General features: G+C 27.1%; 2 protein-coding genes, 2 long non-coding RNA genes and 1 pseudogene across 11 annotated transcripts; 1 reads left to right on the plus strand and 4 right to left on the minus strand.

Moving 5' to 3' along the window:
• Positions 1-14,779: 14,779 nt before the first annotated feature.
• Positions 14,780-17,018, plus strand: LOC111297663 (uncharacterized). The gene has a single exon (XM_022892312.2). It carries the CDS (start codon positions 14,841-14,843, stop codon positions 16,839-16,841), a length of 2,001 nt encoding a protein of 666 aa, XP_022748047.2. The 5' UTR covers positions 14,780-14,840; the 3' UTR covers positions 16,842-17,018.
• A 592-nt stretch (positions 17,019-17,610) lies between these two features.
• Positions 17,611-20,848, minus strand: LOC111297873 (uncharacterized). Of its 7 annotated transcripts, none has more exons than XR_016325990.1 (5): positions 20,435-20,848; positions 18,950-19,107; positions 18,775-18,832; positions 18,561-18,682; positions 17,611-18,473 (listed from the first exon to the last, which is right to left on the minus strand). It is a non-coding gene; the product is annotated as an uncharacterized LOC111297873 (long non-coding RNA). The 7 variants fall into 7 exon arrangements; XR_016325994.1 differs by lacking the exon at positions 18,775-18,832 and having other exon boundaries at positions 17,611-18,220; positions 18,360-18,473; positions 20,435-20,844; XR_002691109.2 differs by lacking the exon at positions 18,775-18,832 and having other exon boundaries at positions 17,611-18,029; positions 18,130-18,473; positions 20,435-20,844.
• Positions 20,849-21,635: 787 nt separating this feature from the next.
• Positions 21,636-25,260, minus strand: LOC111296678 (uncharacterized). Its single transcript, XR_002690982.2, has 3 exons — positions 24,628-25,260; positions 23,256-23,331; positions 21,636-23,055 (listed from the first exon to the last, which is right to left on the minus strand). It is a non-coding gene; the product is annotated as an uncharacterized LOC111296678 (long non-coding RNA).
• A 23,808-nt stretch (positions 25,261-49,068) lies between these two features.
• LOC149515788 (cyclin-dependent protein kinase inhibitor SMR1-like) lies at positions 49,069-49,783 on the minus strand. The gene has a single exon (XM_089741663.1). The coding sequence runs from the start codon at positions 49,651-49,653 to the stop codon at positions 49,309-49,311; it is 345 nt and encodes a 114-aa protein (XP_089597789.1). The 5' UTR covers positions 49,654-49,783; the 3' UTR covers positions 49,069-49,308.
• Positions 49,784-59,139: 9,356 nt separating this feature from the next.
• Positions 59,140-64,462, minus strand: LOC111296481 (uncharacterized; annotated as a pseudogene). The gene is made up of 7 exons (XR_016325996.1): positions 63,318-64,462; positions 62,956-63,163; positions 62,205-62,393; positions 61,398-61,565; positions 60,399-60,551; positions 60,204-60,285; positions 59,140-60,115 (listed from the first exon to the last, which is right to left on the minus strand). The product of XR_016325996.1 is annotated as an uncharacterized LOC111296481 (transcript).
• Between the last annotated feature and the right edge of the window lie 7,627 nt (positions 64,463-72,089).

The following is a 72,089-nucleotide window of genomic DNA, read 5'->3' on the forward strand; positions in this document are numbered from 1 at the left end:
TTTTTCAATTTAAATAAAATTTAATTTATAAAAAATATTATTTATGAAAATAATTTTTAAAAATATTATATTGTTCTATAAATTTTAATAAATATATATGAATATCAATATGATTCTATTTTGTTAATAATGATAGTTCTAATAATGAAATAAAATTAAATATTAAATATATTGAAAGTAATTATACATAAATTATATAATTTATATCATGAACATATTTGTTAGTATAATTATATATTTTATATTTATTAAAAATTTTATATTTTATTAATAATTAAAATATTTACATTTACAGACTACTTTGTTTACATTGAACACAACTTAATTTTTTTTTTATAATAGATATTGAAAATGAAAGAATAAGTTATTAGTCTTTGAATTTAAATTATGAACTATGAGTTGGGAGAAAGGGTTATAGGCACATTTTGCTCAACTCGGATTCTTTAGGGGACGAGGGAGTAAGGTAAGATATGTTTAACTACTCTGAGCGAATAAATGTGATTATTCAAAGCTAATTGATAGTTATTGGATAGTCATTCATGTTAAGCATTTATTTTGGTTCACTTGGGTTACTATAAAGTCAAATTCAAGTTGATCTTGAATAGCATTGAAAATTGTTACACCAATACAATCTTTGATGTTATTATATTAATAAATAATTATTTTATATTTAATTTTAATTATAAAAATATATTTAAAATATTTATATAAAATTTTTTATATTTAATAAATTTTATTATGTATTTAAAAAATCAACAAAATTGAAGTATAATTAAAAATTTAATAAAATTAGATTATATCGATAAAATTCAACATTAAGTCATAATATAATGATTATTAATGATAAATTTGATCTTAATCTTTTTTTAATAAAAACTCTTTTGCTTTTTGGTTCCTACTATTGAATCGTGAAAAATTGCGCACCACAATTTTTTTTTTTTTTGTCAGCAAATGGGAATCATAAGAATTATGAAATATAAATTAAATAAACTAGAAAATTTGCCCGCCTATGTCAGGATTAAAATTTTTTATTTTAAAATAATATTAATTATTTCAATTTAAGTGTATATATTTTCTTATTTATGTATGAAGATATAAAAAAAATCATAAAATTTAATTTTTTAAAAAATTTTATTTTAGGATCTTTATAAATAAATATATTTTATCTATTCAATTTAATTTAGTTAAAAACAAGTAAATTGATATATTTTAGTGGGTTTTCTTTTAAGAACTTCAAATTTCTTTTTTTATTATATTCTTGATTTTTTTATTTCTTTTAAAAACTCCAAATATCTATTCAATATTTTTTTATTTATCTATTCAATTTAATTTAGTTAAAAAACAATTATGGATATTTTGTATTTTGTTAGTAATTTTTTCATAAAAATATTTATCAAAAAATATTTTTATTATTTTTAAATTTTTTCGTAATTTTTTTGTTAATGTTTCCAAAAGCTTCTTTCTTCTCCCTTTTTTTTTTTCGAACTTGATACTTGTCAAGCAAATATTGATAATTTTTTGTATTTTTTTCATTAAATATTTATCAAAAACTATTTTATTAATTTTTTACCCAAAAGCATCTTTATCAAAGTTTGTCACTTTTTTTTTTTCAATTCTAAACAATTTAGTTTTACCTTCACTTTTAATTAATATAAAAAATATTGAACATTTGATTATAAGATGACAAATATTATCAAAGCGGATGCCCTTCATAAATAATAATATATTTGGAGACTTATCTTTTTTTATTTTGTTTAACGACAAGGGATTCTTTAGTTTTTTCTTATTATATCTCTCTTTAGATCAATCCAAACAAATTTATTTACATCAAACCTAATAAATTTATAAAAAATTATCTTTCCACAACCTTCAAGCAAATTCGAACCCAAATAACAAAAAAAAAACACACATTTTTTTATCACTTGAACCAATCATCCATTAATAGATTTGAAGACTACTTTAAATGATAACAACAAATTTATTAAAATTTAAAAGAAAAATTAATTGAAGGATATTATTAAGTGACTAGGGTGAGAGCTTGGCTCCATCGAATTCTTTTAAGTTATTTTTGGTTTGTAGCATAAAATATTTGAAGAGATAATAAAAAAACTAGTTGTTGGTTTAGGTACAAAATAGTGAAAGGTACAATTTGTATTCTCTTTTATTGTACAAAGTGGAAACAAAATAAAACTATAATGAAATAAAGTTGAATTAAATTATAGAAAAAATAGAAAAAAAGTCATGTAAAAGTAGCTAATAAACAAAAGTATGAACCAAAAGTTCATGCATATGATGTTTATAACTTAAACAATTGCAACCATCATTGAATTTTAAAACCTAAAAAAACAAAAGTAACAATAAAAAAATACAAAAAAACTAAACAAAATGAATCATAAAAAATAACATAAACATTCCAGACCTTTTTTCTTTTTCCTATTTTCTAAAAAAGTAAAAAAATAAACTTAATAATTTCGATAAACTGAGACCAAATCAAGTTTTCATATGGTTATAGATGGTCTCAATATGCAATATTTCATTCTCTCTCTAGTTATCCTTTTCTTCTTATTTTCTTACCCTCATTTTTTTCACATGTCTTGTTCCTTACTTTCTCCTGAGCATTTTAACATTTTTTTATTGACTTGTTACATGACATTTGATATATTTCATGAATACCAAATTTCATTTTATGCAAGTGTTTAAATTAATTTAAATACTTTTAAATGAAAGGTTGGTTTTAAAGTATGAATTTACCAAAAACTAGAGCCTAAATACCTATAATACACGTCAAAGACCCGTACAAACCCACAACCCAAACGAAAAACTCAACAAAAACAAATACTCTTGTCACTTGTAGGATCCTTGGAGTTACTGTTATGTAAAAACATAATTTAGGATCTAAAAATCCAACATTTGTTAAGGTATAAGCTAAAACTATCCCATAACAAAGAAAGCTATAAAAATAATAATAATACACCTATCAAGTTCTTATCCCATTCGAAATACTTTTTATATTGAGTTATATAGATATGTTGAGACTAAAGCAATAAATACAACAATGCAAAAGCAATATATCACAATAAACTCAAATAATAGACAATAATCAACAATTAACAATGCACGAAAATAAAGCACATCAAGATTGAAAAATCCTCGTGTAAAGAAAAAACTCACAGACCACCAAAAAAATCTTCACTATTAAATAATGGATATACAAAGTTCTTCTCAAGCTAAAACTAGAGCTAATCACCAACCAAAGAGAAATAGTTGGAAAAATCTCACCAAATAGGTGATTCAACAAATACACTTTGGATTTATTCTTAAAGAGCTTTCAACCCGATCTTCACCGTTCAAAATTTAAAACTCTAAATCATAAACTTGCTGACAAAATTTCAGCTCAATTAGACTACGGATCGACTTCGTTCAATCAACTCTCCCTTTTTTTTCTCTCTATTTTTTTGGCTTTTCTTCTCTCTTTTCTTGGTTTACGACACCATCTTAAAACAATCTCACCTCTTTTTATTAAGTAGCCAGGGCTCTGTGTAAAAAAAATACCAAGGCCCATGGCCTTTGATTGGTCCAAAACCAATTACATGGGGTTGGACCCCATTTTCCTAATAATCTCCCCCTTCAGCCCTATTAGGAGGAGATTCATCACCATAGTAGTTTTATTTAGAACTTACTTTGGTCAAAGAACTTATTTTGACCAAGTTAGTGTAGAGCTCAAACTATTCCTTAAGAAGTATCTTAGTCAATATATCTGCTACATTTTCATTTGTATAGACTTTCTTCAATAGCATCTATTATTTCTCAATCACTAAACGTAATCAGTGATATCTAATATCAATGTACTTTATTTTAGCATGGTACATAGCATTTTTACTCAAATCTAAAGTATTCTGACTATAAAAAAATACCACATGCTTTTTCTGATTCAACTCTAACTCAAGAAGAAAACGTTTCATCCAAAGTATTTTTTTACTTGCTTCGATTGTTATAATATACTCAGCCTTTGTAGTTGATAAAGCAACACACTTCTATAATTTAGACTACCAAAATACAGCTTTTCTTGTAAAAGTGAATAAATATCTTAAAGTAGATTCCTACCATCAAGATCATATGCCATGTCAGCATCAGTAAACCATTCTAGAACTAGTTATGAAACTCCATAACTCAAGCACATTGTTGAGGTGTCCCTCAAATATCTAAAAATTTATTTCACTACTTTTCAGTGAACCTTTATTCGATTAGAAAGAAATTTACTCATTACACCAACAATATGAGCCATGTCAGGCTATGTACGAACTATAAGATACATTAAACAATCGACTACAGAAGAATACGAAATACTAGACATAGCTAGTTGCTCTTTTTTAGACATCGAACAAAATTTCTTACTCAGATGAAAATGATTGGCAAGTGGACTGTTAACTGATTTAGCATATTGCATGTTAAATCTACTAAGCACCCGTTCAACATACTTTTCTTGTGACAACTATGACTGTCTAGCTCTTCTATCTTAGATAATGTTTATATCAAAAATCTACTTTACTGAACCTAAATCCTTCATGTTAAAGGACTTAGACAATTATTCTTTTAACTTGTAAACTATACCAGCATCTTGTCCTACAATCAACATATCATCAACATATAATAAGAGAATAATAAAGTTACCATTAAAAAATTTTTTGACATATACACAAGGATTCGTTACTGTTCTTTTATAGCTATGGTTCATCATAAAAGAATTAAACTTTTTGTACCACTGTTGTGAAGCTTGTTTCAAGTCATACAAGCTTTTCTTTAATTTGAAAACTAAGTGTCTTTTTTTTTTACTTTAAAACCCTTAAGCTGATTCATATAAATGTCTTCCTACAAGTTACTATGCAAAAATGTAGTCTTGACATCAAGTTACTCAAGCTTAAGATTCAAACTAGCTACTAATCCTAACACCACTTAAATAGAACTCATTTTCACAACTAGAGCAAAGATCTCATCAAAATCGATGCATGATTTTCTGAGAAAAACTTTTTACCACCAATCGAGCTTTGTACTTCACTAGTTTGTCACCATTATTTTTCAACTTGAACATCCATTTATTTTTCAACGGTCTCTTCTCTTTTGAAAGTTTAACAAGATCATAAGTATCATTTTCTTCATAATGACTTAATCTTTTCTTTCATTACTTTTAACCAATGCTCTTTATCCGAAGTAGCCTGTACATCTTAAAAGCTCTCTAGCTTTCCCTCATTGATAATTAAAATAAAATCTAAACATGGATAACTGGTAGATGGCATGTGCTCTCTAGTAAATCTTTTAAGTTGAAACTCTACACCACCTAATGCTGAAGGTAGCTCCCCTTGCTCAACATTTAAGGTAGAGAGGATTGCTTTCTTTGCTTAAAACTGTTCGTATCTAACTCATCATTAACTGTGAATGACTCATTCATATCCCCAAGTCTTATTTTTTGCTTATTTTTATCATCTGTGGCTTTTTCTTGTGAAACTTCTATTAGTGTTGAAACATCACACTTAACAGTAACCCGTGTAGTCTTCTCATTTTTTTCAAGGTCTACTATAATTTTTTTCATGAAAGATCACATCTCTGCTTCTAACTATCTTTTTTTCATTAGATCCCATACTCTGTAGTTAAATTTTTCATCACTATATCCTATAAATGCATACTGTGTAGCTTTACTATCAAGCTTTAACCTCTGCTCTTTTAGTACATGTATGAATATTTTACATTCGAAAACTTTCAAGTAAGAGTATGAAGCGTCTTTTCTTATCCACACTCTTTCTGGATTGTCAAAGCCTAAAGAAACTGATGGTGATCTATTAAGCAAATAACAAACTATATTGACTATTTCACCTCATAATGGCTTTGGTAATTTTGTCATCTTCATCATACATCTGACTTTTTCTACAATGGTGCGGATCATCTTTTCAGCTACACCATTATGTTACGATGTTCTAGATTATGTCATCTCATGCCTAATCTCATGCTTTGAATAATACTCTTCAAAGTCTTTGGATGTGTATTCTCCATCATTATCAGTCCAAATACACTTCAAGGGTAACCCTGTCATCCTTTTCACCATGGCATGAAATTTATGAAAATACTACAATACCTAGCTTTTAGTTTTCAACATATACACCCAAGTCTTACGTGAACATCATCAATAAAAGTAACAAAATACTTGCTATCACCTAATGACTCAACCTCAATAGACCACATACGTCAGAATAAATTAATTTTAATTTATTTTCTTTACTCTTAGAACTTTTATGAAAAAAACTCTACGATACTTACCAAATAAACAATGATCATATGAAATGAGAGACATACTTTTGGTTAAAAAAATGAGAGACTGCTTTATCAAAACTTGTAATCCCTTTTCGCTTATGTGTGTCAGCCTTTTATGCAACAAGTTTACTAAAGCATCATCCTCAACGGTATTTACCTAGTTGTTGTTCAATTGCATCCATATCTTATATATTTTGTAGCATAGTTTTCCTCTTACAATTACTATAGATCTTTTGAGAAGCTTCCACTATCCATTTTTTTGTCGACTCTCATATCCCTCTTTATTGAAGACATTAATAGTAAGTAAGTTATTCTCATATCTGAAATTTATCTAACACCCCTTAAAGTCAACATGCAGCCTATACTAGTTTATACAATAATATCATCAATCTTAATAATCTATAACACACTATTGTTTCCTATTTTGGTGCAACCAAAGTCTTCTGCTTTGTAAGTTGTAAACAACTCTCTCTTAGGAACATAATGATATACCATTCATGTGTCAACTATCCACTTAATACCAAAACCATCAACATGATTACAATTATTATGTGTATAAATCAAAGTAACTGAATCACTATTTGAATTCACTGCTACAACATTGCTATTATCTGAACTCTTACTTTTCTTATCTTTCTGCTCTTACTTCAAGATTTTATAGTAACGTTTTATATAACCTGCTTTGTCATAATATAAACACTTCACTTTATCTCTGGACTTGGATCTATGTTTAGACTTATTACAATCTTTTGAGTTTTGACCCCTGTCGATGTTTCTACCCCTGTTCTCTGTAACCAGAACTTGATTCTCAGGGTCTACATCTTTTCACCTTACTTTTTCATTAAGCATATTGTCATTTACCATTTCTAATGTTACATGTAATCAAAAGCTAAATTAAGAACAGTCATAACTAGAGTTTTTAATTGTCTAGCAATGAACCCAAAAGAAATAATACCTTCATTTTATCATCCATCTTAAGCTCTATAGTAGTCATTCGATTAAATATATCTTAAAAATCAAGTGCTCTACAATCGATCATCCATTTTTGTACTGTAAAATTACAAACTTTTTAACAAGCATAACTTTATTCATACTTTTTTTTCTCTTATACAATGCTACCAATTTTTTTCAAACAATGTGGGCATCTGTCTCCTACTTTAAATGATGAAACACGCTGATATCAATCCATTTTTTTATTGTAGTCGGTATCTTTTTGCCTAACTTCTTTCAGTTTTTATCTTTCATATCTGCTGGTTTAGTCGAATAATCAAATATTTGTTCATACAAATCTTTACAGTATAAATGATCTTTCATCATAGGCTTTCAAATTGAATAATTTGATGCTGTCAATTTTATCATGAAACTTGTATCCCCCTCCATGATCTTAAACAGAATTTACTTTTGTCTTGGGCTGCTTTTATATCGTTGTCTTAAAATAAGTCTAGCTTTGATACCACTTGTTGAGACTGAAGCAATAAACATAACAACGTAAAAATAATGTATCGCAATAAACCCACAGTAATAGACAATAATCAATAATCAACAATGTAAAAAAAATAAAGCACACCAAGATTTATGTGAAAAACCCTCAAGTGTAAAGAAAAAAATCACAGACCATCAAAAAAATCTTCACTATCAAATAATGGATATACAAAGTTTTTTTTTAGCTAAAATTAGAGCTAATCAATAACTAGAGAGAGACAATTGGCAAAATATCACCAAATAAGTGACTCAACAATACACCTTGGATTTGTTCCTAGAGAGCTTTAAACTCAATCTTCATCATTCAGAACGTAGAACTCTAAATCATAAACCTGCTGATAAAATTTCAACTTAATTGGATCGCAGATTGACTTTCGTTCAACTAACTTTTCCTTCTCTCTTTTCCCTTTTTTCTCTATTTTTTGGCTTTTCTTCTCTCTTTTCTTGGTCTGCGACACCATTTTAAAACAACTCCACTTTTTTTTATTAAGTAGTTAGGGTTCTATGTAAAAAGAAAGACCAAGGCCCATAGCCTTTGATTAGTCCAAAACCAATTATATGGGACTGAAACCTATTTTCCTAACAATTGTTGGGACTGAAGCAATAAACACAACAATGCAAAAGCAATATATCATAATAAACCCACAATAATAGACAATAATCAATAATCAATAACGTAAAAAAATAAAGTACACCAAGATTTATGTGAAAAACCCTCAAGTGTAGAGGGAAAAATAATGGACCACTAGAAAAATATTCACTATCAAATAATTGATATACAAAATTCTTCTTTAGCTAAAACTAGAGTTAATCAACAACTAGAGAGAGATAATTGAAAAAATCTCAACAAATAAATGACTTAACAAATACACTTAGATTTATTCCTAGAGAATTTCAAATATGATCTTCACTATTCAAAAAATAAATGGTATCAGAGTCAAGGTTACGATAGGTTCGAGTCCCAATGGTGTTGTTGGGGGGAAGATTGTTGGCAGATCAGAGGTTGGTCGCATCCATCAAGTCTATGTACTCGAATACCAGTATTAAAGAAGATTGTTGGCATATCAAAAATTGACCGCATCCATTAACTGCATGTATTCAAACACTGGTATTAAAGGTTTGACATTGATGCAATGAGTATATGATAATATGTAGAAATGGAACACTCAAGTAGGCGATGTGTTGAGTCAACCTAGATTGTAAGCTTGAGGGAGCACTGAGACAACCTAGGTGGCAAGGTTGAGTGCTGTGGCATGACCCAAAAGCACACTAGAGATGTGAGGTTGCCTGGCCCAAATGAGGTATTGATAAGACTTACTCGCACATAGGAGTCAAGGTGAGACTTGATTAAAACTCACAAGTGATCGGGAGAAATTGTTGAGATATGATTCACATGTAAGTAACGAATCCACATCATTAGAAAATCTGAATGAGATGTGTTATATATGCATGAAAGACCCAAAAACTTAATAGCTTAAGCTTTTGAGTTTAAATGATGTCCAACATATATGTATCGGCTTTCTGATATGCTCATATGGACTCTAAGTGTGGTTTATCTTCTCAACAAGATATGTATATATAAAAAAATAATTTTTTATTATTTATTTAAAGTATATTTATTTTTTTTTATTAATAAAATTATTATTTAATCCTTCAATTTGAGATATTAAGTATTAACTTAATAAAAATATTATAGTTATAATTAAAACATAATTTATATTTAAAAAAATAATATTTTATATATATTATACTAAATTAAAGTTATTAAATTAATTCAGATAAAATCAATTGTGGTTTATGAATATATATAAGATCGATCGAATATGAAAAAAATAATATTTTAATATCTAATTGAGTCAAAATCAAATCTAAATATTAAGAGATTTCGTTGGAGTTGGAACGAGAAAAATCTATTCCTACCCGAACCGTCGCTATCTTTACTAACTCTCAACTGGGGTGCACAATCAGATTGCTGCCACTGTTGTGGGCAATGGATGAAGCCCCACGAGAAGTGAAGCAGTAGTTCACCCATGGGCTGGAATATAGTTAGTTGAATTGGGCCCTAACCAAGGGTGAGAATGCCAAAAGTGAACATTTCCTCCCTTTTTTTGTTGAAAATTTTTGCAATTTATTCTCTCCACAATAAAATTTTGCAATAATTGGAAAAATATACTTTCTAAGCTTGGAAAATACAAAAGATGTTAACAATTAAAATTAGTTAAGTTTCAATTTTGAAAGGAAAATAAAAAATAAATTTGTCATTGTATTTTAAGTGAGCATTTGATTTTATTATTGTATTAGAATTATTTATAGACTTGAGTCGAACCTTAAACAAAAATTTCCAAGCTTGGTTCTGACTACATTTTATCCAAAATATTATTTAATTACTAAAAATTATTTTTTTGGCATTAGTGTTCTAAAGATATTTGTGAACTTTATTTTTTTTCAATATCAATTTTTAATCCATTTATTATCACAATTGCATTTGTTTGTTTGTTTTTGTTTGTTTGTTTTTTGTTTTTTTTGTTTTTTTGTTTTGTTCTATTGTTAAAGCCTAAAGGCTCTCTCGATAGGTAGCTTTAACCTTAGTCTCTTGTTCACTCTCGTTTTATTGGAGTTGAACAAAGCCATGATAAAAAATACGTACTTACTATAATAGGATTGTGTACCTCATTACTTTTAGTCTTAAAAGAAATAACAAAAACAAAGTAATACAGTATAAACATATATATACATATATATATATTGTGACGTGATTTATCAATGATTTTTTTAGAGCATTCACAAGAAGATTTTTCTTTAAATTCTTTTGTTTTAAATTGTTGAGGATATTTATAGATACTTTATCTAACAATTTGAATCGACCTCTGTTTTTACCCTTAGTTTTAGAAGTATAATTCTCAATTATAAATTTATTAGATATGATAACATTATGTCAAATAGAATTGTGACAATGTACATGTCTTGGTACTTCGACCAAACCATGCAAATATTGTAAAATTTAATAACGAAAACATGATGGCACATTTATTAGGCAAAATCATGCTTTATCTTTAAAGGGTTTCTATTCAAACTAAAACGTGCGTTTTGTTCAATGAATATGTCTCAATTTTGGCACTTGCTTCGTTAACAAAAAAGAAAAGAATAATATAAATCTTAATTATCAATTTCTACACTTAACATCAAAATCTTTTTTTTTTAAGTTAAAACAAAACACATTACTTGTTAAAATTATAACAATTTTAACAAGCGTGAAATCTTTTATAATTAATACTCACACACTCTAACATGAAAATTTTTAATTATCACTTTGCATCGGAGATCTATATATTTATGTAGGTTGTCCATAAAAATTTCTAAAAATTAAAAAAAAATTTCTTAAACAACTTGAGATTTTTTTTTCCAAATATCATTTCCATTAATAAAATAATAAATTCATTGGTAGTTTTTATTTATATATTATAAGTGGATACCTTATAAAATTCTAGATCTGTCGTTGTTACCATCCACTCTATTTAGGGTGAGCAACCCAACTCGCTCTCGGTGAGTTCTGACCTCACCCAAGCTCATAAGGTCGGATATTTTTTTTTAAATCGAATTGCGGATCGGGTAGTGCTAAGAAGATGTCAGATCAGGTCGGTTTCAGGTTTTAGACAAACTCGATCCGACCCGACCCGATATTATATAAAAATTAATTTTTAAATTAATTTTTTATTTATATATATATATATATTTATATAATTATATATTTAAATATTTATATTTTAAAAAATAATATTTTATATTTAAAAAATAATATTTTATTAATTTCGGATCGGATTAGGGTCGGGTACAATTTATATACTATTGAGTCAGATTCGGGTATGAAAAAAATTTTAAAAAATTTCGATCGGGTCGGAGTCGGGTTTGACGGATATAAAGTTTGGTCAAATTCGGAGCGAGCAAAAATCGACCCTAATCCGACCCGTTGCCAACCTTAACTCTACTATCCTCACAATGCACCAAATTTTAACTAAGCACCAAATTTTAAAAACTCTCTTTGATCTCTTTTACCTTTTATTCAAAGAGTTGGGTTGAAAATTTTTTTTCTCTAATAAAATAAGTAATTTTTTTGTTATATAACTATTTCATTATATATATTTATTCAAATATTTTAACTAACCACTTATTTATTTATTATATAATCATATAAATTTATTTATTACATTAAATGAATAAATAATTTCAAAAAATTTAAATCAAAAAATTGAAAGTAAAGTAACAAAATGGAAATAAAAAAGAATAATGGGAGAGTTAGCAAAAATAAAAAATTTTAATAAATTTAGTCAAAATTTTGAAAAAAAAAACAAAATGAAAAAAATCAGCAATATAAATTTATTTATTTTATCACTTAAATCATTAAATAATTAGAAATCTCTAAATAGGTAACCCAATGCAACGAAATAAGTTATAACTGCGTTTGCCAAATAACCATCTAGTCGAGTTGAGACCTTCAATTGCACCTCACCAAAGCCAAATGTGGTTCGGACCTTAATCTACTCTTCCCAGACCTTCCGATTCCAAATCCATATGGTAATATTTGACATATTTTGAAAATGTAATCATCAATATATAAATAAATTCCATCTTTTATTAAAAGTTCTCTCGATAGGTTTTTTTTAAAGTATTTTTAATTCAAGTGATCGAACTAATTGATTTAATTTAGATAATCAATCAGTAATCAAATTAATTTTGATTGATTATTGAAATTATTTTTTAAAAAAATTAGTTTTCAGTTAATTTGATTTAAAAACTGAATTAATTGAAATTTTAACTAAAATATAACAAAATCCAAAAAATACATAAAATTAATCATTTCATTTTATATGTTGTTAGAGTTTTTAATTTAATACTTTCGTATTTGAATATTTTATTAGATGATTTTATTTATTTTGTTTCAAAAATGAGAAATTAAGAATTTAAAAGATAATTTAATTAAATATATTTTATTATTTGATTAATTTAAAAATTAATCGAATTAACCAAATTAAATTTTTAAAATTAATAGATTCAATTCAGTTAAGGAAAACAAAATAAACTAATTTGATTAATTTAATTTCAAATAATTCATTAAAATTTAATCAAATTGACCAAATACACTTAATTTTTTAGCTATTGTCTTTCAGATCAACTCATTGTTTTGGTGCAGTAGTTTAAGCATGATCAAACAGTTGTTAGGAAAGTGGGATTCATCTTTAGGATTTTATATGATAGAAAAAAATATATCTATATATATATATATATATATATATATATATATTACATTCATAGCATTTATGAAAGACTTAGTCAAATTTTGGTATTAATTGTTTCCTTAACAAAAAAGGAAAAGTAGTACCAATCAAAATAAAATTCCTTGCTTGTTTTGGATATAAATGTATATATAGAAGAACAAAGTAAAATATATATATTCCTTCCTTCTTTCTTTCTTTATTTCTTTTTTTTTTTTTGTTGCTTTTGTCACGTTCAAGGTAAAAGTTACATACAATTTGGCAAAAAAAAAAATCTTTATTAACATGAATGTTTATAAGAATAAGGGAATTAATAACTAGTGTCGGTGAACTAAAGTTTGAGTTGTTAATAAATATAAGAAAATAAAGGAAAGAAAAGAATAAAGCAAGTTTTTCTTTGGTTATAAATATTGATCAACAAATCTTTCTTTCTATCTCTATATTTCAAATTCTTTATTATTCTAGTATGGAAAATTAGGCCTAAAGATTTATTTAGACTGATGATGAGATTGATTTTAGTGATATTGAAAATGATGATAATAATAAGACTAATTATTGTAACAATGAGATTAGAATTGCAACTATAAAATTAAAATCAATGATTTAAAAATTTTTAAGTAAAAAATGAAAAAAAGATAAAAAAATAAAAAAAGCTTCAATATAAATTTATTTATTAATTAAATCATTAAATAATTGCAAATCTTTAAACAGGTAACAAAATGCAAAAAAAAAAAAAAAAAAAGGAATAAGGGGAAAATGGGTCAGGAGATTTTGAAAAAAATAAAAGTGAAAGGAGATTGTGGTGGGCACGGAAGATTTCTATAGAACCCTCAAGGGTCCGGTGAATATTTCGTTTGCAATGCAATGAAATAAGTTCTACCAGCACTTTTGCCAAATATTTTATATATTTTGAAAAAGTAATCATTAATACATAATTAAATCTTTTTTTTTTTTATGGTTAAAGGCTCTCTCGATGAGTTGCTTTAATTTTAACAACGGTTTTTGGATCATTTGTTATTTTGGTGTAGTAGTTTAAACATTATTACACATTTGTTTGGAAAGTCTGCTTCATCTTTTTAAGGTTTATGCATTGCATTCATGGAAGATTTCTCAATTTTTGGTGCTTACTGTTTCGTTAACAAAAGAAGAAATAAAAAAGCATAGTATCAATTAAAGTAATATCCTTTGCTTGTTTTCGATGTAAATGCATATAAAGAGAACAAAGTAAAATATATATTCCTTTCTTTTTTTTTTTCTTTTATCATGTTCATGATAATAGTTATAGATTTGATAATTTATCTATTTATGTTTATTTATTTTATATTGAACATGTATATAATATAAAAAATATTATATCATAATTTGTGTCGATATGTGAAATATAAAATACATTTTTTTTGTTTTTGTTAAATTTATATACAATTTTACTAAAATTTTAAATTGTGTCTTTTTTATATTTTTTCTTATTATTTTTATATTATATTATTGTATTGTATTTAAAATTATCAAATATAAACTTTTACATAAATTTAGCCAAAAAAATCATTATTAATATAAATGTTTATAAGAGCAAAGTCATTAACTAATGTCAGTGTTTTTAAAGTTTGGGTTCTTAATAAATACAAGAAATTAAAGAATTAAGAAAGCTAAACCAATAAAGGAAAGAAAAGAATAAAAGGAGGGTTTTCTTTGGTTATAAGTATTGATCAACAAATCTAATTCTTTCTATGTGTTTTTTCAAACATCTTATATCTTTCCTTACTATCTCAAATTCTTTTTTCACTTATGGAGAAGGAGAGAGAGAAAATCAAACACCTTAGCCATGAACACCCATTGGTGTTGAATGAAGAACTGAGTGATAAAAGTAAAGACGCTTGCTGCAAGGGATGTTTGGAACCATTGTTTGGCACATGTTTTAGCTGCGGAGAATGCCAGTTTCACCTTCATAAAAAATGTGCCCAAGCACCCTTACAAATTCCTCACTCCCCTTTTCATTGTAAGCACTGTGCTCTTATTCTTATGCGAGGTAGATATTTTTGTGATTTATGCAAGGAAAGTCGTCAAATGTTTTTTTACTGCTGTCCTGTTTGCGTTGCTTACCTTGACATCAAATGTGCCTTTCTCTTGCATAACTTTGATGAAAATTTTTATGAGCTCAAATATGTTGACCATGAACATCCATTGACCTTTATTGAAAATCCCAATGATGAATTCAAAAGAGCCAATTGCTATTGGTGTCAAAAACTACTGGCAGACTCCGTTTATGTTTGTCTTAATTGTGGATTTTACCTCCACAAAAAATGTGCTCAGTTACCCACTCAAATTTATCACCCTTGCCATCGCAAACACCCTCTTTATATTAAAGATGCTAGGCTTTTTTGTCAGCTATGCCAAAAGACTCATAGGAGTTTGTTTTATCGTTGTCTTCCTTGCAAGTTTGACGTTGACATGGAATGTGTTCGATCAAGAACAAGGTACGCTACTATTGAAGACAAAAGTCATCTTGAGCACCAATTCACTAAATTATTTAGAAATGAATCATTTATATGTGATGCGTGTGGTACAGAGGGAAATTCTATTTCCTATATCTGTTCTTCATGCCACATCAGGATCCATAATCATTGCATTTCGTTGCCACGCATCATCAAAACCATGCACCATCACCATACTGTTATTCACAATTATTTCTTTCAAAAAAAGGATCATGAAAATCATGATTGTGGAGTTTGTCCTGGTGAAGTGAAAGCAGAATATGGGAGTTACAATTGTTTGAAGCAAGATTGCGATTTTGTTGCCCATGTGAATTGCGCTATGGAGATGTATGTTGAAATTGATCAAGTAATTGATCAAGATGAGGAGTCTATTGAAAATTTAGCTACAAATTCTTCCATCACTCGTGTTATTGAAAGGAACGAACATGGAGAAGCCCAGAAGGTGAAACATTTCAACCATGAACATGACTTAACATTAGGCAAAATGATCGAGCAAGACGATGTTAAACGTTGTGATGGGTGCATGCTATCCATCTCAACTTCGTTTTATTATTGTTCAGAGTGTGAATTCATTCTCCACAAAACTTGTGCTGAATTACCAAGAAAAACGCGTCTTTGGATTCATCAATCTCCCACCACCCTCATCAGTTCACCGAACATTATTCGTTGTCACCAGTGTTTGCACCTCTGTAGTGGTTTCTTTTACAAGAGTGATGAAAGTAACAATAATTTCTGCCTAAGGTGTGCTAGTGTCTCTCATACCCTCATATGCGAAGGAGAAAAACACTCTCTCTTTCTTACTTTTGAATTCCCAGGGATATGCAGTGCTTGTGGTTTCTTGTTTTATGGTGCATACAAATGTAAAGATAAAGATTGCACTCTTGCTTTGGATTTTGCATGCATTGCACTACCACAAGCAACTTGGCATAAGTGTGATAAACACTTGCTGAAACTCAAGTTTCATGATGAGAATGATGATCCAGAACAACATTGCTGTGATATATGTGAAGGAAAAAGGGACCCAAACCATTGGTTTTATCATTGTGCAATTTGTGATAATTCTGCTCATCCAAAATGTGCTCTTGGAAAATATCCATTTATTAAGATGAAGATTGGGACCACCTTCTCCAGTCGCCATTGCCCGTACAATCGTCATTCTCTCATTTTTGTCGAAACGCTTGCTGACACATGCTCTGACTGTGAAAGTCCCTGCCAAGAGGTAGCTGTTCAATGCACAGATTCTACATGCAACCGTATCTTCCACTTGGATCATTTTTTTGATTTTTTTATTTGATAGCTTAATTTGTTATAAGCGGGGGTGGAGTTGAAATGAGTGAATTTTTTTTTTTATTGTACAATGTTGTTATATTCTGTTGTTATATGAATTTCTATTCAGTACTAAAATTAAGTTGTTTTGGTTGGGTTTGTAAGATTTATCTCTATGTTGTATTCTAATGTTTGCTTATGATGATAGGGCTTGTCTGGTATTGTTTCTTTTAAGAAGTTCTGAATTTTGCACCGTCGTTTTCAATTTGTTTGCAACATTGTTCCAATTATACACATCAAGTGTTTAATAATATTTTGTTGAGAGGATTTATTTTTTAGAATCACTAACTGCCTAAAACCAAGTGTAACCGTTTTCGGGTGATAAAAGATTTATGGTTGAGTTTTTTCTTTTTTTTCTTGTATCTTTAAAAAAAAAAAAAAAGGTGTCTGAATATCTATTGGATTAAGAAAGAGATTGTTAATATTGAAATTTGAATATGAAATTTGTTGGATGTCATATTTGAGTGATTAAATAAATAAACTGAAATAAGTTCAAAGTTCCAATAAATGGTATATTGTTGGCAAAAAATTTTAAAAATGATATTATATTAATTTTAATGTACAATTTAAAAGGAAATTTTGAATGAATAGGATAATACTTACATTTATCATTGAGGAGTTAAATGTTTAAATGTGCATGTATAAAGGTTTTTAAATCAATTGTTTTTTTAGAAGAAAATTATGAACTAAAGAAATCAAAACCAAGATTAAAATACTGGCAGGTTAAGTGGCTAGAGTTATCAAAAGATGGTATCATTGTATTGTTAAAACTTCAAATTGAAGGCAAAATATCCAGTAATGCACCATAAAGTTTTAAAGTTTACATAATTTTTACTAACTTTACACCTACAAACATAAAGCTTACATATCCAGTAATGCGCCATGCACCAAAGCTGTAGCAACAAAAATAGGGCGCAAATACAGAACAGAACATTATGCAGCCATTACAAATGTCCTGATCAAGCGTCAATGCCTAATTCTTTGGTCATGTCTCTGAAGAATAGTGAAGACAAATAAGTTCAAAACACAGAACCAGCTTTAATAGGCTCCTAAGAATTCTGAACATTCCTGTCCCATTAGCATATCATGTGGTATGAAGCCCAGATACAGGGTAAAAGATTTGTCAAATAAAGTTTCTTCATTGCTAGTTTTCAACCTAAAGTAGGTATCCATATAGCAATATTCCAAAATAATATTAGATGACAACTTCCAAGTGAAAAAGCAAGTGAAATTGTGCATGAGAAAACATGGCTTACTTTTCTGGTTTATATGACCTCACTAATTGAAATGCATTCAAGTTTGGGATTCACTTGAGCTGAAGATAATATTTGCTCACTCCATTCACATCTTGTATGTAAAGTTAATGTGGGTTAATCAACAGTTCATTTGATAAGCAGCTGTTATGAAACGAAATAACTGCTAGTGTAGATTCCCCAATTTATCATGGAAAAAATAGTAGAAAGACTCAGAGAAAGAAAATTCTTACTTGATTAAGTGTATGATGCAAATGGATGGTTAAAGATTGCTAAGAGAGAAAACTGAATATGTCTGCTCCAGCCTTAATAAAATCTGAAAGTTGCAGCTCTGGTTCCACGTTCATCTGCAGTGCATCTATCATATGTTAGAAATTTTTTTTACCAATACTGTACTGGTCAACTAGTCATAAGGTATGCAAAAAGAAGCATACCAGATGCAAATCCAGCAAAAGATCTATCACAGGTTGTAAGGCTGAAAATTTGACACAAATTTTAGCAAACAATGCAATCCAATGACCCATCAACAACGAGAGAAACCCAAAAGGCATCAATTCTGCTCACAGACAACATTGATATAATGAGAGAAATAAATTCTGTTTTTCACAACAAATACATTAAACAAAATCAATCTCAAATCAATTTTACCATCTTTAATCTTCTTCAAGGCTTATAGCAAAGCTTTCCTCTTAGTCTTATCCAAGTACTTAAATAGAAAAAATTGATGGAGATATAAATACATTAAAAACAATCAAACTTGGAGGCTGGAGGGTTTCAGATTCATGAGAGACTAGAGAATAAAAAACAGGGACATTGTTTTTACCTTCCCAAACTTTTTCAAAGAGTGATAACACAGGAAACCAAAAGAAACCATAACAGTGACCACAGTAGCACCAGTCCAAGTTGGGATTTCTTCCAAGGATTTCCCTGCTCTAAGCTCTCCTTTCTCCATTTTTATCCTCAGATGGTAAACCTGAAACACTAATGGACAATTCTGCATTCAGTATATGGATCAACAGACCTGAACAGACATGGAAAAACAAAGACTCTAAACCCTTTCAATTAATAGCTGAGATTTGATGGTAGGATTGTGGTTGTGCCATAAAATTAATTGAGACCATTCTAGCTAAAGTGAACTTAACACATGTATGGGCTATATATAGACTTCCACTGTACGTTACACCAAGAGATTCTTTAAAAAATTCATGAATTAATTTAACATCCTATTAAAGGTGAAAATGTGATATTCAAGTGAATCTAAAAAAAATGCACAAAGGAAAAATGTTAAGTTACATTGTCTTTCCACATTTTACACAAAGATGCTTAATTGTAATCTTTTTTATTTTCAAACCTAAAATATTCATTATGCATTATTAAATGAATAATGAAAATTTTAAACTCAAGTGACAATATATTTATATATGACTGTATGACATCCTCTACAAGTTACAAACAACATTAAATAATCAGATGTAAAACAAATGGCTAAAAAGTCTAATTCCATGGGTTTAGGGTTTAAGTCTAATTCCTTTTCTATACAACCTCTTCTTGAGCTTAAACTTGAGATGTAAAAGGTTGTCAAGTAATTGTATCACAGACACTAAGATCTGCTTATCAAATATGTGACTTCCTATCATTCTTTAGACAGATTCAAAATGGAAGTAGCAACTTGAATACCCTAAAACCATTAGCACACCAAAAGAAAAGGTAAAAGTAAAGCTGCAACAAATCAAGATTCATCATGGCATTCCTTATATCTGTACTGTTAGTAGCATCCAATTAAACCTCTGATTTCACATTACATGCTTGCTCATGAAATGAATAAGAAACATATGAACAAGAAATTCAAGCCTATAACCAACATTGATAAAGACAAGAAAATTGAATTAACGCGCTTCACTTGTCTAACATAAAGGCCCCAAAAGTTCAGCCTCAATTATACTCAAATTCAGCCTCAACCTAACATAATTAACAGTTTAGCACAAATAATTGAAGGTGAGCACATGTAATTGTTAAGCATCCAACTTAAAATCAATTAGCAATAAACGTAGGACCCAACCTTAATATAAAGAAAATTTAAAATTTATCAGACGTGAAATAATTTACTTTAACAGAACCCTTTCACATGTGGGTGAAAATGAAAAAAAGCCCTCAACGTGACAAATTAAGAAAGGGCAACGAAAAAAAATCTTAATTTTGATATCATATTAAGCATCCAAATTAATTTAAATTGACCGTAAGCGAAAAGATCCAACTTGAATATAAAGCTACAAGAAATTAAAAATTTATTAGATATGGAATAACTCACTTTAACAGTAATTACCCTTTTGTTTTTTTTGAAAAATTTGCAAATTTCAGCACAACTACGAGTGAAGTGAGAGTTGCAAGACAGGGCACTCCTCTTGGTGAGAGACTGAGATGAGAGTGTGAGAATGGGATGAGAAAGAAGGGGGAAGCAACGGAGGCCGTGGGGGACAGGGAGAGGCAGAGGTGGTGTCGAGAGGGGAGGGTAGCGTAGAGGCAGAACGGGCGTCGGAGGGGAAGGGTCGCGAAGGTTCTGGCAGCCAAAAAGTCGAGCGGCGACGGGTTCTGGCCGGCATAGGCGAGGTCACGATGGGTTTGATTAGGATCGGCTGGGGCTGGGGTTGGGGTTGGGTTCGGTTGGTAAAGGAGGTCCAGAGGGAACAGAGGAGAAAATACAGAAATAACGGAGAGGGGGGAAAAAGAAGTTTTAAAGTTAAAAATATATTTTTTCTTAAAGATAAAACAGTAAATTATAGCGACAGAAATTCAACGAAAACTTTTCATGGTTATTTTCGTCGGAATTGAAAAGAAATAGCGATGAAATTCCGTCGCTAATATTGGCGCCAGAAAATATTATGTAAACAACTAGTGGTAGACTTATTTTCGTCAGTAAATTTTGGTTTTAAAATTTAGTGATGAAATTTCATCACTAATCCGTTGTTAAAATTACTTTAATGATGAAAATCTTTCGTCGCTCATAAACTATTAACGTGCATGTAAACCACCATTAAATAAAATTTCTGACTCCATAACTAATCTCAATGGTCAGTTGTTGTAACTTTATAATTGTGATAATATCATTGTACCTAAAATCCTTGAATTCTTTTTAGTTATTACAGTTCTTTTTTGTTATATAAATTAGAAGAGATAATCTTTCGACCTTTGAATTATTGTACTTTTTTTTTAATATGATAATTAAAAAAAATTGAGTATTAAATTTTCTCAATCCTTTAACACGATTAGAATAACATAGATATGATATTTAAATCTTAATTTGAATAACATGTGATTACCGTATGATTTGAAATATGACTGTCACATGTCATTTTTTAAAATTTAAAATAAAATTTCTAAATTTTTTTTTATACTTTTTCATTAAAAATGACACATGATAATGACATTACTAAATGGTAACCACATGTCCTCTACATCGGCATTAAAATATTACATATTCTATCTGTGTTAAAAGTTGAAGCAACTTAATACAGAGAATAAAAATTTAGGTACCTAATTAAAAAATTTTTAATTTAAGTATCACATTGAAAAAATTACAATAATTTAAAGAACAAATGAGGTATTATCCCAAATTAGAACAATACAAGTACCTTTTTTTAACTTATAAAACGAAGAATTCGAATTCGATTCATTGAGCATAGAAATACATGCACCTTCCACCAAGCCAATTAATGAGGGTATGTCGAGCAGAGCACTAATCACACGACAATATTTGTTAAGTTTGTGACTAATGTAAGCAGATTTAACTTAGTATATTCATGCATGAAAAATAATTCAATAAACTAGTAAATTATTATTTAAACTATATAAGTATATTTATATATAATTATAAAGGGAAAAGATCTTTTTCATTACTTAAAAAATAGTGAAAGTTTTTATTATTTTATTCAAAGGTGAATAATACACTTTTAACTTAATTTATGATTGAAATTAATGATTTTAAATTAAACAAGAAAATAATTAAAAAGTAAAACTAATTTGAACAAATGTTAATTTAGAACAATGCAATATTATTCAAGCAGGCTACGTGCTGCGGACACATGTATGATGATTTACTCTAGTTGAAGCCTCTTAGTTGATTAGTATAAATTCTACACATATATTCAATAATAATTAAATTCTATGATCATTTTTGCATAATAACTAAAACAAACAAAGATAAATTAGAGATCGAAGTTGTCAGAAAACTTCGACAAAAAAGAAAAATTATCTTAAAATGAATATTTCAAAAAGAATAACCTTACATTAAAAAGGAACCATGTATACAAAACAACAATTTGCATGGTCTATTAAGCAATCTTGTAGAGAAAAGCAAACTATCAAGTTTACTCAAAAGTGAGAAATAAGAATTGATGCAAAAAAGATAAATCAATAACAAAAACATACACCATGACAAATGAGAATCAGAAAAAGCTAATATGATAGAAATAATGCATCAAAGAAAAAATAATCATTTGTCATGCATTAAGAGAAAAATAATGTTCAATAATTACCCTGAAAAGAAGTAAATCAATTAATTTAATCTATCATGAAACTTACTCTTGCAAAAAAAAAAAAAAAAAAAATCGACATGAAATTTAAAAAGTAATGTTAGAAGAATAGCATAACAAAATACAAACTACTATCCAAAAAAAGAATGAATCCAAGACAAACATTCATTTAAATAAAATTGGCTTATGAAAATTAAATACAAACATGGAAAATAAATAAAAATGCTCAAAAAACTTATATGCAACCATTATGAAAAGATTCCGGGTGATCATAGGGTCAAGAGGTAGCATATTGAACAGGACCAAATGTGGAAAAGGTAAAAAGATCAGTAAATATCTTCAATCTTGCATAGTCTGTTATCCTTGTAACTAAGTTGACGGCATTTGGATGGAAATCAACCTGGAGGATGTTTTAAACTTTAATCATTTAAATAATAAGAATTACTTTGTATAGTTAAACAAAAAAAAATAAAAAAGAACAATGAACTAAATGATAGGCTACATCATATTTAATAGTTGTCATAACACAAAGAGTTTAGAGACTAGTTATAATAATCATGAGAAAATAACAGAGATAAAACAGGAAGGGTTATGACACACCTCTCATTTTTCCCAGAACTCTCTTCATAGTTCCACTACTGCCTTGGCATGACATATCAATCTTGAGAACAACGGTCTACAACCAACCAAAATGAATACATGGATGATATCATCATCAAAGAAAAACTTACAAAGTTGTGTTCAACAACCATGAACTACAACAAAGCCAGGAGAAAACAAAAGATTGGATGTTTTACAAAATTTCAAATTGATTATGCAAACTATTCATAAAAAGCCTATCATGCTGAAAAATTGTCAACTTGAATGCAAAAGCATAGAAAGCTTAGGCAAGCATCTATCTACACAATGGTTCAAAACTCCAAATATATTATATGACTGCAATTGAAGAATGGTTTCTGTGGCTTCCATAGAAATATCAAAAGTAAGGAAATATGACCAAGAAATAATAAAATCAACATTACAACTATCCTGCAACACAATTTGTATAGACCATCAATAATAAACTATAAAAGAATTAAATTTTCAAACAGCTTACAAACAACTAATATTATTATTAATCAACAAAAGACCGTCATGACATAACTATGATTTAAATTTTATGTGTTTTTCTTTCATGCCAAAAAATGACCAACTTGAATGCAGGAACATAGAAATCCAGGGTAAGCATCCATCCACACAACGGTTCAAAACTTCAAATAGATAAACATAAGATTCAGTGGCTGTTATTGAAGGATGTGTTTCTATGACTTTCATGAGAAATTCAATAGTGAGGAAAAATAGTCAAAAATAATAAAATTAATATTACCACTATCAAACAACACAATTTGCGCATGCCATCAATAATAAATTGTAAAAGAATTAAATTTCAGAATAGCTTACAAACAATTAAAAAGGCAAATAAATATATATAATTCCACACAGTAGTATAATTTTCCTTTCTTGAGAGACAAATTAAGAAACTTATTCTCACATGCATCCATGCTACAGGCAATACGTAAAATCAACTAAGAAGAGCAACAACTGTTTACAGGTTGTCCTTGTATTTTCACCATTGATGGCCTTACATTATTGGACACTGTATGACTTTTCATCTTGCAGTATAAAGAGAAAAACAGAAACAAAGCTTGAATTCAAGCAACAAAGGTAACAAATCATCTAGATTACAACTATTCAGGGACTTTTGAGCATCGACCAACATACTAAAACCATATGTATTAAATGGGCTAACTGCTTATCATGCTAAATTATCAATTATACCTTGAAATTTCAACTAAATATAAAAAATCAATAGTATCAAACATCCAACATAATTTTTATTATTGATAATTGAAAAGGAAACATCAAACAGATCACCGATTCAATAAATCAAAACAAATTGATCATAGAGAGTATGAGAGATAGAAAACTGCACCTTTATTTATTCCTTAACATAGAATCATTGTTATTTCCATATCCAGCTAAAGACCATAGAATCGTTGTTATTTCCATACCCAGCTAAAGACCACAACCCCTACAATTCCTAAATAGAGTGAACATGATTATTGGATATTTTCCTCTAAAGTTTCCATGTGGACTCTGGGAAAGGAATGATGAAGAAGAGTCAGGGAGGGCCAAGGCTAGTAAACGGTAACTGTGGCAGTGAAAGATGCGATGATTTAATTCTTTTAGGCTTTAGGTTTATTCTATTCTGTTTGACAAGGCCTAAGTCACGGAAAAATCTTGGATTAGACGACAGCCTTTTTCGATGATTGAGCCTTTTTAGGTGATCGACGGCGGCTTAAAAGGTTCGACCGTTGCCTGGATTTTGGGTTAGGATTTTGGTCAAAAAAAAAGAAAAAAGAGAAGAGAGGCGTTCTTTAAGGGAAAAGAAGAATGAAGAAAAAAGAGGTTACAGATATAGACAATGAGAATACTAGAGATAGCGTAAACTCTGCTGGCAGAGGAAATAAGAGGCGACATAATGGAGAGGCACCGTCGGGGAAGATAAGGAGACAAGGGCAAACTGAGACTGAGGTTTTTTTTTTCGCTCTACATTTTTTTTTATTTTTTTAAATAAAATTACTTAATACCATTTTTATAAATTTTTAGATATCTATCATTTTCAAAAAATTATACCATTTTATTAAAATAGATTTTCAAAAAATCATAGTACTTCACAAAAATAAAATTTTATAAAAAAATTAAAAAAAAGAATTTTACTAAAATTTTTTATAAATTAAAATAATGAAAAATTATTCTTAAGAAATAATAAATTTTAAAATTAATAAAAAAAATTACTTCACTGTTTTGATTTTAAGAGTGCCAACATCTTTGTCTTTGAGCTAATTGGAGCTTAACTCGAATTTGAAAATTTTTTTGATTAGCATTACATACTTATAAAAATGTGATATAAGTAATACTATTTAATATTATGTAATTTTGTTAAAATTTAATATTTTAATCAAAGAAATCTATAGTGATAAATTAATGAAGAGACCTCCTTAAAGAGTTTAGTTTAATTAAAATTATTATAAAATTTTAATAATTGATAAAAAAATATTTATAAAAAAATAATAAAATTTAAATTTATAAAAAAAATTATATTTGTTATTCTTTCTTTAATTTAATTAAACTCTCATAAGATTTTTTTTTAAGATGAAAACAATAAAAGTAGTTTTTTATTAATTTTAAATTTTATAATTTTTAATAATAACTTTTTTCGTTATATTTATTTATAAATATTTTTAACAAAATTTTTTTGCTAATTTTTCATAAAATTTCTCCTTTAACACTTTTAAATATACATTTTTTAGAAATATTATGATTTCTCAAAAATAGAGAAATATTACAATTTTTCAAAAATTCATTTTCAAAAATTATAAAATTTGTGTGAATATTTTAATAATTTCATTTAAAAAATTAAAAAATATGAAGCGCATAGAAAAAAAAACTGGATTGCATTTAGAATTATACTTTTTTTAATTAATGATACCAACAAAATTTAGTCATTGCTCATAACATTTAATGAAATTTATATGTTGTCGTTTGTGAACAGGTGTCAGCTGAGGAATTTATATGTAAATAAATTTAATATATATATATATATTACTAATATATATAGTTATTAGATAAAATTTATTGATGTGGATGTTTACATTGATTTTTTTTTTTACACATAAAAAAATTGTTAAAATTTTTCTTTATAATGATATATAATATATCTTTTAATTTTAGATTGTTTATTAAAAAATAAGTTTCAAAATTTATTTAATTATCCAAAATTTTTAAAATTTAAATGAAAAATCAATTTAGATTTAAAATAATTAAAGGGATAAATTTTTTATTTTGGTAAATTTTTATTTAAATAAGTAAAATTAATTCTTATTTTTTTATGGATTAAATAATTTTATTTAAAAAATTATTGGTAATCCAAATTTTTTAAGATATATTTATTTGAAAATTTTAAATTATTCAAAGTTTTTCTTTTTACTAAAAAAATCATTTTTATTTGTCAAATACACCTTTAAATGTATCTTTTTATTTTTAAAATTTAATTTTCTAATAATTAGTTTTATATATAGGTCTGGACATGAGATTAGTCCTAAATAACCAAATAGTGAGTGAAAAAGCACAATTATTTTTTATTTGTCATTAATGTTGCATTATAGAATATTTCTATTTTTGTTACCTTTACAATTAAATTTATAGTATTAATAATTATAAAGTTTGCCCGTGAAATATAGAAAACTTCACTTATCATTTTCAATGAAGACAATAATATTTATTTTTTGTTTTTTTTAATTAATTTTTTATATATATCTTAAATTTTAAAAATATCAAATATAATTTTAACTTAATAGATTTTATGATAATATTTTATTATTTAAAATTATCAAATTTAATCTCTTAATAATTTATAAATGATTGTTTAATATCATTCTTTAACATCAATTTGATTTTTTTGTCACTATTCTCCATTTTTTTGTCACTATTCTCTTTTTATGTTAAAAAGTGAAAGTTATAGAAACATTTATTTTTTATTTTTTAGATAGTTATAGTAAGCAAATAGTTTTTAACTTTGATTTTTTTTTTTTTATATTACAAAAGGTAAAGTTACATAAACACATATATTCTTATCTTTTGCGGGTGTTGTCTACAAATATTTTTTTTTTATTTTTAACTCTTCCCTTAATAAGGTAATTTTTTTAATTTTAATTGGCTTGCTTTTTTCATATATTAGAAGGTGTAAAGTTATAGAAAATATTTTTTTCTTTATTTTGTAGGCACTATCTATAAATATTTTTTCTTTATATTTGACTATTCACTCAATCAAGTAATAATTTTTTTTCTTAATTTAGCTTTCTTATAATATGCAAAAGCATTTTATTAATAGTTTGCTTGATTACATTGATTTGAACTTACTATTTATATCAAAATATTATTATAAATAACAAGAGCTAATTAAATTTTGAAATCATATTTTATTTATGTAATATAATTAGCGCATCAATTATGATTTTGTATAAAAATTTGTAATCTACTATATTTCTTCCTCTTCAAATTCATAACACTTTTTTTATTTATAAAAAAGTTAAGATAAGTTGAAATCCAATTTGATTTCATTCTTTTTTATTTTTCAAATCGAATATCATGTAGTAAGCATTTTATATTTTCTTAAACATAAAATTAAAAATTATGAATTTAAAAAATTAAGAAGTGTCCATAAATTTGGTGGCATCTAGTTGTAAATATTTTTAAATTTTAGATTTTGTTTCAAGTTTGACTCAAATCACCTATTCAATTTATATTTATTATTAAAATGTTAAAATTTTACAATATCAAATATATTTTAAAATTATAATTAAATAACTTTTTAATATAATAATATTTTGAATCCATACTTAAAAAGTTAAGCATAAAATTACAAATTCGACCCATAATCTAACTAACAAAGAGGTCTACTTCCTAATAAAGTTAAAAAATCATACTCCATTACGGCCCATTTGCTTTTTTTTTTTTTTTAAAATTTCCTAATCAAACATGAATATGAATTTAAAAATACTTATTTTCTTAATTTATTTTAATTAATTTAATTTAATTTAATTTATTTAACTAACTTTCTAAGATTTTGATATAAAATTATATATTTTCATATGATAAATAATATTATCATATTTAAAGTGTATGAGATTATTTGATTAAAAAAATAATTTGTGATTTTTTAAAAAATCCTTATAATTAATCATAATTTTTATAGGATTTTTTTCATTGTATTTTAACTATAAATTAATTTCAAGCATAAAATAATTAGATATATATGATTTTATCTTTCTTTTAAATTTTAAAAATTTGAATAACTAATAAATTCTTAAATATATTTATTTGATAAATAATGTAAAATTAGAAATGATCTTACATGTCATCATAAAGATAAATTTTTTTACATACATAAATTATTTATGATTACTTTATTAAATAGATAACAAATGATTACACTAAATTTTAAGTAGTTTTTAATTTGCAACATCACAAACTAAATATCTTTAAAAAAAAAAATTTCAATTACAATTAAAAAATAATTAATTGAATAATAATTAAAAATAAATTAATAAAGCAAAATAATTCGTGCATTACAAGGATAATGAACTAGTTATACGATAGTTAGATAGGCACCCAAGAAAACGGAGGTACACATTAGATGGTACATTTTGGTCGTGGGGCATGTGGGTTCTCTAAGATTGCTAAGTAGTGGGCTTAGTTTGCATCTAGATTTGGTTGGGCTTCTTTATTTTTCCATTATACGTTGGGCTTATCCACAACTAGCCTTAGTCTCATACAGCTGAAAATAATTCACAATTGATTTAAAAATTGTTGAAATTGTTTCTACAATATTTTCTTCAATCTCCAAAATATATATTTTTTTTTACAAAAAAACCTAAACTGCAAAAAATAATAATCTTGAAAATAGAGATTAAGTGAAAAAAAATTATATTTATGATTATAAATTGATTGAAAAATATTTTTGTTTTTCTAAAAAATACAGATTAAAGGAAAAAAATTACATTTATGATAATTCCAAACAATCTGTCATTTAAGTTGCTTTTGCAATTTTTAGCAATGCTTTATAACAAAAAGGACAAAAAAAAAAAAAAGAGGAAGTACAAAAGCCAGGAAGTAGCACCTCAAATTCCATGGAATTAGATTCCTGTGACAAACATCACAAATGTAAGAACACACTTTCACAATATGACATAAATGTCGGGTCTTAAAAGGCAAAAGGGATCTGTTTCCAAGTACAAAATGTTGGGATTTTCTTTCGTTTTCCTTTCATTTTTCACTTTTTCTTGATTTTCCTTTTCTCAGTTTCTTTCCCACCATTTATTTTCTTTCACTTAATTCTTTCCACAACAAAGATTGGAATATGTAATGAAGACGGTGCCGGCATGAGATACTCTATCTATTAATTAAATAAAGTTAACTTATTTGTTAATTATAACATAGCTTTAACATTACGTTTTCTATAGGAGATTGTACATAAAAATAGGGTTACTTAACTTTTTCTTATAATAAGATTATATCTAAGATTTTTTCTGGTTCGCTGCAATCTCAAATTCTTTCACAAGCTGTTTTTGATATTCATGAACCTTATTTTTTTAAAGATCAAAGATTTTTAAATTTTATTCAATATATTTTTTTTTTTGAGTCAATTCAAGCTAATTCATATATGTCGGATTTAACAAATTTATAAAAAAATTATATTTTTATGACATTTTAATTTATTCTAATTTAGATAATAAAAAAAAAGTTCACTCTTTTAACTACTTAAGTCAAACATTTGCTGTTCCTTTAAGCTGATTTTGCATGTCCCCTTTCCCAAAAAGAACTCAAAAAGCATTTTAGTCTTTGAAGTTGAAACAAAATTACTTCCCTCGCCATTTTTTCTATTTGGTCCCTTAAATGATTATCATAAGCAACATTATATATAGCTGTTTTCTTCTTACATATAAAAACATATAAAATGTTATGGATGTAAATCCAAAATTTACAAAATAATTCACTATTTTATCACTTTTTATTTTATTTACATTTGAGTTTATAAGAAATTAAATCATAATTATTGAAATTAAAAGTTCAATATTTTATCAATCGATTATATGACAGCAAACTATTATATTACTTATATAATAGTTCACAATTCCAATTTTCAAATTGGAATTTTCTTTCTTGGGGTGGACCTTAACAATGGTTAAGGTTTTTTTTTTTTTTTTTTTCATTATATAATTGGTCCTAATCATGGACTTCCAACGAAATGGACAAAAATTTAATTCTTTTATTTTATTTTTTAATATGTTGAAACAATTTTAAAAAAATAAAAAATAAAGTGTAGGATTGAAGATATCATTGCAAATCTTAAGCATATATACTTGTTCTTGTCCTTTATATAGAAGCATATGAAAAGTAACAATCCTCTTTTTAATCTAATGTGTACCAACTTTATACCTTAAGTGAGAATAGTTTCTTCTTTACAAAATTATATAATTGTTCTTTATTCAGTCAAAATTAGGATGCCAATTAACAATCCCGTATGTTCTAAGGATTCTTCAAAGACACCTTTTTTAAATTATTAATTTTTTATTTGATTTATGAAATCTTGGATTAATAGACTAGTTTTCTTTTTATTTATAGTTTAATCTACTTATTTTTTTTATTAAATTATAAAATCATAAAATAGAGTGGATGAATAAAAAGGATGATATTAAAATTAATAAAAGATTGATTTAATTGATAAATTCATGTGCCTCGACAATAAATATATAATTTTAAATCTTATGAGTACCGAATCTTTTTGTTGGTTTTAATATCAAATATTATGTATTAGGACATATCTTGTACGAATCATAAATATGAATAAATTTTTTTATATTTGTCAAATAGAAAAGATATTAACAATATGTTATTTCCATCATTATCAAATTCAAATAGGTAATATAATATATCATTTATTATTTTTTTCGTAAAAAAATTATAATTTAAAAATTAAAAAAAAAAAACTGATTATAGGTTCCTATATTTATTATATATACTTTTTCTAATAATTATTTATGCAGCCTCAACCATGCACGGACCCCTGGTTCATAATTCAATAGTAGTGCTTGCGTACAGTTCACTCAGAAATATTAATAATTTTTTTCTTCCAAACGACGACGGAGAAAGAAAAATGAACTACAATAAAACAAAAATCACGTTTTAAAGTGATTTATTTATTTTAAAAAAGTTTACATAATATACATAAGATAGAACCAGTTTCTTAAATATAACGTTGGATTCATATTTTAAAAAGGAAGAGTTTAAACCCAAATTAATATAATAAAATGACAACTGATTTGTCTTAGTACTTTTATAGTCAAATTATGAAATCAGTCTCTATAGTTAAAACCAAATTTTAATTTATTTTTCATAAATCAAAATTTAATTACTGTACAATAATTTAAATGAATCTAATCCCTATAATTTTCGAAATCTAAAATTCCAATTCAAAATTGTAACAAACTTAAAAATAAACTATTAATTCATTGATGTGATGTGAAATTTTTTAACCATAAGAGTTGGAGTTGATGATGTGGCAATTAAATATCCAAAATTATTGTTATTAAAAATTTAAAATATTCACACTCTAATTAAAATATCCTTTAAAAATGGTATAAAATCATTTAATAGCTCTTTTATTTTGATGCATGATGATAATTAGTTAAGTTAATTAGCAAGCTCATTACATAAGCCCAATAGTCAAAAAGTTTGTTAGAGCCCAATACTTATTCAGCTTGTTAAGCCCATTTAGATATTTCGTTCTAGCGGGAGGTCCTTACTTGGGGAGCTATAATTTCGAGATTCTCGAAAGGGAGGAAGCACATAGAGCATCACAAGAATGCATTGTAATCTTTATATTCTTTTTCTTTTTGGAATTTTGTGGCCTTTATTCTCTATTCTCTTTTCTTCTCTGGTTTTCTATTTTTTTTTTGTTATATCATAAGGATAAAATTTTAGTACAAATAAAAAAAAATTGATTCGAAATCAGATCTTTAATATTCCCTCAAGCACTTTTAACCATTAGACTAAAGGCTTGAAAAATTTTGTATTGACTCAACTAGAGTGCACCAATGTGGTATCAAAGCCTCGTTCCTAGCTTCAAAGGTAAATAATATTACTACTAGATTGCAAAAGGAGGTCAATCACTTGTAGTATGAAATGTAGCAACTAAAGAAAATGGGGGACATGAAGTTGGAGGGAATGCGAATTGAAATTAGGGATATCAATTTTACCTATATTCAATAAAAATTTGATTTTTTATCTAATAAGAGATGGGGATGTGTATTATATTATGAGGATTGAGATGAAGATGAGTATAATTTTAAATTTTTATTATTTATGGGGATGAAGACGAGTAATATAGTACTTACCCCGTATCCATACCTGATTCTTATATATATTTATATATATTTAGTACATAGATTTTTTTATTAGATAATATAAATTATTATTTTAGACTAATTAAAATTAATATATTTTTATTGAAAAAATATAAATTAATATATATAATTACCTAAATATACAAAATAAAAAATAAAATATTTTTTATTTTTTATTTTTTTCAAAAGTAACAAGTATAAAAATTACCTATACTCATTAAATACTCACAAAGATGAAGATGAGGATAAATTTAAAATATCCGCTTAGTATGAATACACATATGGATGTAATATAAAAATCCGATGATGGGGATGGAGAATGCTTTATCCTACTCATACCCTACTAATTGACATCTAGATGAGGCTAGAGCTTTAGAAGATTCTTGATCGATTACCACTTCGTGAAGAACATCAATCTGTTGATAAAGAGTCTGGTCAGTCCTTTATAGCTCAGGATTCATCACCAGTTGGATCTTTGATTGCAGTTACAACTTTTCAACCAGAATCCTATAAAGTATTCAAACTTGAATGTCCTAAGTTTAATGAAGATGACTTCAAGGGATGGTTTACGAAGTTGGAACAGTCTGTTGACGGAGAAAAGGTTCCTGAAGGGTCTAAAATAAGGGTTGTTATGCTGAGTTTGGAAGGGAAGGCCTTGCAATGGCACCAGCACTATAATAGGGTCCGAGAAGGCCTGGATAAGCTGAACTGGAATGCCTAAAGTACTAAAATGCGGGACAGGTTTTATAGTTGGGGAATTCAAGGATCCCATGTCTGAGCTGGTGGAACTGAAACAAACAAGTAGCGTAGGTGAGTACCATGATGGATTTATTGGAATGCTTAATTTGCTATAGTTGTCTGATAACTATACCGAGTATTTTTATGATTAATTTAAACTTGAAATTTTCAAACAGCTTACAAACAACTAATATTATTATTAATCAACAAAAGACTGTCATGACATAACTATGATTTAAATTTTATGTATTTTTCTTTCATGCCAAAAAACGACCAACTTGAATGCAGGAACATAGAAATCCAGGGCAAACATCCATCCACACAACGGTTCAAAACTTCAAATAGATAAACATAAGATTCAGTGGCTGTTATTGAAGAATGTGTTTCTATGACTTTCATGAGAAATTCAATAGTGAGGAAATATAGTCAAAAATAATAAAATTAATATTACCACCATCAAACAACACAATTTGCGCATGCCATCAATAATAAATTGTAAAAGAATTAAATTTCAGAATAGCTTACAAACAATTAAAAAGGCAAATAAATATATATAATTCTACACGGTAGTATAATTTTCCTTTCTTGAGAGCAAAATTAAGAAACTTATTCTCACATGCATCCATACTACAGACAATAGGTAAAATCAACTAAGAAGAGCAACAACTGTTTACAGGTTGTCCTTGTATTTGCACCATCGATGGCCTTGCATTATTGGACACTGGCTGACTTTTCATCTTGCAGCATAAAGAGAAAAAACAGAAACAAAGCTTGAATTCAAGCAACAAAGGTAACAAACCATCTAGATTACAACTATTTAGGGACTTTTGAGCATCGACCAACATACTAAAACCATATGTATTAAATAGGCTAACTGCTTATCATGCTAAATTATCAATTATACCTTGAAATTTCAACTAAATATAAAAAACCAATAGTATTAAACATCCAACATAATTTTTATTATTGATAATTGAAAAGGAAACATCAAACAGATCACCGATTCAATGAATCAAAACAAATTGATCATAGAGAGTATGAAAGATAGAAAACTGTACCTTTATTTATTCCTTAACGTAGAATCATTGTTATTTCCATATCCAGCTAAAGACCATAGAATCATTGTTATTTCCATATCCAGCTAAAGACCATAGAATCATTGTTATTTCCATATCCAGCTAAAGACCACAACCCCTACAATTCCTAAATAGAGTGAACATGATTATTGGATATTTTCCTCTAAAGTTTCCATGTGGACTCTGGGAAAGGAATGATGAAGAAGAGTCAGGGATGGCCAAGGCTAGTAAACGGTAACTGTGGCAGTGCAAGATGCGATGATTTAATTCTTTTAGGCTTTAGGTTTATTCTATTCTGTTTGACAAGTCCTAAGTCACAGAAAAATCTTGGATTAGGCGACAGCCTTTTTCGATGATTGAGCCTTTTTAGGTGATCGACGGCGGCTTAAAAGGTTCGACCGTTGCCTGGATTTTGGGTTAGGATTTTGGTCAAAAAAAAAAAAAAGAGAAGAGAGGCATTCTTTAAGGGAAAAGAAGAATGAAGAAAAAAGAGGTTACATATATGGACAATGAGAATACTAGAGATAGTGTAAACTCTGCTGGCAGAGGAAATAAGAGGTGACAGAATGGAGAGGCACCGTCGGGGGAGATAAGGAGACAAGGGCAAACTGAGACTGAGGTTTTTTTTTTCGCTCTACATTTTTTTTATTTTTTTAAATAAAATTACTTAATACCATTTTTATAAATTTTTAGATATCTATCATTTTCAAAAAATTATACCATTTTATTAAAATAGATTTTCAAAAAATTATAGTACTTTACAAAAATAAAATTTTATAAAAAAATTAAAAAAAAGAATTTTACTAAAATTTTTTATAAATTAAAATAATGAAAAGTTATTCTTAAAAAATAATAAATTTTAAAATTAATAAAAAAAAAAGTTACTTCACTGTTTTGATTTTAACAGTGCCAAACATCTTTGTCTTTGAGCTAATTGGAGCTTAACTTTAATTTGAAAATTTTTTTGATTAGCATTACATACTTATAAAAATGTGATATAAGTAATACTATTTAATATTACATAATTTTATTAAAATTTAATATTTTAATCAAAGAAATTTATAGTGATAAATTAATGGAGAGACCTCTTTAAAGAGTTTAGTTTAATTAAAATTATTATAAAATTTTAATAATTGATAAAAAATATTTATAAAAAAATAATAAAATTTAAATTTATAAAAATTTATATTTATTATTTTTTCTTTAATTTAATTAAACTCTCATAAGTTTTTTTTAAAATGAAAACAATAAAAGTAATTTTTTATTAATTTTAAATTTTATAATTTTTAATAATAACTTTTTTTGTTACATTTATTTATAAATATTTTTAACAAAATTTTTTTGGTAATTTTTCATAAAATTTCTCCTTTAACACTTTTAAATATACATTTTTTAGAAATATTATGATTTCTCAAAAATAGAGAAATATTACAATTTTTCAAAAATTCATTTTCAAAAATTATAAAATTTGTGAGAATATTTTAATAATTTCATTTAAAAATTTTAAAAATATGAAGCGTATAGAAAAAAAAAATGGATTGCATTTAGAATTATACTTTTTTTAATTAATGATACCAACAAAATTTAGTCATTGGTCATAACATTTAATGAAATTTATATGTTGTCGTTTGTGAACAAGTGTCAGCTGAGGAATGTATATGTAAATAAATTTAATATATATATTACTAATATATATAGTTATTAGATAAAATTTATTGATGTGGATGTTTACATTGATTTTTTTTTTACACATAAAAAAATTGTTAAAATTTTTCTTTATAATGATATATAATATATCTTGTAATTTTAGATTGTTTATCAAAAAATAAGTTTCAAAATTTATTTAATTATCCAAAATTTTTAAATTTTAAATGAAAAATCAATTTAGATTTAAAATAATTAAAGGGATAAATTTATTATTTTTTATTTTGGTAAATTTTTATTTAAATAAGTAAAATTAATTCTTATTTTTTATTTATGGATTAAATAATTTATTTAAAAAATTATTGGTAATCCAAATTTTTTAAGATATATTTATTTGAAAATTTTAAATTATCCAAAGTTTTTCTTTTTGCTAAAAAAATCATCTTTATTTGTCAAATACACCTTTAAATGTATCTTTTTATTTTTAAAATTTAATTTTCTAATAATTTTCTAATAATTAGTTTTATATATAGGTCTGGACATGAGATTAATCCTAAATGACCAAATAGCGAGTGAAAAAGCACAAGTATTTTTTATTTGTAATTAATGTTGCATTGTGGAATACTTATATTTTTGTTACCTTTACAATTAAATTTATAGTATTAATAATTATAAAGTTTGCCCGTGAAATATAGAAAACTTCACTTATCGTTTTCAATGAAGACAATAATATTTATTTTTTGTTTTTTTAAATTAATTTTTTATATATATCTTAAATTTTAAAAATATCAAATATAATTTTAACTTAATAGATTTTATGATAATATTTTATTATTTAAAATTATCAAATTTAATCTCTTAATAATTTATAAATGATTGTTTAATATCATTCTTTAACATCAATTTGATTTTTTTGTCACTATTCTCCATTTTTTTGTCACTGTTCTCTTTTTATGTTAAAAAGTGAAAGTTATAGAAACATTTATTTTTCATTTTTTAGATACTTATAGTAAGCAAATAGTTTCTAACTTTGATTTTTTTTTTTTTTTTATATTACAAAAGGTAAAGTTACATAAACACATATATTCTTATCTTTTGTAGGTGTTGTCTACAAATATTTTCTTCTTATTTTTAACTCTTCACTTAATAAGGTAATTTTTTAAATTTTAATTGGCTTGCTTTTTTCATATATTACAAGGTGTAAAGTTGTAGAAAATATTTTTTCTTTATTTTGTAGGCACTATCTATAAATATTTTTTTTTATATTTCACTATTCACTCAATCAAGTAATAATTTTTTTTCTTAATTTAGCTTTCTTATAATATGCAAAAATAGATTACATTGATTTGAACTTACCATTTATATCAAAATATTATTACAAATAACAAGAGCTAATTAAATTTTGAAATCATATTTTATTTATGTAATATAATTAGCACATCAATTATGATTTTGTATAAAAACTTGTAATCTGCTATATTTCTTCCTCTTCAAAGTCATAACACTCTTTTTATTTATAAAAAAGTTAAGATAAGTTGAAATCCAATTTGATTTCATTCTTTTTTATTTTTCAAATCGAATATCATGTAGTAAGCATTTGATATTTTCTTAAACATAAAATTAAAAATTATGAATTTAAAAAATTAAGAAGTGTCCATAAATTTGGTGGCATCTAGTTGTAAATATTTTTAAATTTTAGATTTTGTTTCAAGTTTGACTCAAATCACCTATTCAATTTATATTTATTATTAAAATGTTAAAATTTTACAATATCAAATATATTTTAAAATTAAAATTAAATAACTTTTTAATATAATAATATTTTGAATCCATATTTAAAAAGTTAAGCATAAAATTATAAATTCGACCCATACTAACAAAGAGGTTTACTTCCTAATAAAGTTAAAAAATCATACTCCATTACGGTCCATTTGTGTTTTTTTTTTTTAATTTCCTTAATTTGAATTTTAAAAAAGATTCATTAATCGAACATGAATATGAATTTAAAAATACTTATTTTCTTAATTTATTTTAATTAATTTAATTTATTTAACTAACTTTCTAAGATTTTGATATAAAATTATATATTTTCATATGATAAATAATATTATCATATTTAAAGTGTATGAGATTATTTGATTAAAAAAAAAAACAATTGAAATTAAAAAAATAATTTGTGATTTTTTAAAAAATCCTTATAATTAATCATAATTTTTATAGGATTTTTTTCATTGTATTTTAACTATAAATTAATTTCAAGCATAAAATAATTAGATATATATGATTTTATCTTTCTTTTAAATTTTAAAAATTTGAATAACTAATAAATTCTTAAATATATTTATTTGATAAATAATGTAAAATTAGAAATGATCTTACATGTCATCATAAAGATAAATTTTTTTACATACATAAATTATTTATGATTACTTTATTAAATAGATAACAAATGATTACACTAAATGATAAGTAGTTTTTAATTTGCTACATCAAAAACTAAATATCTTTAAAAAAAAAGTTTTCAATTACAATTAAAAAATAATTAATTGAATAATAATTAAAAATAAATTAATAAAGCAAAATAATTCGTGCATTACAAGGATAATGAACTAGTTATACGATAGTTAGATAGGCACCCAAGAAAACGGAGGTACACATTAGATGGTACATTTTGGTCGTAGGGCATGTAGGTTCTCTAAGACTGCTAAGCAGTGGGCTTAGTTTGCATCTAGATTTGGTTGGGCTTCTTTATTTTTCCATTATACGTTGGGCTTATCCACAACTAGCCTTAGTCTCATACAGCTGAAAATAATTCACAATTGATTTAAAAATTGTCGAAATTGTTTCTACAATATTTTCTTCTATCTCCAAATTATATATTTTCTTTTTTACAAAAAAATCTAAACTGCAAAAAATAATAATCTTGAAAATAGAGATTAGGTGAAAAAAAATTATATTAAAGATTATAAATTGATTGAAAAATATTTTTGTTTTTCTAAAAAATACAGATTAAAGGAAAAAAAATTACATTTATGATAATCCAAACAATCTGTCATTTAAGTTGCTTTTGCAATTTTTAGCAATGCTTTATAACAAAAAAGACAAAAAAAAAGAAAAGAAGAGGAAGTACAAAAGCCTGGAAGTAGCACCTCAAATTCCATGGAATTAGATTCCTGTGACAAACATCACAAATGTAAGAACACACTTTCACAATACGAATAAGTATCTGGTCTTGAAAGGCAAAAGGGACCTGTTTCCAAGTACAAAATGTTGGGATTTTCTTTCGTTTTCCTTTCATTTTTCACTTTTTATTGATTTTCCTTTTCTCAGTTTCTTTTCCCACCATTTATTTTCTTTCACTTAATTCTTTCCGCAACAAAGATTGGAATATGTAATGAAGACGGTGCCGGCATGAGATACTCTATCTATTAATTAAATAAAGTTAACTTATTTGTTAATTATAACATAGCTTTAACATTACGTTTTCTATAGGAGATTGTACATAAAATTAGGGTTACCTAACTTTTTCTTATAATAAGATTATATCTAAGACCTTTTCTGGTTCGTCACAATCCCAAATTCTTTCACAAGCTATTTTTGATATTCATGAACCTTATTTTTTTAAAGATAAAAGATTTTTAAATTTTATTCAATATATATATTTTTGAGTCAATTCAAGCTAATTCATATATGTCGGATTTAACAAATTTATAAAAAATTATATTTTTATGACATTTTAATTTATTCTAATTTAGATAATAATAAAAAAAGCTTACTCTTTTAACTACTTAAGTCAAACATTTGCTGTTCCTTTAAGCTGATTTTGCATGTCCCCTTTCCCAAAAAGAACTCAAAAAGCATTTTAGTCTTTGAAGTTGAAACAAAATTACTTCCCTCGCCATTTTTTCTATTTGGTCCCTTAAATGATTATCATAAGCAACATTATATATAGCTGTTTTCTTCTTACATATAAAAACATATAAAATGTTATGGATGTAAATCCAAAATTTACAAAATAATTCACTATTTTATCACTTTTTATTTTATTTACATTTGAGTTTATAAGAAATTAAATCATAATTATTGAAATTAAGAGTTCAATATCTTATCAATCGATCATATGACTGCAAACTATTCTATTACTTATGTAATAGTTCACAATTCCAATTTTCAAAGTGGATTTTTCTTTCTTGGGGTGGACCTTAACAATGGTTAAGTTTTTTTTTATTTTTTTTTCATTATATAATTGGTCCTAATCATGGACTTCCAATGAAATGAATAAAAATTTAATTCTTTTATTTTATTTTTTAATATGTTGGAACAATTTTAAAAAAATAAAAAAAATAAAGTGTGGGATTGAAGATATCATTGCAAATCTTAAGCATATATACTTGTTCTTGTCCTTTATATAGAAGCATATGAAAAGTAACAATCCTCTTTTTAATCTAATGTGTACCAACTTTATACCTTAAGTGAGAATAGTTTCTTCTTTACAAAATTATATAATTGTTCTTTATTCAGTCAAAATTAGGATGCCAATTAACAATCCCGTATGTTCTAAGGATTCTTCCAAAGACACCTTTTTTAAAGTATTAATTCTTTATTTGGTTTATGAAATCTCGGATTAATAGACTAGTTTTCTTTTTATTTATCGTTTAATCTACTTATATTTTTTTATTAAATTATAAAATCATAAAATAAAGTGGATGAATAAAAAGGATGATATTAAAATTAATAAAAGATCAATTTAATTGATAAATTCATGTGCCTGGACAATAAATAATATAATTTTAATATCAAATATTGTTATATATTAAGACATATTTTGTACTAATCATAAATATGAATAAATTTGTTTATATTTGTCAAATAGAAAAGATATTAACAATATGTTATTTCCATCATTATCAAATTCAAATAGGTAATTTAATATATCATTTATTATTTTTTTCGTAAAAAAATTATAATTTAAAAATTAAAAAAAAAAACTGATTATAGGTTCATATATTTATTATATATACTTTTTCTAATAATTATTTATGCAGCCTCAACCATGCACGGACCCCAGGTTCATAAATTCAATAGCAGTGCTTGCGTACAGTTCACTCAGAAATATTAATAATTTTTTTCTTCCAAACGACAAAGGAGAAAGAAAAATGAACTACGAAAAAACAAAAATCACGTTTTAAAGTGATTTATTTATTTTAAAAAAGTTCATATAATATACATAAGATAGAACCAGTTTCTTTTTAAATATAACGTTGGATCCATATTTTAAAAAGGAAGAGTTTAAACCCAAATTAATATAATAAAATGACAACTGATTTGTCTTAGTACTTTTATAGTCAAATTATGAAATCAGTCTCTATAGTTAAAATCAAATTTTAATTTATTTTTCATAAATCAAAATTTAATTACTGTACAATAATTTAAATGAATCTAATCCCTATAATTTTCGAAATCTAAAATTTCAATTCAAAATTGTAAAAATAAACTATTAATTCATTGATGTGATGTGAAATTTTTTAACCATAAGAGTTGGAGTTGATGATGTGGCAATTAAATATCCAAAATTATTGTTATTAAAAATTTAAAATATTCACACTCTAATTAAAATATCCTTTAAATATGATATAAAATCATTTAATAGCTCTTTTATTTTGATGCATGATGATAATTAGTTAAGTTAATTAGCAAGCTCATTACATAAGCCCAATAGCCAAAAAGTTTATTAGAGCCCAACATTTATTCAGCTTGTTAAGCCCATTTTGATATTTCGTTCTAGTGGGAGGTCCTTATGTGGAGAGCTATAATTTCGAGATTCTCGAAAGGGAGGAAGCACATAGAGCATCACAAGAATGCATTGTAATCTTTATATTCTTTTTCTTTTTGGAATTCTGTGGCCTTTATTCTCTATTCTCTTTTCTTCTCTGGTTTTATGTGTTTTTTTTTTTATTATATCAGAAGAATAAAATTTAAGTATAAATAAAAAAAAAATAAGCTTGATTCGAAATCATACCGTTGATATTCTCTCAAGCGTCTTTAATCATTAGACTAAAGGTTTTAAAAATTCTGTATTGACTCAACTAGAGTGCACCAATTTGGTATTAAAGCCTCGTTCCTAGCTTCAAAGGCAAATAATATTACTACTAGATTGCAAAAGGAGGCCAATCACTTGTAGTATAAAGAAAACGGTGGACATGAAGTTGGAGGGAATGAGAATTGAAATTAGGGATGTCAATTTTACCCGTACTCAATAAAAAACTTGATTTTTTATCTGACTAGAGATGAGGATGTGTATTATATTATGATGATTGAGATGAAGATGTGTATAATTTTAAATTTTTATTATTTATAGGGATAGAGACTAGTAATATAGTACTTACCTGTATCCATATCTGTATTTTATATATATTTTTATATATTTAGTACATAGATTTTTTTATTAGATAATATAAATTATTATTTTAGACTAATTAAAATTAATATATTTTTATTGAAAAAATATAAATTAATATATATAATTACCTAAATATACAAAATAAAAAATAAAATAAATTTTATTTTTTATTTTTTATTTTTTTCAAAAGTAACAAGTATGTGAATTACCTATACTCATTAAATACTCACAAGGATGAAAATGTGGATAAATTTAAAATATCCGTTTAGTATGAATACATAGATAGATATAATATAAAAATCCGATGATGGGGATAGAGAATGCTTTATCCTACTCATACCCTACTAATTGACATCTAGATGAGGCTAGAGCTTTAGAAGATTCTTGATCGATTACCACTTCGTGAAGAACATCAATCTGTTTATAAAGAGTCTGGTCAGTCCTTTATAGCTCAGGATTCATCACCAGTTGGATCTTTGATTGCAGTTACAACTTTCAACCAGAATCCTATAAAGTATTCAAACTTGAATGTCCTAAGTTTAATGAAGATGACTTCAAGGAACAGTATGTTGACGGAGAAAAGGTCCCTGAAAGGTCTAAAATAAGGGTTGTTATGCTGAGTTTGTAAGGGAAGGCCTTGCAATGGCACCAGCACTATAATAGGGTCCGAGAAGGCCTGGATAAGCTGAACTGGAATGCCTAAAGTACTAAAATGCGGGACAGGTTTTATAGTTGGGGAATTCAAGGATCCCATGCCTGAGCTGGTGGAACTGAAACAAACAAGTAGCGTAGGTGAGTACCATGATGGATTTATTGGAATGCTTAATTTGCTATAGTTGTCTGATAACTATACCTTGAGTATTTTTATGATTAATTTAAACTTGAAATTGCTCAATACCTTAAACAGTTTAAGCCAAAGACCTTCAACCCTGCCCTTCACATGTCCTGACAAATCAAATCCATTATGTAACCTCATTCTAAAAGACCTACATCAATATTCAAACCAACCATGTACTCCCACGTAACCAATACAGCTTTAAGAACCAACACCCTACCATTTTTATTGCCTACCCCAAAGGCACCCCCCAGTCCAAAATTGTTTCCAAAACCAAATACCAAACCCCAATATCCAACCTTTAAAACCAACATTAACCTTAATCAACCAAAAACAACTAGACTTAGTACCAGAAAATTGGCACCTACTGAAATGGAGTATAGGAGGAAGAAAAGCTTGTGTTAATGGTGTGAGGATAAGTACTCACCTGACCATAATGCACCAAATCTCAATTATACCAAATGTTGATGGATGGATGTGAAGAGGAAGAATTAGAACCTAATATGCAAACTGAGAGTTCATACCTTGTCTATGCTAAATATTGCTGCAAAAGGAAGCTGAAAATACTTCCCCAGTCATATATTTGCATGCTACGTGGGGTACGGAGGGATATTAGACTATGAGGGTGAAGGCTTTAATTAATAAGCATACTTATGTGGCTTTGATTGATTTAGGTAGCACACATAATTTTATTGATATTTCTATTATTAAGACTTTGGGTTTACCTGTTTGGCAAGGCTGTAAGTTGATTGTCACAATCGTTGATGAAGGTAGTCTATCTACTGTTGGTGTTTGTAAAGGAGTTAATTGGTCATTGCAAAGAGCTGGTTTCATTTATGATCTTATGTGTTATCATTGAAAGGGTGTGATATGGTTTTGGGCATGCAGTGGTTAATAACTCTGGGTCTAGTGGTCTGGAACTTCAACGAATTGATTATACAATTCCAGTAGAACTCTCAATGGTGTTCATTACGGGGTATACAACCACTGTCAATCCAGGTAATGAGTGAAAAGCATATTTCTAAGATTTTTCCTTCTCTGGCTAGGACTAATCACCATTCTTGTGCCTTCATGATCACAGCTAATTTGCAGACTCAGTTGTCTGCCTCTGTACTTGAGGAAAAAGAAGACTCACTCACCTAAACAGCCTTGGAGGCTTTATTACATGGTTATCATGATATATTTGGATTCCCAAAATGGTACCACCCCGCAATTTACAAGATCACTGAATTTCCCTGATGAATGAAGCCCAAGCTGTGAAAGTTAAACCTTATAGATATCCTGCCAGCCAAAAGAATGAAATCGAGAGCATGATCAAGGAAATCCTGGGAGCGGCATTATTAGAAATAGTAGTAGTTCCTTTGCATCTCTTATTGTGACGGTGAAGAAGAAAGACAGTTCTTGGAGGTTGTGCGTGAACTATAGGCAGCTAAACCAACTTACCATCAAAGATAAATTTCCTATTCCTTTGGTGGATGAACTACTTGATGAGCTAGTGGGACCTACATACTTCTCTAAATTGGATTTGAGATCCGTTTACCATCAAATTAGGATGTATGAAAGAGATATCCACAAGATAACCTTTAGAACTCACGAAGGGCATTATGAATTCTTAGTAATGCCCTTTGGTCTCACGAATGCCCCATCTACATCTCAAAGTTTAATGAATTCACTCTTCAAGCCTTATCTCAAGAAGTTTGTATTGGAGTTCTTTGATGATATCCTAGTACACTCTTCAGATTGAAACACTCATTTAAACCACTTGAAGATTATTTTTGATGTGCTTAAGACAAATTAACTTTTTGTTAAGAAGAGCAAATGTCAGTTTAGTGCAAGAGAAATGGATTGCTTAGGGCATGTTATCAGTGCTCAAGGTATAATTATGGACAGAAGTAAGGTGTAGTGTATTCTTGATTGGCCACTACCAAGGACAATAAAAGAGTTGAGAGGATTTCTTGGTCTTATACGATATTATAAGAGGTTTATAAAAGGGTATGGAGTACTTGCTAAACCCCTAATTGAGTTGCTTAAAAAGGATTATTGGAAATGAACTGAAGCTACAACTCAAACGTGGAACCAATTAAAATTAGCCATGGCTACAGCACTCGTTTTGGCTCTACTAGATTTTTCAACCATCAATTCTTGTTTCAATTCAAGCTAGTTACCAACCACAAGCTTCCCTTTTCTCCACAATTGGTCCCCATACCAGGTATACTTAAAATTCTGTCTAGGATTAACTTTGAGTGCATTGATCAGTTTCTGTAATCTAGCATCAAGCCTCTAAGAATCTTGAATTCTTTACAATAGGCTACTGTGTATTACTAAAATAGCTATAAATTGAGAACCTTGCATCGTTGGATTTCTTGATAGCACCTCATCCACTGTATTAATCGAACCCTTTCTGTAAGAAATTCATAATCGTAGCCCATCATCTTTGTCACCCACCTATGTTGAGCTGGAGTAGTAGCCTGTTGCTCCAAGAGAAATTTCAAACTTTAATGGTCTATTTTTATCTTGAGATGCCTCCCAACCACGTAGGCGTTCCATTTCTGTATAGCCATTATTGCTTTATAATAGACAGATGGGATCTGATGTTTCGGTGCCAAAGCTTTGCTAAAGTAAGGCAAGGGCCTTCCATTTTTAGTCAAAACAGCCCCAACGCCTAGCTTAGATGCATCAATTTCCACCACAAATTCAGCTGAAAAATCTGTGCCTGAATTGAATCAAGAATTGATGGCTTATTTTCAGAACAGTCCTTCTAGAGGCCATTCAAGGACACAGGCCACCATTAATAGAATTGCTAGCGTATTGTATTGGAAAGGATTAAGGAAGAAAGTGCAAAGGATGATTAAAGAATGCATCACTTGTCAACAAAACAAATATGATAATTTTGCTAGCCTTGGACTACTCTAGCCTCTACCTATTCCTAACAGAGTTTGGTCTGACATAAGTATGGATTTTATCGAAAGGCTACCAAGGTCAAGGGGAAAATATGTTATTCAAAGTGGTGGTCGACAGGTTAAGCAAATACACACTTTTTATTGCCATAGCCCATCTTTTCACAGTATTAAGAGCGGCTCAAGTCTTCATGGACAATATTTTCAAGTTACATGGCATGCCTAGCAGTATAGTCTCTGATAAAGACAATTTTTACGAGTACCTTTTGGCAGGAGCTGTTTAAAAGATTTGGGACTTCTATTGCATACCATCCTCAGACTGATGGTCAAACCTAAGTGGTGAATCGATGCTTAGAAGCCTACTTAAGATGTGTGACTGCTGAGCAACCTAAGGAGTGGAGTCAATGGCTGACTTTAGTTGAGTGGTTGTATAATGCCACTTACCATTCAGCCATTCACACCTTTCCATATGAAGTTGTTTATGGTTAAGCACCTCCAGTCCATCTTCCCTATTTGGCTGGTGAATCACTAGTAGCTACAATTGACAAAAGCTTACAAGCAAGGGAGGTTGCTATCAGGATGATTAAATTCTACCTACAAAGGGCTTAGAATAGGGTAAAGGTGATGGTTGATAAATGAATGGAGTGAAAGGGAATTTAAAGTTGGAGATTGGGTTTACGTACTTTAAGCTCCAACCTTACAAACAACAATCTGTGGGTAACAAACACTGTATGAAACTATCTGCTAGGTACTTTGGGCCCTTTTAAGTGTTAAAAAAGGTTGGTAAGGTAGCATATTAACTGCAACTGCCACTGGGGTCTCGAATGCATTCTACTTTTCATGTGTCTCAACTTAAGCAACACATTGGCAATAGACCCAATCAAAGTCAATTTCTTGTGATTGGCACTAATGGCACCATTATCAAGGAACCATTGCAGATTTTTTATTGAAGGATGGTAAAGAGGGGAAATAAGGTACTAGTGAGTTGGACCAATACATTCTTGACGATGCTACTTGGCGGCTGCTATACAATCTGTAAAAGCAATATCCACACTTTAATCCTTGAGGACAAGGATTGTTTTAACGAAAGGGCTATTGAGGCATGATGATAGTTGGTTAAGTTAGTAAGCCCATTATATAAGTCCAGTAGGCAAAAGGTTCATTAGAGCCTAATACTTATTCAACCTGTTAAGCCTATAGTGGCATTTCGTATTTTCTATCACGTTCTATTGGGAGGATGTTATGCGGGGAGTTGTAATTTTGAGATTCTCAGAGGGGAGAAGGAGCACATATAGCATCACAAGAATGCATTGTAACAACATGTCATGAATTAAGAAAATTTCTTTCTCTTTCATATTCGTTTTCTCTCTAGAAATTTCTAGTCTCTATTCTCTGTTCTCCTTTCTTCTCTGTTATTCTGTGTTGACTCAACTAGATTGCACCATATTTCTTTTTTAAAACAAATCTTATGGAGATTTGAACCCAAATATGATTCTTCAATAATGATGCTCTCCACCTTATCTCGAAAAAAAAAATGCATATATCTGCCATTCAAAGAATTAAAAATCTACTTTCATCATATATAGATATTAAAACAAAATTATTAATTAAAAGGAGGAAAATAAAACATATGGATCTAATGCAAGAAAATCAATTTGATTTTGCAGAAAATTTGGCAATTTGATGGTTGATCAGCCGTACTTTGTATATTGTCAGTAAAAGCGTACGAAACACAAAAATTCTTTTCCCAACATGAAATCAATACTCTTGAAAAAAAAATTAATTAATCATTCAAAAAATAAAAACATGAAATCAAGCTTTCGTATCAAAAGAGACCAAACAATTGCATATGCCATAGCACATTCGATCATTTTAGGGAAGTCAATTTTATTTATAATCAATAAAAAATTTTGATATTTTATCTGAATGAGAATGAATTTAAAAAATGAGTATTATATTGTATGAATGTTGATAAGAATGTCTATAATTATAAATTTTTATCAAATATGAAAATGAGAATAGATAATATAACATCTAACCCATATCCTTATCTTATATATATTTAGTAAATAATTTTTTTATTAAATAATATAAATTATTATTTTAGATTAATTAAAATTAATATATTTTATTTAAAAATATATATTAATATATATTTAAAAATTTTAAGTAAATATAAAAAATAAAAAACTAACAAAATAACGTTTAATTTTTTTAAAAAAAATTATGAATACGTAAAATTATTCATACTTATTCAATATTTATAAAAATTAATATAAGAATAAATTTAAAATACCAAAAATATATAAACAAGAATATATATAAAATAAAAATACCCTATAATTCATCTCATACTCTATCTATTAATATTTCATAACATTCTCCCATTTTCTTAGGAAAATCATCTCCGATCAGTTAAAATATAAGTTTTGCCAAATTCCAAAGCAGTGTCAATCACACACAAACTTTTCCGCACGTCAAGCAAACAAAACAATCCTACAAATCAAGAAAAAATCAACCAGTTTTTTAACCAGCAACTATTAAAATAATAATAATTGGTTAGAAGCTTAATATTAATCTTTTGTTTTTGGGTTTTTTTTTTCAAACTTAAACAACCAACCCACTTCATCTACCTATCTCAAGAACAAATTTTCAATCCTGTTCGTTTCTATTCTCTTTTCAAAACCCATTTTATTAAAAATAAAAAAATTTCGAAATTCATGGTATCTGAGTTAGAGAGATAGAAACAAGCCTCAAGAATTTGGATTCAAATTTGAAAAGAAAAATATGAAATACAATATATGATATCCGATCGATAAAATTAAATTGGGAAACAATTCACATAAATTAAAATATTTAACATGTATGTATCGGATCCAGAAATTTGTCTGGAAATTACAGACTTATATGAACTTTTTGAATCCCATAGTGGCAGATTTTCGTGTAATTTCTATTCAATACATACAAAAAGAAGTAGAATTATAAGTAAAACCTAAAAGAAAGAAAAATAATAATAATGAAATCCCAGAAAAAAAGGAAAAAAAAGCTGATAATTTTCATGTACATGGGCAGCTTCTTTTTGAAATAGAATCATCAAGACCTGCTTTGAAAAACGCATCAACTTCATCTCTGTTAACGATCTCGAAGAACTGAAGTTCAGACAGCTTTCTTTTGCATGAAACAGCTGATCTATTCCTAGGTTTCCTTGGTGCTGGTGGACATGACAAAACTGCTGGGATCTTGTCTTCTTCCGAGGTGGGTGTCAAACACTCGCTGTTGTTTCTGTCTTGATCCTTGTTTTCTTCTTGAATTACGATACCACTTTCATTGGAAGATTGAATCTTGAGTTTGGGTAATTTTATTTTGGCCAAATCTTGGAACAATTCAAGATCTGTAGACATTGGAAGCCAACAGAAGAGGAAAGAAGACGTGTAAGGGAAGGTATGAGAAAGGTTGGAGGGAGATGGGGTGTTGGATTCTTTTATATTCTTCTATGATCAAAGAATTACTGTTGAATTGGAAGCTTTTTTCTCAAGATCAAATGGAATAATAATAATTATTATAATATTGAATTTTGTGTGAAAACTTTCCGTTTAAGCTGTCGTGTTGTTGATGAGTTTGAGTGGGTTACTTTTTCTACGCTTTTTCCCTCGTTTTCTTTTTGCTTGTTTGTTTGTTTGTGTAGCTGTGGGGAGGAAGATTTTGCTTTGGTTTGTTTTTCTTTTTTTTTTTTTTTTTTTATAGAAACTGGTTTGTATTATGATTTTGCTTTTTCATGTTTACTTTTTTTGGGAGCTGTTTTTGGGTTAAGAATCTTTCATTTTTCGTATTAGAATTTTTATTTCTTAATTTTTCTTGCTGCAATGATAAATTTGCTTTCAACAATTTAATTGGAAGGTTTTAATTATGAGTAGATGTGTTATGGATCTGATCCCATTCGAATCAATCATCTAATATAAATTTTTAAGTTCAAATTTAATTTTAAATATTATTTAATTAAATTTTTTAATTTCAATTAAAATATATAATATTGATAAAAATATTTTAAATAATATCGATTTTGATATGATCAAATCAAGCAGAACCTTAAACAAAGTTTTTAAAGACCACTTGGATTTGTTCTGATACATGAATTCCTCAATACATTGTGATTTTAGCCTCTTTTCAAATGTCTAAAAGTACACGTGTCAGATTCTTATGTTGCTAACGTCTGGGATGGGAAAAGAGAATTAAAACCCCACATGTATACTTTTTTTAATTTCAATTCCAACATGTGGAACGTACAACTTACTACGAAGACAAAAGTGGTAACTATTCTGTCTTGCATACTCATCCACACTCTTTCAAGGAGCGTGCGAAACACATTCCTCAATTTTCTTAATTTATCTTGCATGTTTCTTTCTTTAAAAAAAAAAAAAAATTCATGTTTCTTTTCATTTTCCCTTCGAATGATCATAACTAGTAATATTTAGCCGTTTTTAATTGCATTTTATTTTATTTTAATAATGATAAATAAAGTTTTTTTTTATTCATAGGATGGTAAAGCTCTTACAAATAAAAAAATAAATTAAAATTCGTACTCACGTATCTTTCTCAAAATTTCTTAATTGCAAATAAAAAAAGAAAAGATTTAGATAAAAATTTTTTAAGTGAAATTTTTAAAATTTTTTATTAGAAATAATTAAATTAAAATAAAAATAAAAAATAAAAATTGATGGTTTAAAATTTTTCATTATATAAATTAAGTATGTAAATTTTAAAAAAAAAATGAATGAATTTTTATATATTTTTTAAATAAAATTTTTAGTAAAATATTGATAAAATTTTTACTGTTCAATAAGTATCGATCTAATTTAAACTATAAATAATATTTTTAATTTTTTATATATTATTAATTTTTATATTGAACTCCATCAATTTATCAATTTAGAATTTTTATCAAATTATTTTTTTAAAAAAAATTAGAAATTTTACTTAAGAAATTTTACATAACTTTTGTCCAGGCCAAAATTTAAAAGGCAATAATGATAAATAAAGTTGAGGTAGGATTAATGAAAATCAAAAAAATTGTGGATTGATGACAAATTATTCTTTGATAAATAATTCATAATAATGAAATTTTAATAATGAATGAAAATATAACAACATCAAATTTTTATTATATTTATTTTCTTAGTTTATATGTTTCCATTAAATCCAATTTATATAAAAAAGATAAATTTCTCTTCCCTCATCCTATAAACTCCAATTCTCATTCCCAAAATTTTAAATTAATTCTCCAAATGAAAGGTTTAAGTTTTAATTAATATATTATATTAATTATTAGATATATATATATATAGACCCATATTTATATTTTATTTTTATTGTTTTTTTAATTTCTTTACTTTTATTATTAATACTTAAAATTACATAATTATAACATAAAAGTATTTGATTCAATGATACATATATATATGTATATAAATATATATATATATATATTTGAGAGGTAAAAAAGTTGAAGTTGCCCCTTTCACCCAAATCAAAAAGAAAAAAAAAAACATAATTACAAGTTCTTATCAAGAAATTTGGGAGTTTTGTTAGGACAATATGCTTCACAAAATAAATAGCAAATTTAAGAAGGGTAAAGAGAATTAATGGGTAATGTCCCCAACATTTTTATTGTACCTAGTATATTTTACTACATGGATGTACTTGACTATGCATGTGCAAGTTAGCAATAAACATATATATATATATATATATAATTTATACTAAGGGAGGGATCAAATTACACAAAAAAATTATATTTTTTTATATCTATTTTTAACCATTGATTTTAATAAATTTAAAAAACGATAGACACATGTCAAAAAAATAATAATTTAATCTTATTTTTTAAATCTATTAAAATTAATAATTAAAAAATTATATAAAATTAAAAAGATTTTAATTAATATAAATTGATCCCTTCCCTTTATATATATATATATATATATATATATATATATATATATATATCTACCACACCAAGATAACATCCCACCATATTGGGATCCTACCCATAGTAAACGAATAAAGAAAAAGGATATAATCTTGTAGATATGTTTGGTAGAGATTAGACAATTATAATAGAAAATGTTGTTATTAATTGGTACTATCCTTTTTGAAAAAAAAAATTACTTTCATTGACAAGTCAATGCAAAATTTGCGTGCATTATATAATTCTAAAATTACGCATATAAAGTTTGACCTTAGCTTTAAACAGTTTTTTTTTTTTGTCAAAAGAAATAGCAAAATGAAAATGGGAAAAAAAATTGTATAAGCTGGAATTTAAATTGAAAACACATTAAATGTCATTTCATAAGCATGATTACAAAACTTAATTGAATTAATTCTTAAATTTTAAGCAACTTTATTTTATGAAGATAGATATTATATTAGTGTAACCCTTACACTTTTTTTATTGTTGGATTAAAATTATTAAAATTAAAAATATTATTTTAATTCAAATTAATTATGGATTTCGTTTGGATATAATAATAAAATAAGTATAATACTTATATTAGTGCAAATAAATCCATATTCTTATTATATATATATATATAGAGAGAGAGAGAGAGAGAGAGAGTTTCTGCCTCATTTTCTTGCCAATTTGATGCTCCTTTACATTTTAAGATAATTTAGCATTATGGCTTGAATTCTAAATCCCTAGATATATGCTCAAGTTTCATCTCATGTTTACTATTTTACACCTTTTAAGATAATTTTGAAATATTTATTTTTTAAAATAAAAATATTGTCAAGCACTTTCCTTTTTAAGAGTTTATAAATTTTTTTCTAAAATTTTAAAATTAATTTTTTATTTAGTATTATTTTGTAATTTGTTGACAATGTCTAAAATTTAATACTAATAGTATATCCAATATAAACTCATAAAAAAATTAAAAAAAATTTAAGAAAACATTCTTGTCTTTTTGCTCTCTCTCTCTCTCTCCCCTCTATCTATTTAGCATTGGATTCCATTTTATAGCCTTCAATACTCTTATCTAACCAGATCTCTTCCTAAACTATTTTACTGAAAATTTGTTGGATTTGGTTTCATCAAATACCAACTCATGATCTTCAAAAAGAAAAATGAATATTTCCACGTGAAAACTGTCTGTTTCTGCTTGTTCAAGTTTGCCTCTCAATTGCGTGGTTTTCACCACCTAAATGCCTTTGCTTTTCATCTCTTTTCAAAAAGGTAAACAATCGGATATGTTCCCTAAACAAACATAACTATTATATTCCTTTTTTGTGATGATGGGATGGCGTTTTCATCATGTTATGTGTTCGTTTCATATATAATATTAATAATTCGTATATTTATATTTATTTTATTATAAAAAATATAAAATATATTTATTTTATTTTTATTAAATTTATATATATATATATTTTCGTATTATATTTATATCATATTTTAAATTACAAATTACTTTTCCTTATTTTTTCGAATTATTTTTGTGAGCTGTGAACAATCATATTTGCTCAGAATTCAGTGAAAAAAGTAAAACCCTAATGATATCAAAGTCAATGGAAAAAACCACTTTTCAGGTTCTAGATGAACAAACAAATCCAGACAACAGCACTCCAATTCTTACCTTGTTAACCTTCCACTTTCTTCCTTGTGTCATGCTTGTTTTAGAATTTTTAACCTTTGCTTTCTTTTTTTTCTTTAATATTCTTTTTCTTCTATCATTCTCTACAGTACTGTATCAGATATATCATATATCAGTTAAGAAGAGTTCACAACGCAAGCCTTGTTTTAAAAATTTAGCAAAACCAACCAGTCAAGAGAAAGTAGAAAGGAAGGAAGAAAAATCATATTTTATATATATATATATATATTATAATAAATCTTTAGAATTGGAGCATCACACATGTATGATAAAACTCAAACCTAAAATTTAAGTATTTAAAACTCACATATGATAATGAAACTTAAAGATTTTAAGATCTCATCGGCTTTAATTCCTTTAAACGAGGCAGAAGTAATGAAATGAAGTGGAAAAAGGGGAAGACCCACAAAAACAAGTTGATTATTATCGTGTAGTTCTTTCCTTTGCTTAGCTACTAGGCTAACTGAAGATGGGCTGTTCCCTAGCTGTATTATTGAGGCTTTATTTGGATTTGCATGTGCTTTTTTCTTTTTCATTTCTTTTTGAATTAATTAAGCATGCCCATATTTGGTGATAGGTCTATTTCAAATGGGGTTGGTTTTAAGCTGCAATAATAAGATGAAGAAAAATCAAGGGACAAATGGAATATTAACGTAACTCAATTATTTGGAAGGAAGAAAAAACAATGTGGTCCCTATATGGTTATTTCTTATGTTTCAATTTTGTCTAGAGAAATAAAATTATATTGGTAATATTTATTTTTAATAATAATAATAATAATAATAATAATAGTAGGATTATTACATTTTTTTTGAGCTTTTAAACTCTCCGAGGAGGATTAAACTTTGTATCATTTTTTATTATATTAAAATTTTATTCTTTTAAATATATTGTAAGGTAGTGAGGTAATCATTTAAAAAATTATAATGATCTACACATGATAATTGAATCATCATATTTATAAAGATTCAATGATCCTATATGACAATGATCTAAATCATCAAAAGTAATTATATCACTGTCATGAAAATAATCAAATTCTCATATAAAAGGATGAAAAACTTTTATCGTCAAAGTGAAGTGATATATAAAAAATTAATTATAGTTAGTATTAACTATTTAATGTATGAATTAAAAATTTATTTCCTCTTTAAATTATAATTATTTTATATTATAAAATTTTACTTTTTCAAAATAATATTTATTATACCAAATTCAAAAATAAATCGCTAATTTCTTTTTAACTTTTTTTAGTGTTATATATGATATATTTTTTGTTTTCCTTTTATTGTAATTTTAATAGATTAAGTTTTATTTTTTAAATTCAAATGTTGTTTAAAGGTAGTTTACATTTCAATAAGTATATTTGTTAGTTTAACAATAAGTATATTTGTCAATTTAACAATTTAGTTATACGTTATTATGAAGTAACTAAAATATTATTAATTAATATTTTACAAATTGTTATCTTTAAACAACATTAAAATGATGAATTTGTGTAGCTATTATAATATGATTATTTTAGCACTTTAAAACAAAATAGAATTTGATTTTTAGTAACTAAAAAAACACAATGATCCTTACTTCCTAAAAATTAATTATTGTTAATCAAACAAGATAATTCTAAATCATAAATAATAAAATTATTGTGGTAATAAAATCATTTTGATGATAAGATTATCATAATAATTTTTAAAATGATACCAAATATTACTTTAAAAGAATAGTGTCAACTTTTTAATTTTGGTAGTGAAATTTAAATACTTCAAGTCAACAATGTATGAATGAGATAATTTTCATATAATAACAATATCATGATTTTATTAAAGGTGAAAATTAAAGAGGAAAAAATAGTTAAAATATGCAGATGAAGACACACTTTGAAAAAAAAAAAAAAATACAGTGTGTATGTCACGGGTCGAGACTCAAGCTCCGAACCCGCGTGGCTCTGGGACCCGGGCATTCACCCTTCCGGCATCCCAGATCAGCCTGACCGCCACGGTTCACACCCTTGTGAGGTATTGTCCACTCTGGCCCCCTCTGGCCTCACGGTTTTGTCCTACAAAAGACGCCTCACAAGGCGGAGATGGTGTGAACCCTTTTATACCCCAGTGACCCTCCTATTATATTCGATGTGGGATTCAGGACTCCCCCTTAGGTCCGTGACATGTACATGGTTCACATTGATTGAGTAGAAATGATATTTGTTATAATAAAAGTCTTTAAATAGCTTTGATTATGAATATAAATTCATCTTTTATGCTCCAATAAGGAAATAGGAAGGGGTTTGGTATGATTATAAACTCTCTTGCAGTTTACATCAATATCATAAATCAGAATTGCTAATTCTTATGCTATTTTTTACAAATGTTTTGCATAATAGTTTATGCATAAATATTACAAATTCAATCAATATTGAAGCATATATAATTTATATAATTAAATAGATATTAAATTCAATATATAACATCTTATAAATGGAGTGATCAATGTTTAATTAATTACCTATAGAAATAATTTCTTAAGCTTATTCAGAAAGGGTTTTTTTGGATTCCAAATAATATAAAGTGTTTTCTGGAGTTGAAATCTGAATATGGGGAGACAAAAATAACTTTTTTGATACAAATGATATCGAAATCTTAAATTTAAACTCCACACTTAAATATTATATTTTATATATGATTATATAAACTAATTTAACTAAATTTTTGGATTCGAGATATAAATAACTTTCGTATATGTAAATAATATGAAATGGTAGCCCTCCTTTCCCCATAACTTGCCCTCACTCAAACTATAGGATTTATAGGTTTTCCAAACTCTAAAACTCCTAGAATATGTTCTTCAGAGACTAGTAATATGCTATAGCTTTGCTTAATTTTAAAACATGTTTGGAAAATAGAAAATATCACAGAAATATAATGGACCGATCCCATACAAAGTTGTTGAATGACATCTGACACTACAACACAAGATTTAAATGAAAAAACCTATAATCGGTTGATTGATATAACAACAGCAGCTTCTATGAACGGGTGTAGTTGCGACGCTTCCGCACCATCATATTATCTCAAAATTATCTTTCTTTAGATCTGTATGGTTGATCTATATATGAAGTGGGATGCATTTAAATTAGTGTAACTGTAGCACAAATTTTTATCTTTGAATTAAAATAATTAAGGCTCTATTTTATGGACGATGAGATTAATTTCAATGAAATTAAAAACAATAATAAATGTTATTATAATTGCGATTGAAAAAAAATTATTATAACTGTAATTGAAAAAAATTTCAATGAAACATTTATATTGAATGGATCACACTGAAATTAATATTTGGATTCAATTATTAGTGTAATGAATTTAATTGCATCGCATCAAAAATGCGGTGAAATCCAAAACCTAGCCTAAGCATTATAAATTTAATTTTGACTCAAAAATAAAAAAGAGTATAACACTTAAATTGAACTAAACGGATCTCTATTACATATATACACACACACACGTGATCTACCTTAATTGGCTTTTGCTTTATTATTATTGTTAGAGTTTATATTTAATACGCTGTTAATTTATAGATTTTATATATTGTTAATAAATTAGATAATATCATCTTATTAATAAATAAATATCAATCTTTAAAATAAATATATAAAAATTAATATCTTAAAAAAAACTTATTCATTAATGAGGTGATATCATTTTATTCATTTCATTAATGAGATGACATGATCTTATTCACTGATAATATATAAAATTTATATACTGACAATGTATTAAATATAAATTATTATTATTATTATTATTATAAAAGATCTTACTTAATTGAATCTTCGTTGTGTTAACCTACTCGACATTTAAGATTTAACTAAGCAATGATTTCCGTCATTGACTCTCAAGATTAGTAGGATGACACATATAATGTTTAGCGTATAAAAAAAATTTAAAAATTAAATTGCTAAAATGTATGAGCAAATAAAAACCGCTTACACTTGGCTAAGATATAAAAAAAAAAAAAAAAAATTGAAACTAATAAGATAGTCAAATTTTATAGTTGGAATTGGTTTTCAAAGATCACCTAGAAAAATAAATAAAAAAAGAAGAAAGCAGAAACGTAAAGAAATGAAGATTCAACGGGATTGGATCGGGTTCAACGCGATTCAATTGGTCGACTTGAGAACTTTACACAGTGAATGAGATTTAATACTACTCGATAGAAGATGTACGCTCCGTACTAGAGGTGTTAAATGGACAGGATGGTTCAAGGCATGACATGGTTCGATACGATGTAAGCCGTGTTTGATATGGTTTATTGTTAAGTAATTGAGTTAGGTTAAACAAGATACATTTTCGTGTTAGGTTAAAGAATTTTAGATCCATAGGTTGGTACAACAAAGTTTGTTAAAGATCAATGTCAGCACGTGACAAACAGACTAGCACAATATGACATATAAACCCAAATGGCATCTGAGTTATATTTAGTCTTACCAAAGATATCTTACCTATTTTTACTACTACTATGAGATCAAGTGGTAATTTTTTTTTTATCTTACAGCCCATTAAATAATAATGTTGAACAAGCATGACACATTAACATAAGAGTTAATATTTAAATGGATTGTATCAATACGGTATAACCCTTTTGACATATTTAATCTATCTCAAAATATTTGTAATATGTTAAATTTTACGAAATTTAAAAAAATTGATTTTAATATATTTAATATTAAAATTAAATTTTTTGCAAAATTAGAATTTCATAATTTTAATGTTAAAAAATTTTAAAAATCATGAATAACAATTTTAAAATATATAAAATTTAAGAATTTTAAGTTTTAAAAAAAGAGAATATAATTTTAAAACATTAAAATAAGAAAAATGATAAAAAAAAATGGGAGAGGAACTATATTTGTTTTGGTTGGTACATGAAATTCTAATGTCAACTGAATGGTTATTTGGAGAATCAAAACGATATATAATTGGTTTAAGCAACAACTCGTTTGTTTTGAACCCATGTTGGCATCGCTTCAGAATACATATTTGGAATCCTTCGACAAGAAAAATCCTGGAATTTCTTACATGTGATTCTGGGGAAGTTGGAGCCAGATTTTCCTTGTTCTTTTTTATTTTTATTTTTTATTTTTTGTTTTGGAGCCAACAGACCACACGGCTTATGATGAAATCAACATTATCATCGTTTTTTGATTGAGAAAATCAACATTATCTAATATGCTCTTTAGAGTGTTAAAAATTTTAATTGGATTAACATTTTCCTTATCAGATTGTCAATGGAATAAACAATAGCAATCCTGAGCAGAAGCTAAACTATAATTCTGATCAAAATTGCCTCTTCATTTTCTTCCCCTCCCCCCACCCTCTGAGAAAAAGAAAAAATATACAATGATGAAAGAATATATCTACTTGACTAGCAGCACCAAAAAATAGTGAAAAAAGGAAAAGAATATATTTACCGAAATGAATGTTCTGTATGGTGAAAAAGAATTTCTATCAGCAACGCCGCGTTAACGAAAAACCTGCTATGCTGTGTGCCTCATGAGATAACCCTGTAAAAAGGTTTGAATCTCTAGTGAACCGAAAATTCTCGGAAGCTATTTGTGTCTCCCCTCCACTTCTTGAGTCCAATTTACTTGATGAAAAGAATTAGAAGAACAAAATGTCTCGAATCATGCTGTTAGATGTAACTTGGCTTCTCTTGTCTGCAGCAGTTTTTTCGGCTTCCTGGTTTGACAAAAAAAGGGGTCACTTGCCGTGTTAGGAGTCCGGTGTTTCGAGGTTAGAACATGGTCATCTAATTTTTTCTAGGTAACCTATAATCCAAGTGGTTTCTGCCTGTATCCATTCCTCATCCTTTGCGATAGTTTCTCCTTGGTTTTCCTCTTTTTGTCCATCTTCGCCCTGTATCTGTCTTCATTCTCCCTCTCATAAATCCCTTGCCAATGCACTTCCCCTGTCAATGGCCATAACCACATCTTCCTCGGCTGGTCACCATCATCTGCAGCCTTTGCTAGATCTTCATCCATGCTCTTTAATAATGTAAAGTTAAAATATCTAGCCCACATAAATTCTTTTCGTTGCTCGATTGGATGCTGCTCTTTGAGCAAACCAGAGTGTGGCTCAATGTAGACCATCCTACGCCCACTGTGGTAGGCCTAGACATTGACCAAGAGCTCCAATACCCGACAGTAACATTGTTTTTTCTGCCCATAATTAAATAAACCAAGAAGAGCAATGTTATGATTAGACTCTTATGGAACCTAAAGATGTTATAGGAACAACATGGCTTACCTCAAGATCCGAGGAACCCAAAAATCACACATGGACCCCGCTAGAATTGGAATGCAAGGCATCAAGAGAATCAACAAACATACTGCAGTCCAATCATATATGTTTCCAGTCATCATCTGCTGTACTGTGCTCTAGAAGGATATTCAGAAAGAGAGAAAAGATGCAATTAAATGAGTATTAGACTCTGTAAATTACTGTGAAAACATTATGAACTCCAAAAAGGAAATGGTTGGCATGACCCAGCTATGCAAGACAGACCAGTGACCTTCATCTTTGGGCATGGGAGGAAGAGCTTTCATAACTGATGGCAAGATATATATCTTGCAGAAGGCATTTTCAAAAGCAGTTCTGCAGGCATTTAAAGGAACCTTCTAAGCCACTCCATATACTTTTCATATAGTAAAAAAAAGTAATCTAATATACACGCCTTTGTAGTACAAGTTAAATCACAAAGCAGCAGTTGAATGTCCATAACTGAGGCACTGACCTAAGTGTCCCTATAAGACCCCGGTTTAGGCAAAAAAATTGTTCAATATTTTAGAAGGCAGATGGTCACCTCCAGCCTATTAAAACTGAACCCATGTTCATGAACAACAAATGTTGAGCTTTGAATTGAACAGGCTTGAAGTGAATCCCAGCCAATGACCAATGAGCTCTTCTCACCTATTGAGCCTGATCTTGGCCCATGTTAATAAACAAGAAATGTTGAACTTTGACCAGACCACGCGTAACACATGATAAAAGATGCTAAGAATTAGGCCCAAATGACAACCAATGATCAGGTGATGTTCATAACCCCACCTATCTTGTTCTTGGCTTACTAAAAGGTTTCATGGACCAGGTAAAAGAGGTTTTTAATTACCATGTAAACAAAGCAATATAATGATGTTTTTCTTGGTCTCATATTTATAACAGTAATTAATCAAAATGGTACCATGATGGCTTTAGGGGGGAAAAAAAAAACTTTGACAACTTTTATTCAGAGAGCATCTTAACAGGAAGAAGGAACTATGGAGAAGGCGATTCATTGTAGGAAGTTTTAATCTGTATATCTACAAGATGGCAAGAAAAAGACCCTCACTCAACTTGTAAAAATTAAAGTGCAAATCTTGGCATCAGCAAGGCGTGTCAGATGAATTCATCACCTACTATGATTAAAAATCATATATCCAACTGATATTTAATGAAACAAACCTGCAGTGCCCAGCATTTAACATATCATAAATTGACCAAAATGTGAGCGGAATAGGTCCCTGCACTTCCACCATCAGTGTCAAGGGGTGCCCAAAAGTACATTAGATCTCCTTCACTTGCTTGTATTGTTTCTTCTAGAACTGTTTCAGCTTTTGTGGAAAAAGAAACCTATTTAAAGAAAAAGACTGAACAGTCAATAATTGCAAACTCTAAAAATTGATACTTGTGCTCCTGAAGCAAAAGATACCAGAACTGCTGCAAAAATGGATCTCTTTAGTTTTGAAAACTTTTTCTTTTTTCTCCTTTAAACAATAACAGTGTATAGGCGCTTTGAAGGTAAAAGAGAGTAAACAAGTGGAAAGTGGAGAGTTTAAGAGAGTAAATAACTCTCCCTTAATTTATTTGAGCACAGAGGAGAGTAAAGTAGTGAGTTTTACACCATCCTCGTTGCACCATAAGATAGTTATTACAATAAATATTGTGGGGTAAAAGGGAAATCATCAAGCAGAATACTGTCCTCTCAAATCCTCCTGATTTGAGGGGATTAAAAATAAAGAGATTAATGGGGGATTGATTCACCTTCAAACCATCCCCCAACACCCCACATCACCCCTTTCTAAAAAAAAAAACCAAAAATACTTGACAGGATGAAGTAAACCATTTACTCCCTTTACTGTACTCTGTTGTACCCTCCCCATCCCCCCCCCCCCATCACAAAACAGTAAGAAATTTGAAAACAAAAAGTCGGTTCATAGAACTCCAGCTAATATTCAAACATTGAACACCACCTATCAATTTAAGGAATACCTTCCTACCAGCAGCATTCCATGATTGAAAACCGATCCAAGGTCTCTTGTGAATGTTATCCACCCTATTTGCAATGGAGAACATTCCTCCAACTTCACATAATAAATCCCTATAGCAAGTGTCATTCAAAACCGGAAGTCGGCCGACTGCATCCACGTCATCTGATCTCAACCTCCTTGCTCTTCTAGACTGGCATATAAATGAAGAGTTACAAAATGTAGGAAGTACTTATTTCACATACATCATGTTTCAGTAGCAAAAAAAATAGAAAAGGAAAGCTCCTCTACAAGAGGAGAAAAAGACAAGGAGCATTATAGAAAATACAAGAAATCAGCTATAAATAAATAAGTACACTACATTAAGAAAGAAAAGGGGTTGAGTGGGGCTGATGGTGGGGTGGGGAAGCTCAGATCTGTACAAAGTTTCTTCCATTGCAAAATTTCCATGCCAGACTCTTAAGCAAGCATGCTTCTGTGCATCCTTTGCAAGAAAACTCAAGCTACCCAAGAATTACTGAAAAAGATTCAAAGAATTTTCATAAAGTACTACGTGAATATATTGTTTATACGATACTTTCCACAGCGTGATTTCTCTTCAATCAAATCAACACTCAATCATAGTTAAATATAAATGTTCCTGATCATAAAATCATCCAAAAAACCTATGAGAAAGTGAAGAAGAAGACATGAAGAAGTGTAATGGAAACTAATAAAAAGATAAAATGGCAAAATACAGATTAGGAGAAACTCACAAGACTAAGCCCGCGGTACAAAGATCCATGATGCAAGAATGGCCAGGCCCCCGCCCCAGTGTAGATATCATAAATGCATACGGGTTGACCTGTCCTTTCTAGCTCTTCCTCATCTGTTTCATTTGCCTCAAACTTCAGTTTCTCAGATCTGTAAGCACTTCGATATAACTCACCATACATCAGGATATCTCTCCATTCTCTGATTAACCTATAGATTTAAGGGGAAAAAAACATTTTTTTCACATCACAGTTTATTCATGAGAATGTTAAATACAATAAAAAAAATATAGAAACGTTAGGACAAAAAGGCATGCTTGGGATAGATCCAAACAAAGGGCTTTAATTGTGAAGTATTATTATACCTCCTCCATTTCAAGTCTTTCATAATCTTCAATGTTCTCTATTTCGGTCACGATATCCATGTCTTGTTGAGTAGGGATATTATCCTGATCCCGAATCTCAGTCCTATTCTCAGACATGTCAATAATGTGCTTGGTGAATTCCTCCTCAAGGACATAAACAACACTAATATCTCCGGAAATATCACCATTTCTGTGTTCTATTTCCTTCCTGAAAAGGTTCCATTCCCACAGTCCCTGCTGAAGTTTAGAAACAGGAGCTGGCAGCTAGACCTCTGATGGGAAATTGAGTAAATTCTCCAGAAGCCTTGCATAACCAATTATGCATTCGGATGCCAGAATGTTCTTAGCAAACAGTCTTCCAGAAAAAAGCAACTGTTTTAGCAAATCTAGAGAGTTTGCCATTCGAAATCAAAAGCGAGAAAGCCCTCAATAAAACGTCGGGGTTATGTTTTGGGAAAAAAACACCATGGGTTCCATCGACCATCTGTGATATAAGAGCAGCTTCAAATGTAATCGAGAATAGAAATTCCCCTCCTTTTCTCTCTCTCTTTCTCTCTCTCTCACGCACGCGCGCGCGCACACACACAATCACAAACACAAACACAAAAGGAATTATGAACCAAAGGGAAAATAATTTAAATGCACCCACATTTTTTTTTGTGATAGGAAAATCAGGCGTGATGACTGGGATTCCAAATTTGTAGACACCCCATCCAAAGTTTGTAGACACGCTATTCAGTCCGAAGTATAAATTTATTTTATTTTTTCAGTAAAAAAAATAAAAAATAGTAGAGATTTAGTTGAAGAAAGATTGTTTGGTTAAATAAAAGTTTCTTAAAAAAATGAAATTCAGGCATAATCTAACTATCAGATAAACTTTATCAAAAGTTTAATTTGAATTGAAACACTGTTTAAACTGAAATTTTCAGCTATAAATAAATCTGTTAATCATCAGCAGAAAGACACATAAGGAATAAATAGAGATCAGAGACGAAAATACATAAAAAAAGACAGCAAAACCAAAAAGGAAGTACGAAATACTTTATGGTGTTAAAAATTTTTGTTTTAGTTTGCGTCTAAATTTTCTAGGAAACGGGAGAGACAAAAAATCAGAGGCAAAAATAAAAATAGCAATCAAATCCAAAATTTTTTGGAAAAAATTTATGGCAAAGGTTTTGTTTTAGCATTGAAAGGGTTTGATTCTTTCCTGCAACTAAGTTGAGTCACGTGCTGTAGCTCCAGTCGAGTTATTTTTTTATTTTGATATTTTATTTTATTTTTTGTTTTATTTATTTATTTTTTATTCATAATATTATTTTATTTATTTATATTCTACATGATTAAATTTTAAGAAATTTTTAAAAAGTTATAAAAATTAAAATTTAATAGAATTTAAAAAATAAATAATAATTATCCAATGATAAAAGTTTTTAAAATTATAAATAGTTAATTTTTATAAAATTTTTAGTTAAGAAATCTTTTTTAGATTTGATCTAAATAGAGAAGAATTTAGATAAAATTTCAATAAATTATAATTAATATTTATTTTTAATTTAAAATAATAATAATAATAATAATACAAATTTAATAAAATTGAAAAATTAAATTAACAATCATCCAATAATAAGATTTTTAAAAATTTCAAATGATAAATTTTTTTAAAAAATTTTAAGTAAAATTTTTTGTTAAATTTAATTAAAATGATAAAATAATTTAGGTGAAATTTTAATGAAAGTGATAATATTTTTTCTCAAATAAAATTTAAAAATTAAAATATAAATTAAAAATTTAGATAAAAATATTTGATAATTAACTAAAAATAAAATCTTAAAAAAATTACAAATGATTTCGGTTTTGGAGTGTTTGGAAGTGTATTGTGGCATGATTTTTTGGGAAGAGGAATGGCTTGCTTAGCAAAAAAGCATATAGAAAGCTGGTTGTGTTTGGTGTAGCGGAGATGGGCTATTTTGGGATTTGAAGCCACTCGTTTGGGCTCAAATCTAGGACGAATCAAGGGTCTTTTTGGCAAAAATCAAGTAGAAAACAATAAAGAGCAGATTAAGAGGAATATTTTGGTGTGTTTTGTACTCCAATCGGTGTCAACGAGTGGTAGACGACGACTAGCACAACGGCCACCCATTGATTTATGGGTTGGAAGGTAGTGGCTACGGCATTTTTGAGAGAAGTTTGAAATTTTTTTTAGAATAAGAGTTTGAAAATGAAGTAAAAAGGAAAACTTTGTTTTTATAGTTAAAAAAAAAAAACAACCTACTTGACCTCGCACAAGGACCTAATCGGACCTAAGGTATGCAAGCCCGACACAAGGCCAGAATCAGCTGACCGACCCTGAATTGGTTTTACTGAACCATTCTTGAACCGGCCTGAACCGCTTAAATCGGATTGAAACACTCTGAATATTGACCAGCTTTGACTGGTCATTTTTGGGTAATTTTTTTATTATTTCCTTTATATATTGTTGTTAAGTTATTTATTTGTTTATTTATACATATTTAAATTTTAAATATTTAAATAAATATGTATTTTTAAAAACTTTTAAAAAATGAAAAAAAAAATATTTCGAAGATAAGATATTAAAAAAATTCAAATAGTGATTCTTTTAAAAATTTTTAGGCTAAAATATTTTTTTAAAATGCTATCAAAATATTGAAATATTTAGAAATGTATTCAATACAAAGAAGTTTTTATTTACTTATTATTTTTTAATTAACAACAATAAATAATAAAATAACATTTTTTGAAAAAAAAAGCTTAAATATAATAATGCATGAATATTAATTGTATTAATTAATTAAAAATACAAGTTTTTGAAGGTGATATTTTAAGAAAATTTGAATAGTGATTTTTCAGAAATCTTTAGATGAAAAAATTTCTTTCAATGTGATCAACGTATCGAAACATTTTGAGAATTTTTCAATAACAAGGCTTTAATTTATTTTTAAATAAAAATTAAATAATAATTTTTTAAATTAAAAAAAGAATTTTGTGAAGAAAATGAAATATAAAAATAAAAAAGGCTAAAATTATGATAAACAAAGAGAGTCAAGAAAATTAATTTTAAATATCAAAATTAAGACTAATTTTATTAACATTAAAGAATAACATATAATTAATTGATACCGTTATTAAAACAGATGTTGTGGGAGTGTTACTCATTTCCTATGAGTAACCATATTTTCGAACTGAAATTTTTTTACATATTCAAAAATTATCTTTTTAAAAAATTTTAATTAATTTAAATATTTTTTTAAAAAGGTAAGTTTTCTTATGCGACCAATCAAATTTATCCAAAAAAAATTAGTGATAACTCCTTATATTTTTAAATTCATTTAACAGTCTCTAAAATTATTATAACACATAAAATAAGATTATATTATTTAGTATAATTTTATTCATAATATCATCTTATTCTATCATAATTTTATGTGCTTAACTAATCCTTAATAATTATTATTTTATTATTTAAACATGTGAAATCTTTTTTTTTTAATTTCACAAGTAAATTTATATAATTATTATGTATTTATTTAATAAATATCTCTTTATCTATTATCAATTAATTTTAAGTTAAATATAAATCTAATTTAACATAACAAAAAGTGAAACTAGAGGGGGCTGGCTGGCCCTTGCCACCTTATTCCTCAAAATCACCTTAGTATAACTATATTTCACCCCCAAAAAAAATGCTAAAATCATATCCCCCTAAAACCTAAACCGCTTTTAAATATCCAACAAATTTCTTTTAATATGAAAAGAAATATATTTTTTTATTGAATTACATTATTACTTTATTTGACATAAATTCTTTTTATTATATTTTTTAATCAATTTACGTTATTTTTATATAAGCCTTGAAAAGTAAAAAAAACGTAGCTTCGCCCCGAATACGGTATTAGAACATGTGTTGCTCCTGCTCATTAGTCCCTATGTAGCCAAGTACTTTATGCTTAAAATCTGTTGTCCAATTCACACGAAAGTCTTTTTTACCGTTACATGTGAAGTTCATGTAACTTGTCTAACTTAATTTAATATAATATTAAAGTAAGTGTTGCTTAAACTTGAGATTTATTTTAATTAATTTATATAATTAATATTAAAAAATATTTAATAAATATAAATTTTAACATTTTAACATTTAAAATTTTTTTATTTTTAAATTACAATCTTTTATATATATAAATAAATAATTATTGCTTCCTGTGGTCCTTGTGTGATATGCATGTTATGTCTATGATGTATGTTCAAATCTTATTATAAACTCATTATTTTTATACTTTCATTAAATTCATATCACTTGATAAATCAGTTGTCCCCACCACCTACCGGAAACAGGGACACCTCATCAATATACATCAATGATTGTACCATGGAAAGCCCGGGAGCAGTACCTTTGAGGTTGGCTCATAAAATTGACAAATGACCACCAATGGTTCAATTGAAAGAATTAAATCACTAGCGTTCGTAACTTATGCAAAGGTCATCTCAATTTCTCACCTAATAATATTAATATGAACCCACGACATGTGATACTCGTGATCGTTCTTAATCATTCTCCTATCTCATGTACGAATTTAACTTTTATCATACACTTTCTATCACATTACTTTTTTGCCCTTTCCTTTTAAAAAATTAATCTCTTTTTTATTATTTTTTAAAAATTATTATTAACTAAAGTTTCTCAAAAAATACTCCTTCAAAAAACTTAATATTTGAATTCAAAAAAGAATTATTTTCTTATATGATTTTATCTTTCCTAGTATTGTTTCAATTTAAAAATTTTTCATGTTAAAAGCTCAAAGTTTTAAAATTAAAATACCTTCTTTATACATAATTAAAAATTTTAAAATTATACAAATTAAAATCTCTTCTTTCTTGTCAAATAAATAACTTTATTACTGCATGTAAACGTAGATCAACTCAAGAGCTTTGTTTTTTTTTTTCAATTGATTGATAGATAAAACAATGATATAATATTTAGACAATAAATGAAGTTTTTAATGTTAACGAGAATTACATATTTTAATTTATTTTTTCAAAAAGAACAAAGTGATGAAATATTAATATATGCAAACTGAAGAATATAAATGAAATGTGTTGAGATGTATATTCAAAATCGTATTTATTATTATATTAAAAATTGTCATTGTTCTTGTATTATATTAAAGGGACAGATCATTAATGTCTAAAAAAAAAAATTAAGGGGTAATTTTGGTAAAGAAATTTTTTTGGGATAAAATCATCTTTTAAGATTTAAAATATTTAAAAAAAATGTTTAAAAGTTAAAAAAAAGGCAAAATATTCTGAAGCCTTAGATAGTCCTTGAAACCATCACGATAACAGGAATGAGAAAGAGAAGTGGGGTAAAGAGAGAGAAAGAAAAGAACCAAGGGTGGATCCATGGTTGCCTGTTCTGACAGTGAGTCAAGTTGGCAGTGGTTGGAATTGAGGTAGGAAGTGTGGAGAAGAGATTAAAGGGCATAATGAAGAGAAAAAAAAGAAAATAGAAAAAGGGCCGGCTAAAACTTCCCAACCGCTACAAGTATGGGATCCATGACCTTTATTATTATCTAGGTGGCCTCAAAGTAATAATCAACTTGGAGCAAGCAATGTAGTTGTCCCAAACCAGATCGCTGATGTAAGCACAGCCCAAGCATCTCAATCTCCAGACGATTCCGATGGTTTTCTTTTGGAAAGATACCTATCATGTAGGGGGAGTATATCATTTCTTCTCATCTCATTTTTCTTGCAAAAATTTAGGTCATGCATTAAGTTAAAGTTATTAAATTTCATGCAATTTCATTCCACAAAAATGAAGTTTTTAAAATAAAAATTCAGCTTTTTATTAAAAATATGATATTTTTAATATATAAATGTAATTTTTATTAAAAATATAAAAAATTAAACGTATAATATCTTTATTAATATTATTACATATAATTGTATAAGATTATATTTGTTAGGATATAACAAATCTTTTTTCTATATAATGTCAAGGATAATAATTAAAACTGTAAGATTGTATTTGTCGAAAAGATAAAAATTTTATTTTTTAAAATTATTTAATTTCAACGAAATCAACATATTATTCACGTGTCACATGTTATTCACATGTTTATATTATGAATGTCATATATTATTCACGTGTTACTAATAACAATATAATAAAATATTTTATTAGATAATCTTACATTTTTATTAACCAAATAAATAAAAAATCTTATGTTCCTTAAGTCAACAAAATTTATATTCTTCTTTAATATCACTTTCCCTCTAAATTTAAGAATTTGAAGGCCAAACGCTCCCTTAAAATGTGTTTGGATGTGCAATTTGAAATTTGAAAAAAAAAAAAATTATTTCAATCAAAATTTTAAAAAGTTCAAAAAAATATTTTTATATGGGTAAAAAAATGGGGAATTTTAAAATTTAAGAACAACTTAAAGAACGATTTTGAGCTGCACAAATTCTCTCCTACTCTCCATTCAGATAAATGCTCTTTCAAATTTTCTTTAGATCTTCTCTTACTTTATTTCATATGATCCACTATAAAATATTTAACTCGAAAATAAAATTTTATTTTATTTAAATCTAATATATTTTTAAAAATTTTTATATATTAATAATATTTATATATTTTTAAAAACTAATGATACTTATATTATATACATATATATTTATCTGTAATATCATTATTATTATTTTTTATAATTATTTTTTATTTCATTAAATTTTAATAGATTAAATTTTTTTCTAAGAAATATATTTATCTAAAAAAAACAATTATAAATGTTAACCATTTTTATTTTAAAATTTTTTAAAAATTTAAAATTTCTCATCCAAATACATAGCTACTAAGTACTTCACCTTTTACTTTCCTAAGTTTTTATATTTATAACCACGAATTTTTTGTTGTCAATAATAGTAGTTTTTCTTGCAATTGATCCTCAAACTGAAAAACAGATGCTAACAATTATCTTTTTTAGTTAAATAATGCCAAGATATGTTATCAAGAAAATTTAAATTTAAATTCAGTTACGTTTAAAACAGAAAACCTAATCAACTAAATTAATTTAGCCCTCTAATAAATTCATCTATGGAAATGATCTAACTCAGATTGAGTTTTTGGAAAAGAATTTGTAAGTTTTGGTTTAATCTAAGGCATTATTTGATTAATACAACATATTTTTATTTAATTTTAATTTTAAAATATATTTAAAATATTGATATAAAATTTTAATATCTTAATTTTTAAATAATATCGAACTTAAAATGAATGTATTTCAATAAATCAAATCTAAATTCAAAACGTTACTTTTAAAAATACCTAGCCAACCTTAATAAATTAGGGTTAATAAAAAAAATCAACAGAATCAATTTAAAATTGTGGTATTTGATTGAGATCAAATTGACTTTTTTCCTATCTGATTTGATTCAAATTTGATATTGAATATTTAAATTTTAGTTCAAATTAATTTTTGGATCATGAATAAAAAAATAAAATATTCAAATTAAACTGAATAATATTTTTATATAAATTTTAATTTTTTACAAATTAAAATAATTATTTTATAGCTAAATCTTTTTAAATATATTCAAAATAATATGAAAATAATAGTAAAAATTAAAAAAATAATTTTTAATAATTAATGAATCAAACTAATAAAATTTAATTTTGATCAAATCAATTTTAAAAATGGTTGGTTGAAATTCAAATCAAAATTTAAAACTAGAGACAATAGATGGAGAAAAAGAATTATTTAAAATTGCTAGAATGAGAAATAAGAAGAATAGAGATCCCGATGGGGTAAAATGTATAAAAAACAGTGACGAAAAAGTTTTAGCGAAAGACAAAAAAATTAAGAAAAGATAAAGAGATTATTTTGATAATTTCTTTAATGACAATTTTAAGCAAGATATAAATAAGCTTAATATACCTTTTAAGGATATTAATAAGGTATTCAAACAGAATATTAACATGTATGACATTAAAAAAGTGTTGAAAATGATGAAAACAAAGAAAGCCATAAGACTAGATGGGATACCAATTGAAGTTTGGAAATGCTTGGATAAAATAAGGATATGATGGTTGCAGATCTTTTCAACAAAAGTTGGTGTACTTAAAAAATGTTAAAAGAATAGGGGAAAAGTACTCTAGTACCTATATATAGAAATAAAGATGATAAACAAAATTGTTCAAACTATCAAGAAATAACGTTTATGAGTTATATTATGAAACATTAAAAGAGAGCAATTGAATATAGGTTAAAACATAGAGTTAGTATTTTCAAAAATTAATTTGGGTTTATGCGAAGATGCTCCAAAATAGAGGCAATCAACTTATTGAGATTTCTATTGAAAGGTTTTAATGCGAAAAAGAAATATCTACATATGACATTTATTGACTTTAAGAAAGCATATGTTAGAATTCCATGAGAGATACTTAGGTGGCCTTAATGCATAAATGAGTTCCTTTAAAGTATACTAATATAGTTAAAAATATGTGTAAAGTGTTGTAAAGAATGTGGAGACGATTGGGGGCGTGATTGATAGCTTTCCATTACCTTAAAATTGTATCAAGGTTCAGCACTAAATCTATTTGTTTTTGTATTAGTTGTAGACGAATTCACCAGGCATATCCAAGATAAATTGTCATGATGTATGTTATTTATTGATGATATAATCTTAATTGTTGAAATTAGTAATAATCTTAATACAAAATCAAAATTATGAAGGCATACATTAGAGTCTCGAGGCTTT

Source organism: Durio zibethinus, chromosome 12 (assembly GCF_047325235.1).
Source record: "Durio zibethinus cultivar Kanyao isolate XHJ-2024 chromosome 12, ASM4732523v1, whole genome shotgun sequence".
In the NCBI taxonomy this organism is placed as follows: Eukaryota; Viridiplantae; Streptophyta; class Magnoliopsida; order Malvales; family Malvaceae; genus Durio; species Durio zibethinus.

Excerpts from the sequence above, each read along its gene's own strand:
- LOC111297663 (XM_022892312.2), top strand. The coding sequence starts at position 14,841 with ATGGAGAAGGAGAGAGAGAAAATCAAACACCTTAGCCATGAACACCCA.
- LOC149515788 (XM_089741663.1), bottom strand. The coding sequence starts at position 49,653 with ATGTCTACAGATCTTGAATTGTTCCAAGATTTGGCCAAAATAAAATTA.